The sequence below is a fragment of the Anabrus simplex genome, chromosome 13 (assembly GCF_040414725.1).
Source record: "Anabrus simplex isolate iqAnaSimp1 chromosome 13, ASM4041472v1, whole genome shotgun sequence".
Taxonomy (NCBI): domain Eukaryota; kingdom Metazoa; phylum Arthropoda; class Insecta; order Orthoptera; family Tettigoniidae; genus Anabrus; species Anabrus simplex.
The window spans coordinates 49,070,325-49,142,413 of record NC_090277.1 but is presented as its reverse complement, the minus strand read 5'-3'; the positions used below and the strand labels follow the sequence as shown (position 1 = coordinate 49,142,413).

The 72,089-nt window shown below is 37.9% G+C and overlaps 1 protein-coding gene and 1 non-coding gene across 2 annotated transcripts in view; both read right to left on the bottom strand.

Annotated features, from left to right (window-relative positions):
- Positions 1–40,617: 40,617 nt before the first annotated feature.
- On the bottom strand, positions 40,618–40,772 carry LOC137502955 (5.8S ribosomal RNA). The gene has a single exon (XR_011018948.1). It is a non-coding gene; the product is annotated as a 5.8S ribosomal RNA (ribosomal RNA).
- A 30,241-nt stretch (positions 40,773–71,013) lies between these two features.
- Positions 71,014–72,089, bottom strand: part of Dcr-1 (Endoribonuclease Dcr-1) — a 189,283-nt gene continuing 188,207 nt past the window's right edge. The window contains exon 26 of the mRNA XM_067157086.2: positions 71,014–71,317. Within this exon, the coding sequence (XP_067013187.2) occupies positions 71,149–71,317 (169 nt within the window). The 3' untranslated portion in view covers positions 71,014–71,148. The remainder of the gene's footprint in view (positions 71,318–72,089) is intronic.

Below are 72,089 nucleotides of genomic sequence, written 5' to 3'. Positions count from 1 at the left end.
GATCAGACTTGTCATCCGGTTCACTTGCCTTCCTCTATTTTATTTTTTTCACCCTTCTCACCCCCTATGCCGAACTACCCATCAGATTTCGTTCAAACCATTTCCTAGACCCTCCCAGGAGTAATAAGAACAAACTGTAAAATTTTCAGCCAGATCGCTCCAGTAGTTTTTGAGTCTATTCGTGACATACAAACAAACATTCATATTAACAACATAACATTTTTACATTCTGTAAGTTAAATAATTCGACGATAATGAGAATGATTTGTAAATAGATTTTCGGTTCATCACCATTAAATAACCATAACAAAATGATTTTATATTAAAAATCATCAGCGCCACAGAATTAAATTGTTTCGAGGCTCGAGTCTATTATCACTAATCACTATCCAACTGCTGCCCCCCGCGGTTTGATTTGTCAGTACTATAATCACCTGAGTTAGAATTTATTTATTTATTTATTTATTTATTTAATCAGTTTACGCTCTAGGATTGATCCCCCCCCCCCCGGATTCAGCGAGGGATCCCACCTCTGACGCGTCAAGGGCAGTGTCCTCGAGCGTGAGATGTTTGGTGGAGGATAAAATTGGGAAGGAGGACCAGTACCTCACCTAGGCTGTCTCACCTATTATGCTGAACAAGGGTCTTGCGGGGGATGGGAAAAATGGAAGGTACAGGGAAGAAAGATATAAGAAAGCGGCCGTGGCCTTAAGTAAGGTACCATCTCGGTATTTGCCTGGAGAAATTTCAAATTTCGTGACAGAGCCGGGAATCGAACCCGGGTCTCTAGGGGTGACAGCTAATCACACGAACTACTACAGCGTAGAGGCGGGCGCTAGGATTTACATATAATAAAAATGGTTAAATATGTGCTACATATGAGCTAAACAATTCTCGAAATATAGAGTAAAATATGATAAATATTCTTAAAATATAAACTACATACATGCCACATAACAATTTAACGGAAAATCACAACACGAATATTTAACCTTCTTACATTTAAAACTGCTGTTGGTACAATTTTTAATTACTTTTTTTGTTTTGTGTGTGTGGGGGGGGGGGAGGGGGGAGAGTTGGGCGGGGTTCATCTTAATCTTTTAATGAGAATTGTCTGTTAGCGAAGCAGTGGGTTACAAGTTTTAATATATGTTGATAGGCTTCCTTCGAAAACCACTTATACTATACGGTATATAGACTACAATTGTAATTTTACAGATGAGGACTCAAGATCGTGATTCAGGACTCAGGACTCAAGATCAGATGGCATTTTAAGCATTTAGTAGACAGAATGAACAAATATACATTGAAGAAACACTTATAGCTCATATACGACTGTTGATGGTTCGTGAAGTACTGAATAGAACAGGTTAACCAAATTGGTGGTACTGCTCTGCTCTATATTTCGAGGTCTTTACCAGATCTGCTGTGATCAGGTATGAGGAATTCTATTGTCACGGGGACTGACAAGGTCAAAGCCGAGACCAGCAATAAACGAAAGAATGTGTATACCACATTACTTCTTATCAACATTCCATAGAACTTCAAGAATCCAGCTTTGAAATACAGATGCTAGAACAATTAATTTTAAACGATTATCGGACAGAAATAAATTTGAAACCATAAAATATGCAATGTATTTAAAATAAAATTTTCAATTATGTAAAGAAAAGAAGCAGCAATCCAGAAAAGAGTGAGGCAAGGCTGCTGTTTGCCCCCACCCCCTCCTTTTCAATGTTAGTAAAGAAAGAGGAATTTGGAAAGGGAATCACAATCCAAGGAGAGGAAATCAAAACCCTGAGATCTGCCGATGATATTTTCCTAGTATGCCTCTCCAGTGACACCTAGGCTATCTATGACAGCTGTTGGCAGAGCTCTGGAGGATCAAACCAGTCTTCGGGCTGAATACCCAACATACAGCACTGTTATTTTATCTGAGCCTGCAGAAGATCAGGATAAATTGTTCAGTGGTATGGACAGAGTTTTGTGGAAGGAGTACAAGATGAAAATAAATAAGTCCAAAACAACGATAATGGAGTGTAATCGAACGAAGTCAGGTAAACTCATGTCCTCATCCCGAGGTGGCGCAGCTCTTTTCAGGCACACCCCCATTGGACGTGAGCTGCATGTACCATTCCAACCACCAGCCCTCCTGCCATTCTTAAATTTCTGGCAGTACCGGGAATCGAACCCGGGCCTCCGAGGACGGCAGCTAATAACACTAACCGTTACGCTACGATTGCATTAGGTAATGAAGTCTTAAAGGAAGTAGAGAATATTGTTACTTGGGTAGCAAAATAACTAACGAGAGCAGAAGTAAGGAGGGTATAAAATGCGGACTAGCACAAGCAAGAAAGGCCTTTGTTAAGAAAAGCAGTCTGCTCACTTCGAACATTGATATAGGAATTAGAAAGATGTTTTTGAAACTTTTGTTTGGAGCGTGGCATTATATGGAAGTGAAACGTGGAAGATAACTAGCTCAAAAAGAAGGAGAATAGAGGCTTTTGAAATGTGGTGTTACAGAAGAATGCTGAAGGTGAGATGAGTAGATCGAGTCACGAATGAAGAGATACCGAATCAAATTGGTGAGAGATCGATTCGGCTAAATTTGACGAGAAGAATAGGTCGAATGATAGGACACATCTTAAGACATCCAGGACTTGTTCAGTTGATTTTTAAGGTGGTAAGAACGGTAAGGGTAGATCAAGGTGTGACTATGACAAGCAGCTTAGAGCAGATGTAGGATGTAGTAGTTACGAAGAAACAAAAAGGTTAGTACAGAATAGGGTGACATGGAGGGCTGCTTCAAACCAGTCTATAGATTGATGACTCAAACGACATGTAAAAATGCGCGAATTTTTCTAAAATATGTAAAAAAATATATGTACTATACCTGGAAATATGGAAAAATATGGAAAATCAAACATGTCTTAGACCACTTCAGACATTTTAATTCATAAACATATAACGAAATTTTAACATTAACTAATGTAAAATCAAACACGCATTTACATATACATGTTAGCCCTGGTAATCACTATGTCAGCTCTCGGTCAAATGAGTGGAAAAAGAAAAGAGTGGGAGTTCATATTAATCTTCTTTTTTTTTCATTCTATTTAGTCCAATGCGTTAAGAGTTTGTCCGATTGCTAATCAAAACACAGTGTTTGAGAAATCATCCGCACTGAGCGAGTGGCTGTGCGGTTTGGGGTCACATAGCTATCAGCTTGCATTCGGAAGATAGTGGGTTCGAACTCCACTGTCGGCAGCCCTGAAGGTAGTTTTCCGTGGTTTCCCATTTTCACACCGGGCCGTACCTGAATTAAGGCGACGGTTACTTCCTTCTCACTTCTAGCTCTTCCCTATCCCGTTGCCGCCATAATACCTACCAGTAGGGTAGTCAGGATTGGTCGAGGGGTTAGTGACGGGAGGGGGTTGGTGATTATTGTTTTAAGAGGGAAGGACAATTAGGCAGCCATCCTCTGTATAACACTAATCATGGAGGAAAAAACGGAAGGGATCCGACACTTTGAAAAATGAAAGTATCGGCCAAAGGAAGACAAGTGGCACGAAGGGCGTGAAAATGAGAGACTCTAGGCCTCGAATGCTCTAATATCGTCGGGGTCGGAAAAGAACAAGAGTTGACCAAGGGAGGTCAGATAGGGTACAGGAAAGTGAGGAGCCGCGCAATGCAAGACTTGTCATTATAAGGCCACTGATACAAGTGAATTATGTTGATATTCAGATTGCAGTACAATACAAAATGCAGAAAAAGAACAACATGATCAAATTAACAGTTTTACAACAAATGGTATGTTCAGTTTACAATCTAAAATCCAACTTTCGAGGCTTCTTAGGAGGTTCAACAAAACCGGTTCTATAATTATGTGTCTAAACATTTATTTAGTTTATTGTTTATTGCCATTTCCCGTTTATTTTCTTTTTGTAACAATTGCATGAGGGGGGTTCAACCCACATTAAGCCCCCCTCCCCCGGCTACGCCCCTGGACCGATCTGTGTCAGTACGACATAAAGCAGATTGTAAAAAAAATTAAAAATAAATAAATAATAAAATCGGGTTATGTAGACCAAAAGTATCCACGAAATTTCACTGTAATATTTGTCCCAAATGGAACTTAATAATTGCTTTTACACCAATACAGTTAAAAATCCGCGGTAAATTAAGAAATACCGTCGTTACTAGAGAAATATGTATACATGCTAACGGGCCATAGACAGGACTCCTTTCTGTTGCATTCCGCTGCTTGCGCCGTCTTTTATTTCTTTCTTGAGGTCCAGGGCTTGCATCGACGAATGGGAGTGCTATGTATGCGAATTGTCATTATCTTTGTCCATATGACTAGCGCGGGCACTTCAAACAGCAAAATGGCATGATCCCTGGACCAGTAAATATATTACTTGTTTGTTGAAAAGAAAATAGCATGATCCCTGGACCAATAAATATATCATTTAATGAATGAGTTAGGGCTCAAAACGAATGAGTAACATGGATAAAACGACACGTAATTAATTCAAACAACTTCATTGAGCAAAGACATCACACACGAAAGTGTTAGACAAACAAAGTCGCATATGGAAGCGCTGGAACATGGCAGAAAAAATAGTTGTAAGGTAGGGTTACGTGAATGATGTTGATCCACGAAATATCACTGTAATATTTGTCACAAATGGAAGATAGTAATTGCTTTTACTCAAGTAAAGTCTCAAATCCCAGGTTGATTAAGAAATAATACGAAATATTTTATTTTAGAGAATACATACTTTACTGCCTTACAACAACTATTTCTGCTACGTCGCAGCGCTTCCGTAAGTGTTTTGTTTGTCCAACACTGTCGTCTGTGATGTCTTTGCTCACTGAAGTTCTTTGGTGTCATTTTATTGATTTTTCATTCGATGTAATTTGATGGGCTGTCACTTCATGTGCATTAACAGATTCATTAAACGATTTATTGGTCCAGGGATCATGCTATTTTCCTTTTAATATATATATATATGTATTGGTCCAGGGATCATGCTATTTTTCAACAGAATACCCGCACTCCCATTCGCTAGAAAGACAGCTCGTTGGTGCCAGCCCTGGACTTCAAGAAAAAAAAAAAAAAACCGACGGTGCGAGCAGCGGAATGCAAGACATATGGCCAAAGATAACAAAAATCGCAGACATAGCACTCCCATTCATCGGTGCCAGCCCTGGGCCTCAAGAAAGAAACAAAAGACGGCGCAAGCAGCGGAATGCAACACCATGGACTCATATTTACAGCCAGTAAATACGTATACATATTTCTTGCTAGTAACGGCGGTATTTCTTGATCAACCTGGGATTTGAGACTTTATTTGAGTAAATCAATGATTACTTTTTGTTTGTGACAAATATTACAGTGATATTTCGTGGATCAACATCGTTCACGTAACCGTAAGGCAGTTAAGTATGTATCCATGTTATTACCTGCAAGCAAAATATTTCGTTCTATTTCTTAATTTACCGCAGATTTTCATTTTATTTGAGTAAACTGAATTATATTCCATTTGGGACTAATATTACAGTGACATTTCGTGGTATACGCCAATCGCACCTAGTATTCTGTCAATGAAATCACATGCATAGGTCCCCAAAACTCGCCATTTAGTTGCCAATTGTCAAAAGATTTCCGGGGGACAGGGGGTTTGGACACTGGGAACCCACGTGAGCCATTCTATACCCCCACCCCAGTTTACACCGTTTCACCACAGCTAAATTTACCACCACACCACTGTGAAGACCATAGCAACGGGCGATATATAAAAAGTTGGCGCTCATTCTGCCGTACAAGGAGAAGAGTCCGCTCTGGTTTTGTCATCACGAAGGGTACATTTTTAACATGTGTACCATCGTATTCCTGAGAGTTAAAAACGTATTACCGGTAAAATGTATGTTAGAATGGATACAGAGGATGGGATATACTATGACTTTTTACCATAGAATACACGTCTATATCCGCACCCCCCTCCTGTGCAAAACCCACGTGGAGGGAAGTTTACACTGTTGTGTGTTTCTGTAGTGGTTGGTAGCGTGGTGTGTTGTATACGCCATGGTATATAGGTGTATGAAGAGGAGTGTATAGTACGCGAAGCTTTTCTTGAGCTCTGAGCTCCATAGTGCTGAATGGGAACTAGGGCTCAAGAAAAGGTTCGCGTACTATACTGGTCACTGAGTCTGAGATATTAACCAAATGCGGTTAAAATCCGAAAGTTGAACCCAAGAGTGGTGGTGGTGATTATTGTTTTATGAGCAAGTACAACTAGGTAACCATCCTCTACATAACACTACTCAGAGAAAAAAAAAAATGGAAGGGATCCGACGCTTCGAAAATGAAGGTATCGGCCAAAGAAAGACTAGTGCCATGAAGGGCTTGAAAATGAAAGACTCCCTAGCCCTCGAATTGTTGTAATAGCGTCGGGGTCAGAAAAGAGCAGGAGTTAATCAAGGGAGGTCGGATAGGATAGATGAAATTGAGGAACCTGGTACAAGTAAATGCAAGCAATGCCAGGACTCAAGTAAGGGCCCCGTGGTTGCCACGCTCCCAAGTTTAGAGCCCCTGGAGTTCATTTTAGACACCTCTAACGACATGCAGGGGATACCGTGTGTTTTATTCCACCACCCCCACCCAAAGGAGGGTTGACCGGTCGTATCATGAAATGCATAATATACAGCACGGTGATAGGATATTTATTAAGAAAATGCATTCATGAAGCAAGTTCTAATTCTTTTACTTGTGATTATTTTTGTTAGCTTCGTACATAAAACATTCCTTCAAAATATTGACTGTATTTATTAATCAAGTTCTATTTTTTTGTTTACTTGTGGCTATTATTGAAAACTCCGTACATAAGACCCGTTTAAAAATGTATTTGAGAAACAAGTTCTATTATTGTTCTGTTTTTTCTGTTTCTTGGTGAACATCGTTAATATATAAGAATATTTGCATTAATAATTATGATTATTCATCATTTCACATGCTTGTAAAAACCTCCGTAGCTCAGGCGGCAGCGCGTCGGCCTCTCACCGCTGGGTTCCGTGGTTCAAATCCCGGTCACTAAATGTGAGATTTGTGCTGGACCATGCGGAGGGGGGGGGGGGAAAGATTTTTCTCCGGGTACTCCGGTTTTCCCTGTTATATTACATTCCAACAACGCTCTCCAACATTTCATTTCATCTGTTAGTCATTAATCATTGCCTCAGAGGAGTGCGACAGGCTTCGGCAGCTGGCACAGTTCATATCCTCGCCGCCAGATGTGGACCCATTCCTGACCCGGTCAAATGACTGGAAACAGGCTGTGGATTTTTTTCCTTTTACATGCTTGTGTTCATGTTAATCTTTCCCCCTGCCCCCAATTATTCCTCGATTCTTCCTACTCTACCAAGCTTCAGAACTTTCCCGATACTGATGTGGTGAGGTGCTGGTCTAACCACAAGTTCTCAAGTCGTTACAAGCTGCAGTCTCGCTGACGAATGCACAACTTCGCACGTACCGCGCAACGAAACCGGAGCGCATGCCGATACCTCGAGCAAGGTCGTGTTCGTACTGGTACCGCAAGGTGACCAAGAAATGCATGAGCTGATACGTTCACGTGGTATCGATTCCTAGTTTCTTTTTTAATGCCTGTAGCATGTAAATGAATACATCATAACGAGTAACGTGTAAGAAGAGAACAAAGCACTCTATAAAACTGAATCAATTTCATCCTACATAACCGTATTTAGTAGGTTTCTATTGGGCCATGATTTATATCATTTCAATTTCCAATTATGGATGTAGGAGGTAAAGTAGGCCTATCGTAAGTGGCATTATTTCACTAACTTTATACAGCAGTGGTGTTTCGTCATCGAAGGGCTTTTGGGCACCGCACCCCCGCCTTTTCAAAAACATTGAACGTTATTTCACTCTGTAATTGATTACATAAAGAGATGCACAAGTGTAGCGAAGTCGAACTTATAGTGGTGTGCTATTTAGTTATACAATGCTGTCTTTATTATTTCGGCTGTAAACATTTTACTTTTCTAATTTCAAGGAAATGGCAGAAAGCACGATGTTTTCTCTTTCACCTTGAGGCGCTCGCACTGTGGCAGCAGAGCCCTCAGTAGGTCCTAGTAGACTAAGCAAGAGTGCGGGGTGCAGGAGGAGCCTGGAAGGACAATATCAAATCAAATACAGTAGAGACAATACGCGACACTTACGGATTTCGCCTTGCTAAAATGGGAGACAATTCGACGATGGCGCTCCTAGTGACTTGACCTGAACAAATCGCGCTAAATTCAAATATCAATGGAAATGTATATACGGAAATGGATAAATCAATTACGTCTAGAAAGAAAGTGGTATTGAGATATTAACTTCGAAGTTGTTAAAGCAATTCTGGATAAATGAATGAAGAATTATTTAAAAGGTTATTATTCAAAGACTGAAATTAGACACATAAGATGTGAAATGGGCTGCTGTGAAATGGCTTGATCTTTCACTTATGCATTACTTTTTTAGCTTTAGCATTCCTGCCTGAACTTTTACGGTTGGATTTGTCTTTTTTCTCATTTAAAAAACATTGTATGATCACATTAAGACACGTGTCAATAAAAACATCGGCACATTCCTTACACACATGATGCAATGGATTAACATTTAAAAGCTGGACAATTTTCCTCTTAACACGAAGCCTACTAACAGAAAGGAAATCTATAAAATTCCGGCGTTAATCTGAGAAGAGGGATTAAAGAAAGAAAAGTATGAAAATGTTGTCGATAGTGATGCTTTGAGGAATATTTACGTACAATTAGAGTAAAAATGTAACATACCCGTGGCTGTATAGTCGAGGATTTTTAAATTCGCTGGCCTGGAAATGATCTGAACAGATCTTATAATTCGTATATAAGTTTAACGTCCCTTATTTCTTGTACACCTTACCCAAATCGCTTCTGTGACATTTCAAAACCCACAGATCACACCTACAACAACACATCGGTATTGAAGGTTAACTGCTGCACTATACAATAAAATATGCGTATTACATTTTATGCCAGTTAAAATATGGGTCGAGTAGGTCAGAAGATTATGTACTATAAAAATCTCTTTGTCACTGGAAAAATATATATATGCAAACACAATATTACTTACATTTTCTTGTCACGAGGGTAGCGAAAGAAAGACCGCGCATTCTTCTCTACTTCATAGTTACTGAAGCCAAACACAGCACATACCTTTCCCCTCATGTTGAGAGGAGATATCAAGGAATGACACACGCTACTATTTTATTATGTCAACTCACTGAAAACGCATAAATAACACCAAAAACTTCACACAAAAATACACGTGCTCTTATGAGAGAATCGGTACTGTTCAGGTCTATCCGCTAGAGTGAGCTCCAATAGCTGTCTCTCGATATCTCGCTCAGTGTCGCGTATTAATCTCTACTGTATTTGATCAAATGCAGTTATGGCCTTCTCGGGGGACGGAAGAGTGCACGCGGACATGGTCCGCCATGTTTTCAGTGGTCACAAAAGCAAGGGGGCATGGCTGTCGAATGACGAAAAATATTGAAAATACTCATTATAGAATCACTGGTGCGAAATTAAAGACCGTTAGCCGAAAGCATAGAGCATTAATAGAGTGCGAATAGCGCCACTTCATCCATGTTACAACGCGAGGCCAACACCACGATCAGCTGAATGTAGAGTAATTCGAAAAGGATATAAAGATAATCGTCAATCAGTGACATACGAACATGCTACGAAATCGAAACACGAGCGTTACCCTGCTTGGCTGTTGTGGTTAAGCGCAAATTACAATAAAAACCGTGGACACATGAGTATTTATGAAGGAAGTCCTTAAAAGGATAGGTTAGAACCTCATTCTGATCATATGTTTAAACGTATTGTATCACCATGAATACCAAAATAATTCTTTAATTAATTCATTCATTCATTTTTTGCTACTTTTTTTAACGTCGTACGAATACATCGAATGTTTACGGGGACGGAAGGATGGGAAAGGGCGCAGATTGTGCAGGTAGCGGCCATGGCTTTAATTAAGGTACAGCCCCAGCAATAGCCTGGTGTGAAAATGAGAAACCACGGAAAACCATCTTTTGGGTTGCCGATGGTGGATGTGGATTTCGAACCCACTAACTCCCGAATGCAAGCTCACAACTGTGCGACCCTACCCGTACGGCCAATTCTTCTTCTTCTTTTTAATCTGTTTAGCCTCCAGGGTTGGCTTTTCCCTCGGACTCGGCGAGGGATCCCACCTCTACCGCCTCAAGGGCAGTGCACTGGAGCGTGAGACATTGGGTCGGCGGATACAACTGGGGAGGATGACCAGTACCTCGCCCAGGCGGCTTCACCTGCTATGCTGAACAGGGGCCTTGCGCGGGGGTGGGAAGATTGGAAGGGATAGACAAGGAAGAGGGAAGGAAGCGGCCGTGGCCTTAAGTTGGGTACCATTCCGGCATTTGCCAGGAGGAGAAGTGGGAAACCACGGAAAACCACTTCCAGGATGGCTGAGTTGGGAATCGAACCCACCTCTACTCAGTTGACCTCCCAAGGCTGAGTGGACCCCGTTCCAGCCCTCGTACCACTTTTCAAATTTCGTGGCAGAGCCGGGAATCGAACCCGGGCCTCTGGGGGTGGCAGCTAATCACACTAACCACAGAGGCAGACACGGCCAATTTGCTCGGTAAAAATATGTATTATACTGTTGGGGACTTTTTTTCCCCTTTTAGCGTATTTGCATAAATGTAACCTTGAAAATTGTCCATTATGACGTAAGTAAGGGCATATTCTGCCCGAAAGCAGGTCCGAATCTCCGCAGAGGTGTGCCTGAGCCGGAGTTTACGTACGGTAGGGTGGCCAGTTCCTTACCGCTCCTCCATTCCCTTACCCCCCACCAACAGCGCGTGGCAACTCATCCAAATCTTGACCACGTCCAATGTTGCTTAACTTCGGAGATCTCACGGGATCCGGCGTTTCAACTCGACTACGGCCGTTGGCATTATGAAGTGTAGCATAATTTTAAATATTAATGTCGCTGACGTGTACAATAAACATTCTTTTTTTGCCGGGCTGAGTAGCTTAGAGGATGGAGGCGCCGGCCTTCTTACCCCAACTTAGCAGGTTCGATCCTAGCTCAGTGCGGTGGTGTTTGAAGGTGCTCAAATACGTGAAGTTGGTGTCGGTAGATTTAATGGCACGTAAAAGAACTCTTGCGGGACAAAATTCTGGCACCTCGGCGCCTCCGAAAACCATAAAAGTAGTTAGTGGGACATAAAGCAAATAACATTAATTACATTTTATTTTTACAAGTTGCTTTACGTCGTACTGACAGAGATAGGTCTTATGGCGACGAAGAGATAGGAAAAGGTTGGGAGTGGGAAGGACGCGGCCGTGGCCTTAATTAAGGTACAGCCGCATCATTTGGCTGGTGTGAAAATGGAAAACCATATTCAGGGCTGCCGACAGTGGAATTCGAACTCACTATCTCCCGACTGCAAGTTCACAGCTGCGCGCCCTAACTGCACGGCCAACTCGCTCGGCATGTCCCGTATGCTGAAACGGGGTCGGGGATATGGACATTATACAGTACTATAGGCACTGTATTCTTGATATACTGTACCAGACTCCACGTAACCAGTGGCGTCTGGCGGTCATCGACCCAAGTACATCGCTAATAGCTAACTTTCCTCGGTGTATGTATTGGAGTAACGTCAATGTGTGTTGATTAGCACCGATGTCTCCAGAGTAAGCCTATTGGAGAAGGAATGACAGTGAAGTAACGGCTCTAAATTCGACAGACAAATATAGTACATTTACATGCAGGATTCATGTCGATCTGAGTTCACTTCCCGTATTGAAAACGCCATGTAAACGGGGGCTCAGTTCGGATTGAGTCTCAAAGTCGATACGGTAAAATCTGGGATCGTATCGTACTCAGTTCGAATTGAGTTCCATGAAAACGCGGATCGTTCTGAGATCGTATTGAAAACGACTGTGCGCACAATCCATATTTGTTCGGACGAAATCATCATCAAAGTTATGTCGAAATAACAAATATAATAAGCCAGTAAATATATTTCTTCTTCTTCTTAATCTGCTTACCCTCCAGGATTGGCTTTTCCCTCGGACTCAGCGAGGGATCCCTCCTCTACCGCCTCAAGGGCAGTGTCCTGGAGCGTGAGACATTGGATCGGGGGATACAACTGGGGAGGATGACCAGTACCTCGCACAGGCTGTTCACCTGCTATGCTGAACAGGGGCCTTGGTGGGGAATGGGAAGTTTGGAAGGGATAGACAAGAAAGAGGGAAGGAAGTGGCCGTGGCCTTATGTTAGGTATCATCCCGGCATTTGCCTGGAGGAGAAGTGGGAAACCACGGAAAACCACTTCCAGGATGGCTGAGGTGGGAATCGAACCCACCTCTACTCAGTTGACCTCCCGAGGCTGAGTGGACCCTGTTCCAGCCCTCGTACCACTTTTCAAATTTCGCAGCAGAGCCGGGAATCGAACCCGGGCCTCTGGGGGTGGCAGCCAATCACACTAACTACTACACCACAGAGGTGGACAGTAAATATATTCACCTGTATAAATGATCAACAACTGTAATTATATCATAAGACGGCGAGCCCTTGCGAGTAACAAAATCACGATAACCTTCTGTTGGGGGTAAAATTGGAATGTGCGTTCCATCTATTGCACCAATTACATTTGGAATACCACACATACTTTCAAAACTGAAAGTTATCTCCTGGGCTTCTACTGCATTTAGCGTTTTTAAATTCTAAGGGGTGATATCGATTTTACTACAATATTCTGCACCGTTCGTATACGTCCATGTTGCCTGGTGGATTCAATACGATACTCTAATCGCCTACTACATGTAAACGGGGATCGTATTCAATACGGTAAGTGTACTCAAATAGATATCAATTCCCACGTAAACGTACTAATACTGTCGTAGATTCAGACACAAAAATAAAAAGAAAGCAGAAATATGAAGATTAAGAGCAAATACAGTAGAGATAATACGCGACACTTACGGATTTCGCCTTGCTAAAATGGGAGACAATTCGACGGTGGCGCTCCTAGTGACTTGACCTGAACAAATCGCGCTAAATTCAAATATCAATGGAAATGTATATACGGAAATGGATAAATACATTACGTCTAGAAAGAAAGTGTTATTGAGATATTAACTTCGAAGTTGCTAAAGCAATTCTGGATAAATGAATGAAGAATTATTTAAAAGGTTATTATTCAAAGACTGAAATTAGACATATAAACAAGAAGTGAAATGGACTGGTGTGAAATGGCTTGATCTTTCATTTATGCATTACTTTTTTAACTTTAGCATTCCTGCCTGAACTCTTACGGTTGGATTTGTCTTTTTTCTCATTTAAAAACATTGTATCGTCACATTAAGACACTTGTCAATAAAAATATCGGCACATTCCTTACACATATGATGCAATGAATTAACATTTAATAGCTGGACAATTTTCCTCTTAACATGAAGCCTACTAACAGAAAGATATTCCTTACACATATGATGCAATGAATTAACATTTACTAATAATAATAATAATGTTTTTTTGTTTTACGTCCCACTAACTACTCTTTCACGGTTTTCGGAGACGCCGAGGTGCCGGAATTTAGTCCCGCTGGAGTTCTTTTACGTGCCAATAAATCTACCGACACGAGGCTGACATATTTGAGCACCTTCAAATACCACCGGACTGAGCCAGGATCGAACCTGCCAAGTTGGGATCAGAAGGCCAGCGCCTTAACCGTCTGAGCCACTCAGCCCAGCGAATTAACATTTAAAAGCTGGACAATTTTCCTCCTAACATGAAGCCTACTAACAGAAAGATAATCTATAAAATCCCGGCTTTAATCTGAGAAGAGGGATAAAGAAAGAAAAGTATGAAAATGTTGTCGATAGTGATGCTTTAAGGAATATTTACGTACAATTAGAGCAAAAATGTAACATACCCTTGGCTGTATTGTCGAGGATTTCTAAAGTCGCTGGCCTGGAAATGATCTGAACAGATCTTATAATTCTTATATAAGCGTAACGTCCCTTCTTTCTTGTACACCTTATCCAAATCGCTTCTGTGACATTTCAAAACCGACAGATCACACCTACAACAACACATCGGTATTGAAGGTTAACTGCTGCACTATAGAATGAAATATGCGTATTACATTTTATGCCAGTTAAAATATGGGTCGAGCAGGTCAGACTATTATGAAGTACTATAAATATCTCTGTCACTGGAAGAATATATATGCAAACACAATATTACTTACGTTCTTGTCACGAGGGAACCTGAAGAACGACCGTGCATTTTTCTCTACTTCGTAATTACTGCAGCCAAACACAGCACATACCTTTCCCCTCATGTTGAGAGGAGATATCAAGGAATGACACACACTACTATTTATTTATGTCAACTCACTGAAAACGCATAAATAACACCAAAAACTTCACACAAAAATACACGTGCTCTTATGATAGAATCAGTACTGTTCAGGTCTATCCGCTAGAGCGAGCTCCAGTAGCTGTCCCTCGATATCTTGCTCAGTGTCGCGTATTATCTCTACTGTATTTGTTAAGAGCAAATTTTGGCAGAAGCTGAAAGATATATGAATTACCAAAAGGTGTGTGAAGCAGTGTCAATTACACTGACTGGAAATTAAAACTGATATCAAGGAGACAAAGGCTGTCAGTAAGCAGGGATAACAAACACCAGAACCTGTAAATCGAAAACTCCAAGACTAGATCAAAGTTCATTAATTTCGATGCCTTGAAGTTGTGATCGGGAACTATAAATAGATGTAGGCCTGCGCACAAAATGATAATAACATTTTTTAAAAGCAAAATGGGCATTTTTAACGAAGGGAGATTTTGCATACAGGACCCTTGGACCTAAAAATAAGGAATATATTTCCAAAAGTGTTTGTCAGCAATGTACTCCTTTATGACAGTGAAAGTTGCAAAAGCACATGAAAAGGAAATAAGAATTCTAGAAATTACCTAGTTGATTCTCATTCCTAATACCGCCTCAAAGCAGGGATCAAAATAATAGTTTGAATATACTATGAGTGTGTCATGTACCAGTAGTTATCAGAACATGTACCATGGACCAGAGGAATGGCATGCAAAAAAATTGAAGTTATCTAACTCCCCATCTACTATACTTCCTGACAATATTCAGGCAGGCTGTTTTACTCGGGACTCTATTATAATAATTACGTAATTTCAGGACTACACTCGGGACCCAGCAGTAGTCCCATCTATCGGAGATTAATGGTAGTAGAGAAGATAAAGCACATCACACCAAACAGTAGGCAATGTTATGTTATTGTTGATCAATTTCATGGGCTTTCGATATTGTTTGTAGGCCTTCACATTTAGTCTTCTTCCTACTATGTGATATTAGGGCATTGTTGTTGTTATTGGTCACTCTGATAGTCATCTTCACAATTTTCCTTGTCGATATGGGCTGATGATCACACCGTTTTTCAACTTAAGACAATCAAAACAAAACCCATCATCAGTTAACACAATTGAATAATAAATCATCTCCATGTTAGTGATGATCGGCGTTGATATGGACTAAGCAACAAGTCTAAATTCATTTTCTGTTACCGGTACCTAGTCGGTACGGTAAAACTGCGTAAAGCCCCATTCACAATGAAAACGTAACGTAACGTAACGATCGGAAATTGCATTCCCTATCATTTTTGTTACCGGTATGTAGTTTTTATCGATAGCCCCACTAATCACACAGATATTTGAGAATTACATTTTAGTCCTTCCCCTAAACTACCATTTCACCCAACGTGAATAAAATTATTTATAGCCTGGATTGTACTGCCTTATTCCCGACGTTTCACACTGATTTTCATATAATTCTGTTCACCCATTTTCTCATGGTTCGGCGTTAATATGGACTAAGCAACAAAAACCTAAATGAATAAATATGGTACAATATATCTCTTATCGCAGCTGATGCGGCAAAACTGTATGACATAAATGATCTAAAATTTGATTCCGTAAAACATTTGTTATGTACCGGTATTATAGTTAAGACCAGTACAAACTGAAATACCGGTACCAGGGCCAACTAGATCTACGCTGCCTAATGGAGCTAGCTAGAGCGACGCATCAAGTTCAAGAGTGTATTAGATTGCAGACTGAAATACTGTACCAGTATGTCGTTGGTTGTGTAACAGCACATTATTCTTAAGACCAAACCAGACCAAAACATTTAATTTTTTTTTTACATTTTTGAGCTGTTATTCACTATGTTGAATGATTAAATGGCAATGAATGGTCGGGATATCAGCCAGAAATAGCTTTAAAATGTTGTTTAGCTGTCAGATGTTGCTTGTTACTCAGAGGTTATGATTCTAACCAGAATAAAAGGGCAAATATCAAATTTCAATATGATTATACTGGTTTTTATGACAAACGAAATGAAAATGAACTACCGTATCTACATTGAATTTAGTTCCAAACCCTAACTCCCCTTCCTATAAACAAATATTTTTCCCAATTTTCCTCTTGAATTCCAACTTTATCGTCATCCTGTGATCTTTCCTACTTTGAAAAACACCACTCAAACTTATTCGTCTACTAATGTCATTCCACGCCATCTCTCCACTGACAGCTTGTAATATCCCACTTAGTCGAGTGCTGGGGCTGTACCTTAATTAAGGCCACGGCCGCTTCCTTCCAACTCCTAGGCCTTTCCTATCCCATCGTTGCCATAAGACCTATCTGTGTCAGTGCAACGTAAAGCAACTAGCAAAAAAAATACTTAGTGGAGCAGCTCGTCTCCTTTCTCCCAAGTCTTCCCAGCCCAAACTTTGCAACATTTTCATAATGCTACCGTACTCTTTTGTCGGAAATCACCCAGAACAAATCGAGCTGCTTTTCTTTGGATTTTTTCCAGTTCTCGAATCAAGTAATCCTGGTGAGGGTCCCATACACTGGAACCATACTCTAGTCGGAGTCTTACCAGAGACTTAAATGCCCTCTCCTTTACATCCTTACTAAAACCCCTAAATACTCTCATAACCATGTGAGGAGACCTGTACCCTTTATTTACAACCCCGTTTATGTGATTACCCCAATGAAGATCTTCTCTTACATTAACACCTAAGTACTTACAGTGATCCCCGTAAGGAACTTTCACCCCATCAATGCAGTAATTAAAACTGAGAAGATGTTTCCTATTTGTCCTATTCCTATAAACTAATATTTGGCGCAGTCTGTCCTCTTGAATTACAAGTTTATCTTCATATTGTGATTATTCTTACCTTCAAAAGCATCACTGAAGCTTATTCATCTACTATCATCTCACACCATCTCCGAAGACAATTGGTTCTTCAGTCTGCTGAAAACTACCTGAAAAAGAAAACATATGGTAACAGAATTATACCTGAAAAATAAACAACTTAATTAAAATAGAATGACTGCCATTGTCCGGTCCCAAGTCCGGAATGAGAAAGGAGGAGGGTTTGCTGGTCTGGCACCCAGCTGTAAAATTGCCAACGCCGAGTGTTGGGCGGCGGGAAATAACCTGACTCCCTAAGGGGGCCAACGGCTTCGGGCGAATGGGCCCCTTTGGGTGGGGTGATGGTCCCCACAGTGGAGGAAATGCCACTGGAATCCATTATGCAGCGTCTGTTCTCCAGGTTAGGGGCGGCTGCACAAGGCGTCTGTACTCCAGAGGAGCGGCCTCATTATCACCTCACTGGATCACATCCAGAGTTGTAATTCGGGACCTAGTCCCACACAGGTGACACCTTGACAGTCAACCATGGAAGGTCTTTTAAGGAATACTCCACCGGCTGAACCAAGAGTTCAGAGAAGGCAGCATTCGGATACGGTGGGCTGCCACCTGAAAGATACCGTGAAGTCGGAGGCACGGAAATACCCCAGTACTACATACACGAATGAGACAAAATCAAGAATCAAACCAAACCAGATAACATACTTCTCTACACACAACATAAACTCACTCATGCAAACCAGTAAACTAAAAGTGATCACCGACATAATGGACCAACACAAAATTCTTATCATGGGATTACAGGAAATTAGAAACACTGACCAGGATGCCTTGGAATCTCAAGGGTACAGACTTTATAAAGGTATACCCGGGAAGAGAGTGATGAAGAATGTCCCACAATTTGGAACAGGATTTTTGGTCAGCCTTAAAATAATAAACTCAGTTCAAGAATTCAGATCACAGTCTCCACGACTCTTAACGCTCACCTTAAAGGCATCTAATAAAATCTATACTATAATAAATGCCCATGCTCCCACTAATGATAAAAACAACTCCTCAAAAGACCAGGAGGAAACAGGAGAATTTTGGGACCTATTGGACCAGACCATAGATAACATCCCCAAACACCATATAAAATTATTATTAGGCGACTTCAATGCTCAACTAGGCAGAGAAAGAAAATACCGTGACATCATCGGAAAATGGCCAGCACACAAGAAAATGAATAAAAATGGAGAGAGACTAGTTGACCTGTGTAGAAACCATAATTTAAGCTCGAAATCTACATGTTTTAAGAGGAAACCTCAAAAACTCAAAACATGGAAACACCCTGACTACACTAAAGGAGAATGGCAACTGGATCACGTCTGCATGGACAAATACCACCACAAAGAGATCTATAACGTCAAAGTCCTCCGAGGAATAGACACAGGTTCAGATCACTACGTAGTTAAAATTAAAATTAAACTCACTCCCCAGAGGAGACAACAAAAACAAGCCCTTAAAACTAAAAGATAAATAGATCCTACCCAGCTAATCAACAACAAAAATTACCAGAAAGCAACTGAAAAAATAAAAATCACAGACAAACTTGAAGACTTAGTACACAACCTTAAACAAATTGCAGAAGACCTAGCTCCAATTAAACCACGTAAAAAACACCAATGGTGGAACAGTGAATGTGATGAAACAGTGGAGAAAAGACATCAGGCATGGCTATTACATCAGTCCCAAAAGACAGAAATATCCTATCAAAAGCTAGTAAAACAGAGAAAAGAAACTACCCAAGTCTTAAGAAGAATAAAAAGACAACATCATAAGGACACCCTGCAGTTAATTGAAGAACAGTTCAGTAAAACTAAATCAAGGGACTACTACAAAACCTTCAGAAAGCAGCTCCAAAAATATGAACCCCCGACCCTACTGATGAAGGATGAAGATGGTAAGCTGGCCCATAACAATAAAGACAATGCAGAAATTCTGGCTAAACATTTCAACAAGCTTTTAAATTGTGAGGAACCTACAGAACTCCTTCATTTGGACACCAACACCCCGATAAAAACATCACCAGAAAACATCAATCCCCCCACAATAAAGGAAGTCTACCAAGCTCTGAATAAATTAAAAGACTACAAAGCGCCAGGAGAAGATCAGACCTTTGCGGAAATCTGGAAATATGCAGGAACCTCAGCAAAAGTTGCCCTCCATCAACAACCTGTCTCTATCTGGATTAAAGAAGAACTACCAGAACACTGGACAACAGCCCTCATTCATCCTCTGCACAAAAAAGGGGACAAAACCGACCCTAATAACTACAGGGGAATCTCGCTCCTAGACATAACATACAAAATATTTTCAATAATCATCCTTAATAGGATAAGTTTACAACTTGAGAAAGAACTAGGAGAATATCAAGGAGGTTTCAGACCCTGGAGGAGCTGTCCTGATCAGATCATGAGTCTTAAGTTGATAATGGATTATAACAGGAGAAGAAACAGAGATATGGTGATAACATTTGTAGATTTCAAGAAAGCTTATGATTGCATCCATAGAGAATCTCTGTTTAAAATTTTAAGACACCTTGGACTACACCCCAAATGAATAAACATGATAAAATTGACTCTCACCAATACCAAGTCAAAAGTGAAGTTTAGGGGTGAAACATCAGAGACATTTGAAATTAAAACTGGACTACGGCAGGGAGATGGGCTCTCACCACTATTATTTAACTGTGCTCTAGAAATGGTAATGAGGGAATGGTTTAGAAAATGTCCCCCCAAAATAAAGATTGGCCGAAAAATCAAAACAAATTGCCTGGGTTTTGCTGACGATTTAGCATTACTAGCAGTGGACATAAAAGAAGCAAAAACCCAGATATCAGAACTTCAAAACATTGCAAATAAAATTGGCCTCAAAATATCATTTGAAAAAACAGAAATTATGCCCCAAAAACCAACACAGCTAAAAGAAGTCACCATAAATGGTAATAAAATCAAAATAGTAACTCAGTTTAAATATCTTGGAGAAGTAATAACACATAATTTAAATGAAAAAATCTCAATCCAAGTAAGAACAAATAGATTAGCTAAAGCACAAAAATTAACATGGGATATCTACAAAAAGAAATGTCTTTCAATAAATACAAAAATAAAACACTACAACACAGTTATAAAACCGGAAGCTACATATGCAGCAGAAACACTCTTTTACCTGAATAAACAATCAAAGACTGACAGACTTCAGAAAATTGAAAGGAGGATTGGAAGAACCTGCATCAACAAAAAATACCAGAAAGATGGACAGTGGCGGTTTAATACCTAACAAAGTCGTGTACAAAGAGCTAGAACCCATTACAGATACTATGCGTAAGAGGAGACTGGGATTCTTTGGACATATCATGAGGATGCAGGACTCGAGACTTCTGAAACAACTAGTACAACACAATCTCGTCTCAAAAAATACCACAACAGGATGTAAATGGATCAGAGAAGTAAGAGAGGATCTGAAGGAAATAAGCCTTACAACAGAAGACACCACAAATAAGATAAAATTGAATACAAAACTCAAGAATACAAACCTCCGCTTTACCCTTACACAAAACAAACCAACAACACGCACATTTTCAACTGAGGAAAGGGCACGAAGATCGGAGCGTCTGAAGAAGTACTGGGAGGACCGCAAAGCCCGAACAATCCCTTCAAAGAGACCTGAACGACGGACTGACTAAAGTGATCCTATGTGGTCATAAAAGAAGAAGAAGAAGAAGAAAATAGAATGACATCTGGGGTGCCATTGTGCTATGGTGCTCCAGCACCACCCCTTCAAAATTTTTGATGGGGAGTCCAGCTTCCCCCCGCCCACAAACAGGGAGAAGAAAGATTAAAAAAAAGAAATAATAACAGAAAAAAGGTGGGAATTTTAATGTTTTCATCGTAGTTCTTAATTCTAGCAATACCAAGGTATTTTTGTCCCGTGCATTACTAATAGTGTCTGAGTAGCCCACTTAGAAGTGTTTACTTTATTTTCAATCACAAGTGAGGTACCGTATGCAGATATTTTATTTAGATCTGATTCATCCAAAACTTCATCAAGGTGAATTGATTCCATTGCTAAAGATCGCTTTAACTATCCCCGTTTTAATTCGGGTTCCGTATTGACTTTGAAAAGATGAAATTTTTTTTTTTTTTTTTGCTAGGGGCTTTACGTCGCACCGACACAGATAGGTCTTATGGCGACGATGGGACAGGAAAGGGCTAGGAATGTGAAGGAAGTGGCCGTGGCCTTAATTAAGGTACAGCCCCAGCATTTGCCTGGTGTGAAAATGGGAAACCACGGAAAACCATTTTCAGGGCTGCCGATAGTGGGATTCGAACCTACTATCTCCCGGATGCAAGCTCACAGCCGCACGCCTCTACGCGCACGGCCAACTCGCCCGGTAGATGAAATTCTAAAAGAATTCAATTATATTAAGTCCACCTATTCAATACAATTCTGCCATTTATTAAATAGTCTGTTTAAAAGTTACATAGTTGTTTATAATACCTTGGGCATGTTTCGACCAGGCTTAATAACAAAGAAGTAAGACATACGACAAAAACAGCGATACATAAAAATCCAAGATAAAACACAGTTAACAATTGCAATGGGAGGTTACCTTCAAATGTACATAGATTCAACATTAAAAATATATTGATAGTGTGGGTACAGCCGTATTTAGTATAATATTGGTTGGCTGGAGGAAATACTTAAAGACTAATGAAGGCAGTTAAATGTAAAATGCGCTGAAGTTTTTAAATGATCCGTTATATTGCATCATAGAGAGCACAAGCATAGCCAGGATGTCCTCTCTTTTTTTTTTTTTTTTGTCGTATGTCTTTCTTCTTTATTTTTCTGATGACTTCTAAGCCAGGTCAAAACATGTCCAAGGTATTTTAAACAACTATGTAACTTTCAAACAGACCATTTAATAAATGGCAGAAATGTATTGAATAGGTGGACCTAATAGGCTATAATTGAATTCTTTTAGAATTTCGTCTTAGATATCTCCAATTTTACATGTACATCAAAACGTTCTTTTTCAACCCTGAGAAGATTTAAAACTTGCCATGTAGTACCATGATGGAGGGAAAATTGAACGACAATACAGTCATGTATGTCCATAATCAAGAAATAAAAAATAAACTGAACCTCGAAACTGTGGCGAATATTTTCCTCAAATGATCGACTGTTCGTAAGAACACTCTTTTTATGAATGACAATTACAAATTCCACTAAGATTTTAAATTTTGTACTAAAGGCTTAATATTTTCAGTTTTTCTTTAATAATTATACTAATAATAAGCACCAAATTTGATGCAATTGGTGTTTATTAAAACTCAGTTTGGTAAAACTCTACGAGAAAACTAGACTATTATATTTTTTACCTTAAGAGTTTAGAGACAAAATTTTGTATTTCTTTAGCTTCATCCTTTTAATTCACATATATTTAAAATGTAAAATCTCTTACTTTTTCATTATTAAAACACACATTCACCTTTTATATGGATTTATGTTGAATTTTTTTGTTATCATCCATTATTAAGAAAGTACCTAATAAAACAATAGTTAATGTTTTTCAACAAGTATTGCTCATTAAAAATCAGCTAAAACTGCATTTTTATGAGGGTTAAATTTCAATATTTTCTGGTGTCTCCCCCCCCCCCCCTACTTTTTTGAACAGTGAGTGCCCCTGAATGACATGTTTCTTTCTTGAAAGAACATCATCAGATTCTATCAAATCCCACTCAAAAATATTTATAAATGTATAAACATTTATGCTTAAATCTTGAAATCTGGAACTTATCTTCTCTCCATTCTATCATAGAGTGCATAGCAGACTCAAATCACTCTAGGCTGTGACTGGAGGCTGGTATGACAAATGCCTTCCCGTGACATCTCAAACATGCTCTATGGGAGAAAAATCAGGGCAATGGGCAGACCAGTCTTGGATCAGTATATCCCTTAAGGCTTCTGTGGTCTTAACATAAAGAAATAAATTGCAAATTGCAATGGCTGAAAGCTTGGCTTTATTATTAAATATATATATATATATATATACAAGGTGAAGCGATATTCGTGCACTCGGGCGTTGCAGCGCGACTCCTCACATGCCAGCAATAAAAAAATGTCTCTCACAAAAGTTCGTCCTGCGAGTATATCTGGGAGTGCTGTAAAGTTGGTGCAGTGGATAGAGTTCCGGGTTAGCATGCAGGAGGTCAAGGGGGTCGATCCTGGTTTGAGGCGTATGTTTTTTATTTCGTAAATGTAGTCCAGGTGGTATGGTATCTGGCATCTTAATCGTCAACAGCGATTGCAGCGTGTCCTCTAGAAACCATTTGCACTTACATACTACGATCCTAGAAATGGACGAACATTCGTTTTCATTGGTCAGCTTTGAAAGATGCCCTTTCAACGTCGTGGGCGTGAATTTGTTCGCACCTCTTCATCTACAACTCTATCCACTGCACCAACTGTACAGCACGACTAGTATGTGCTGACAGAGGTAGTTACCCTACATATGGTTAGTGTTGAGAGATTGCCACTCTTCTCTTCAACGTTCTTTTTCTGCCGAATATACTCGCAGGACAAACTTTTGTGAGAGACATTTTTTTATTGCTGGCATGTGAGGAGTCGCGCTGCAACGTCCGAGTGCACGAATTTTGCTTCACCCTGTATAGTGGCTTTAATCCAGTTCATTTATTTCTTTATGTTAATACAATGAGCCACGAAAACCTACGTTCATTAACTTCTGTGGTTTTATTTGGAGTGATGTTCTTGCATTATTGTGCTGGAACATGCTATTTAGTATGGTGACCCTCAAGGGTATGACAAGACTCTTTCCAAATACTGGCTTGGAGTCATCGTTCCCAAAACAACAACTAAATCAGTCCTAGTGTCATACCGTATGCAATAGTTCCCCAAACTATAATCCCAAGGATCATCTCTCAAGGATCAGAGATAGATTTGCACTACCGCCAATTTTTCTCTGGAAATACTGTCGTCGATCTGACAGCCCAAGACAGAAGCGAGACTCATCACTAGGGCCCGGATTTTTATGAAATATCAACGTGTGAAATATGTACACAAGTATGTAATATTCACAAAATATGTCAAATTCATAAATATGTAGTAGTATTACCAGACCAAGGTGAGTGGAGTCCTTCACGGCACAGCGCCGCTAGTAACGAACATGACGTCATCGCAGTACAGTCAGCCAAGGAGAACAACTGGAGCACTAACCAAGGCTGACTACAATACTCAGATCTTAACTCTTTTGCTACGCAAGTCGACTTTTGTCCACTTACTTCCCTATAGCATTCGCTGCGGTAATTGACTTTTGTCGACTTGGTACTTTCCTGCTATAATTTCCGTGCGCTTCTTCAATAAAGGCCCATTTAATAATACAAACATCTATAGTCGTATATTCATTATGTACTAAGCATTGTTTGAAAACTTTGCCGCCAATACTGGACCTATGTTTATTTGTTATCTTTCAACCGCCTGCCCGCCAACATCCCTGTCAGCTGTCTGGCCGATAGCAGGCTTTACTGAGTAGCTATGAGCGCGCGGAACAACATTAGTAATGGAAGTGAAGAAATCTTCTATCTTTTAGTTGCCGATTCTGATTCAGACTGTTCAGTAAATTTGGACGATGAAACAAGTGATGATGTGCATAGTGATTGTTCGGAAAAAAGTGCCAACGAGGAAGATCTTCATTTTTTATCGGTCTAGCGGGATATTTGTGATGACATTGAAACTGCACTAATGAAAGAATATTGTACAATAAGTTTAAAAGAGGGCAATTAGTGCTCCTGACTTCAGAAATTTTGCCATAATGGGACTTCTACGAGAGTATCAGCGAAGTCGGCTGGCGAAACGAGGAAGAACTTCCGATTACATACCTAAAGTGCGCCTGACAAAGAGGCACTTTCTTGGGGAGCAGCAGGACAAGAGTCACAAACATAATTGTGTTGCATATTCCATATTACCAGAAAAATGTTCAAAGAAAAGAAAGGGACTGTGCAAGAGAAAACAGACAGTATTTTTTGTAAGAATTGCCCAGGACAGCCTGCAATGTGTCCAGTTCCATGTTCGGAGATGTATCACAGTAATGTGTGTTTCAAGGTCAAATGTCACTGCTAGTTTGCCAAAGTTGAGTTAAAAATGGTACAATGGTGTTGAATGTCACTGACCTTTAAAAATAAATAAAGTTTGAGTTCATTTGGAAAATACAAAAAACATTACATTTTTCTGAAAGTGTTCTGTTGAAAAATAGCGCTGCGAAAGAGTTAAGACAGGTTTTGATTTGCGGCAATATGGCCGACAATGCAGGCCATGCATAGGTTGTATGTGATCGCGGTTACGCTTTGAGTTGCCAGTCTGTATGATGCTACCATGTCCCTCTGGACAATTAAGCAACCCCTTCTCAAAATCAAAAAGATAGCTACAATTTGGTTGTGCACATTGTCTGGGAATGTTGTAATCTTCAGTCTGCCTGAAACATCACAGTAATCTTATTAAAGTTAATAGTTAGTGTTACTGCAAATATACTTGAATAACAATGAAATTGTAATCAGAATCACCTACTTGGCATGAGAATCACACACAACAAATTTCGTTTCATTACGTTAAAATCTTTATGGTGTAACACTTTCCATTTCAGCTGGTGTACATTACAAGTCATTATGAGAGTAGCAAAAAAGGAAAGAGAAAGACAAAATCATTAAAAGGACAAGAACAAATGTCAGAAGCAATTCTGACTTCACGTCTGATCTTAGAGGATCGAATTAAGAAAGACAAGCCCATGTACATGGCATTCGTAGATGTAGAAAAGGCAATCGATAAGATATTTGAGATTCTGAGGGTGACTGGGATCAGACACTGAGAAAGAAGAATTATCTACAATCTGTACAAAAATCAGTCTGCAGTGATAAGAAACGAAGGCTATGAAAAAGCAGCAGAAATTCAGAAATGAGTGAGGTAAGGCTGCTGTTTGTCCACTCTCCTTTTCATGTTTATATAGAGCAGGCAGCAAAGGATATCAAAGAGGAATTTGAAAAAGGAATCACAATCTACAGAGAGGAAATCAAGTCTCTAAGATTTGCTGATGATATTGTTATTTTATCAGAGTCTGCACAAGATCTGGAGAAATTGATGAATTGTATGAACATAGTCTTGGAGAAGGGGTACAAGATGAAAATAAATAATGGAGTGCAGTCAAACTACGTCAGGTGATGCAGGAAATATTAGATTAGGAAATGAAGTCTTAAAGGAAGTAGATGAATATTGTTATTTGGGCAGTAGAGTAACAAATGATGGCAGAAGTAAGGAGGACATAAAATATAGTCCAGCACATGCAAGGAATATTTTTGTTAAGAAAAGAAATTTGCTCACTTCGAACATCGATATAGGACTTACAAAGAAGTTTTTGAAGACTTTGGTCTGGAAAGTAGCATTGTATGGAAGTGAAACATGGACAAAACTAGCTCAGAAGGAAGGAGAAGAGAATCTTTTAAAGTGTGGTGTAGTAAAAGAATGTTGAAGCGGAGATGGGTAGATCAAATCATGAATGAATTGAATTGGTGACAGGGGAACGATTTGGCTAAATTTTACCAGAAGAAGAGATGGAATGAATGATAGGACACATCTTAAGACATCCAGGACTTGTTCAGTTGGTTTTTGAGGGCAGTGAGTTGGTAAGAACAGCAGGGGTAGACCAAAGAAGGAATATGACAAACAGATTAGAATAGATGTACGATGTAGTAGTTAAAAGGATAGAGCAGGATGGGGATCAAACCAGTCTATGGACTGCTGACCCAAACAAAAATACATTAATTATTGTATACCTCTTCACTTTATTCAGTAAATTCAATAGTATTACAGCAAAGTATTAACATTATGAATACAACATTAAGGATGACGGTCCAAGTGTTAGAAGGCATTACAAAATAATGTATTAAAATGCGATTAAATGGAGAGGGACCTTTTACCTACAGTGACAACTCTCCCCTTATTATATTTCATTACTTTCTACTTTGGAGTCCAGACATTTTCAGTGCAGTGGAAAACCAACCCCAACAGGAAAACTGGGAAAGTTGAGGCTAGTTTTCATCAAAACATCTGCACTCATAAAGAAGAACTTCCTTTACCGCTGCACTGACGGGCCGTGTGAACCGCCGTCCTCTGACATTTTGATCGGCCGTCAGGGAACCGGTTCAGACCCCGACCGCGCGTGCCAACAATGAACACATGGGGTCTGGGTGCAATTCATCACAGTGAGAGGACACCAGTTTTGTTATAAACATTTCTCAACATTAGTACTGACTCAGTGAAACACAAAATAACTTTGTACACACTGAAGCAGCACTATTAAGGCATGAAGTAGAATGCAGAGATGATGATGATGATGATGATAATAATAATAATAATAATAATAATAATAATGATGATGATGTCAAAGTGAGGGTACAAAAATTAAAGGTGAAATATTTTGTTATAGTTCTCTATGAGCATACCCCTTCAGAAAATAAGCCCTAATACGAAGAATACCTGCCATTTAGTGAATAACTTCTTCTTTAGTATATATAATAGTTATGTTAACAAAATATTGGACGTATTCATCAAATTTTGAGCATGAAAATTAAATTAAATTTTAGTACAGGCTCCTCAGATTAAGAGAAGAACAGCTATGGCTAAAAATGTAATGACAAATTTATCCCATTTATGGAAGAATCACTCTATCTTGTTACCACTGAAAATTATAGTTAGGATCCAGTCTGGTAATTTCAGTTTTTCAGTATGGAGCCGACATGTGGACTCTTCGTGCTACAAGCCTGAAGAAAATAAATTATTTTGAAATGTGGTGCTGGCGAAGGATGCTACGCACCAATGATTCCATTATAAACCAGCTCAATCTCAGAATAAGATTAGCATCACTATGTAAACAAAGAGTTTTACAATTCATTGGACACACTGTGCGACATGGGAATGACAGCATAGAATAACTGATCATTCTTGGAAATGTTCCCGGAAAGACAGATCGTCGGCGAGATCCCACTCGATGGTCAAACATTATATCAAAAGTATAACTGGATTGAATATCTTTCATGCATGAGCTGGAGACAACTGACCAATAGCCTCCTAAGAGATCATGATTCTTAGAACTGAGGGAACAATAAGAAAGAGACAGCAGTGTGCCATGTTGCCTCCACACTACTGTCATTACAGCAGCCTCACTCAGCCACTATTGGAAATACTAACTATTCCTCATGTTATACTATCATCATCAATACCTGGAACAGAATATTGCAACAGACTAATCTGAGGCTGCTCTATTGATTCTATTGATTGCACAGTAAAATCACTGTACACTTTAAGCAACATTTTGTTTGCAGTGAGAAGCTAAACACTGTTTTCCATTGATATTGGATGTTGCATGACAAAAACGAAATTGAAAATATCTTTCAAAATACCAGAGAAAAGGCTCCAGATGACTCTTAGCGAGACTCCGGTATGACAGGGCGTACTGAATATACTAGTGGGTTATTGAGAATATTTAAGCTTGTTTCAATGAAATGAAAAACCTATTTATTAAGACTTGTTCTCAAATAGTCAGCAAAGCTGCCTTGCAGGCTGCATCATTCTACCACAGTATTTCTGTGTATAATACGTTGTTCTATTCTGTATCATCATCTTGGTCTTGGCCACTTGTTTCCTTAATGATTACCTATGCAACTGTTGAAAGCCTTAACCCAACTGAATGCTATGTGCAGCTTGCCATGAGGCAGATCACTTCAATTTTCTTAAAAGTCTGGTTTTGGGATTTATTAGTATGTTTAAACAGGAGCCGTAACTTGTTATAGATCTTGTTAGAAAAACAACATAATTTATGAGAATGAAAGTTTGGAATGAAAATCATATAATGAACAATGAAGTGGCCCTGATAATTCCTTTCGGGACATACCAATATAAACTAGATAGAACAAAAATGTATGTAATGAATAAGGAATGATGTCTTTAGAATAAACATTTTGCAAAATATTCAATTGATATAATGCCCTCTGGCATTCCACTCATGACAATGTTGATGTTATAACATTCTCTCAATTGAGAGGTGCCTCACAATCAAATCACCCAATTACTTGCAAATACACACAAAGAGCACTCAACCAAGCTCATAAGAAAAATCTAAAATACAATATGGTTCTTTCATTTCTTTCTCCTTACATCAAATAACATAATCAACACATGCCAACTTTTAACTTTTTGTGGTCAATACATATTATTATTTCAAAATCTCTGATGCATTTTACCAACCTAAGCATAGTCATTTTAATACTGATTATGGTCCACTCAATGTCAGTGTATTCTTCTCACATGTAGCAGTACCAAACATTTCCTGGAAAGGCTGGATAAGATGTAAATGTGCTGAGAATAGGCGACCTTGAAGAGTGGTATGTAGTGCCATTGAAGTATCACACGATTCAGCTTAATAGAAGATGAAACTGAACGCAGGTGTTTTGAACATATCTGGCAAATAATGCAATTTGAGCAGAGATGCAATATCATATTAATGCGTAGGCTGTGAAAATCTGCTGCAGAGACATTAAGGGCATTGCAGGAGGTTTATAGAGGTGTTCTGCAAAAAAAAAAAAAGTGGATAAAAATGGTACAGAAGGTTCCAAAGGGGACAGGAAATGCTCAAAGATGAACCATGCAGTTATTTATTTATATTACTTTTAGAGTTGGGAGTGTATGGACAAATCGCCATCATACCCTCACTCCATACGAACACTGCGGAAATGTTTGGAACTGAATTCAGGCTTCTGGCACATAATCTAATGATTAGAAAATTATATACCACCATCTTTCCTACCTGGCCGGCCAACATTCTGACAGTGAATTCTTTTCCACCAATGGGACTTGAACCAGCTCAACATGATCTCAGACCATCGAGACTTAATGCTTTAATGATCATGGCTACCATAAGGGCAATAACCACACATGCAGTAACTCGACGAGATGGTCAGTTTATGAATATGCATGAAGAAGAATGGATTGTAAATACCGGTATTTCTGTAAATGAAGTATAATGAAGTCTAAGTTCCAAGAACATTTTTCGAGTCTAATTTCTAAAAACTTTTTAATACCATCTCATGTTATCATTGAAGAAAATCTGAGTATGTAGGTACATACTACAGCAATGATGCCTCTTATTGTCCAATTAAGATGGACCACATGTAATCACAAAGAGCAACTAAATGGGATTTTTTGTAATAATATGATTTGTTTATACCACATTTACGTGAATAATACCCGCATATTTTATTTTTTTAAATCTGGCACGAAATTGGGTTGCAGGTTTTATTTGAATAATTGTTGGCATTTTCTTTTCAAAATCAGTCTTCCTAAAGTTAGGGTGCGGGGGTTATTTGGTGGCGGGAATTATTCACGTAACTACCGCGTATTTACGCAAATAATACCCGCACATTTTATTTGAGTCAATGTTGGCATATTTTCAAACTCAGCCTTCCTAAAGTTAGGGTGCGGGGATTATTCGCGTAAATACGATATTCTGCAACGGATTTCCTGAATAAAACTTCAGGAAGAACATTTCTAACAGCCTCCAAGATGATCCCATATTGAAAAGTCTGATGCCAATTTATTTTTTTTTGCTAGGGGCTTTACGTCGCACCGACACAGATAGGTCTTATGGCGACGATGGAATAGGAAAGGCCTAGGAGTTGGAAGGAAGCGACCGTGGCCTTAATTAAGGTACAGCCCCAGCATTTGCCTGGTGTGAAAATGGGAAACCACGCCTCTACGCGTACGGCCAACTCGCTCGGTGATGCCAATCTTTATGCTACATTATCATCTCAAGTAGTTCTGCTAGAATTTGCCAGAGATGAGCTCAGGTCTTTCATTATTAAATATTTCTTTCATCTACCACAAAAAGTCAAAAACTGAACAATGTATTTGATAGAGGTGAATTGACATTACTATGGCTTTGAAGCCAAAACAAATTATAGATACACATTTTGAACACTATGTAGATATCACAGTAAAATACATTAATTTTTAATCCATGTTTAACTTGTAGATTTATTACTAAGAGGGACATATAATGATATCTTAACACAGAGATATTAATAATTACTGTGATTAACATTCATGATAAATACTAAATTACCAACACCATAAAATAAGCAGAGCTACCGAACAATATTCATGAAAGGTATGGCAAAATTTCCACTCTGGAATGCTAATTAAAATAACTTTCCTAGAAGAAATACAATAATATTTAGTTAACATTGACACAATGTGATTCAGAATCAACTCACTGGAAGTTTTAACATGATTTCAGTTTATATCTGAAGATGTATAGCAGGTATATATTGTAATCTATTTTGTGATGAACATCAATAAATGTGAAATATATGAAGACATGTTTTGAATTGTATTGTAGGTAGGAAATATTACATCAAGAAATGATGTTTTAAATGAATGAATATTGTTACTTGGGTAGTAAAATAACTAATAATGGTGGAAGTGAGCAGGACATAAAATACAGACAAGCACAAGCAAGGAAAAAAATATGCTCACTTCGAACACAGATATAGGAAACAGAAAGACATTTTTGAAGACTTTTGTCTGGAGTATGGAAGTGAAATATGGACCATAACAAGCACAGAAAGAAAGAGAATAGAATTTTTTGAAATATGGTGTTACAGAAGAAAGCTGAAGTTGAAGTGGATAGATCGAGTCGTGAATGTTGATATACCGAATCAAATTTTTGAGAGGAGAATGATTTGGTGAAATTTAACAAGAAGAAGAGATATAATGATGGAGCACATCTTAAGGCACCCATGTCTTGTTCAGTTAGCCTTTGAGGGAAGTGTAGGTGCTAAGAACGACAGGGGGAGACCAAGGCACGAGTATGAAAAACAGATGAGAGTAGATGTAGGTTGTCGTAGTTACATAGGAATGAAAAGGTTAGCATAGGATAGGGTGGCATGGATAGCTACATCAAACCAGTCTATGGACTGATGACCCTAACAACAATAGCTATTGACCCCTGATATATACTGTACACCCCCTTTATCTAGATGTCATTAATCCTGATATCCAGTTTACCCAGGCTGATTACAGTATGTAGATAACAGCTCTATTTCTATGTTAAATTTACTCTTAAAGATAATAGTTCTAAGATGAATGATCTTTTAAATTTAAGAGGATTTTATTAACAAAACAAAAATTCTTTCATTCTAGGATGATTATTCTCAAATAATCTTACAGACAAAGACATTATTGTAGCTTGTTCAACTAACTAATGATAATATGATGGTAATGCTGATGATGACACAGATAAAGCCAAAATATGCATATTTCAATCACAACAAAATTAGAACAGAAACATGACAGGACACCGACTGAATACGTGATGGTGAAGCATCTACAAGACCATGAGCATCACTCAAAACTGAAATACAACAAACTCATAAACTTCTTCATAAATTGAAATGATGTACAGTACACTATTTGACGTTGAATTTATACAGTATGTACTGCTTTGCATTTATTGTTAAATTTGGATACCGGTACATGTTTTTCCTTCGTACAATTAACAGTGTTGGAAAAATGTATGAAATATGCAATAAAATGTTCAGAATTGTCCATCATCCAGATAGGACTTGGTCCCATTTGAACTGTATGAAATTTTTAAAATGTCACATAATCACAGGAAATACAGAATTCAGAGCATTTGAGAGGAGGATCCTCCAAAGTATCAACAATTATACTAGCTATTTGCATTACGTCACACCGACACAAATAGGTCTTATGGTGACGATGGGACAGGACAGGACAGGCCTACGAATGGGAAGGAAGCGACCATGGCCTTAATCAAGGTACAGCCCCAGCATTTGCCTGGTGTGAAAATGGGAAAACACGGAAAACCATCTTCAGGGCTCCGACAGTGGGATTCAAACCCACTATCTCCCAGATGCGAGCTCACAGCTGCGTGCCCCTAACTGAATGGCCAACTTGCCCGATCAACAAGTATAGTCCTGTGAAACGCCTAGTTACCAGGGACCAATCCAAGACCCCCACCACCACTACCACTAACTGGACTCAGGCGAAGGTCATCACACCCGTAAAACACTCCTATGCTCGACTTGTAAGGGAAGAGTGCTTCAAGTTATCAAACACATGAAGACCTGTACTCCAGAAATACATGCACAACACAATCACAGCACAGTGTGACGCGCACAGGAAACTGTCGACAGGGGTCGGTGAATCAGTAACTTCCCTCCCAACCTCCACAGCACAGTGTGACGATCCCTGAGTGCAGTTAATGGAGGAGCTGTGGATAGTATGGTCGTGACTTCCACGTTCCTTCAAAGAATTTCTTTGCTCACTGTCGGAAGCAGACTTTCACATGACCTGATGAAGGCCAATGTAATTTGGCAGAAAGCTCGGCTTTATTAAATAAATATATATAAGTGGTTTTAATCCAGTTAACATATTTATTTTAATACAATGAGCCACGAAAACCTATGTTCATTAATTTGTCATAATACTGAATTTAAAGACCAGAAATGAAGTGAATAGGAAGGAAGCCGGCATCAAAGTTCAAACTGCCAGTGGTGTAAAGAAGAGCAGACAATAAAATTGGAGGTGGAGGAAAAGGAAATCACATGGGAAGATAACCAAGAGAAAAAAAAAAAAATTGTATGAAGATAGGAAGATATGGAGAGTGCTTGCATACCACACCCAGGAAACTGGAGTTGGAAAATGATGATGATGATAACTACATAATACAATAGAAGTCAGTACATAATTCCCCTTCAAGATCATAACTTTACATGGCTTTAATGTGAAGAAAGATTGCAAAAACTGTCATATAAGAATATGTTTAATGTGATGCTAGAGAAAACAAAATTCAGTGCATATTACATATACTGTCATACTCCCAGTGAGTCAAATCTTTTTACATTATCAAATAACAAATTATACATATAAATTGCTACATATAATTAGGTCAGCTACACTAGGGTCCTATTAATGGTTTATTATTGTTCATTCATTCTTATTATCATTATACTGCTATGCATACAGCTTGAGGTAAAGCTTTAAGACATACACGTCACGACTTGACAACTACATGTTATTGTACGACACTAATTGTAAGTGCTATTATATTTATCAGAGGAGGGACCTTGATTTGCTGTGTAGTTCTTCTACTGATTGATCTACACTTTGCTATGATATAATCAATGTGATTAAAAATACTCTGCAGAACTGAACTTGTTGAACACACTGTATCATGTAACTAATATTGCTCTTAAAAACAAACAGAACATCAAAATGTACACAAAGTATAATGATATGTGTTCACAGATATGTCACAAAAAGATTACACAATCTACTGCTGTATGGACCTTGATTATAAAATTTTACCTCAGCTGATTTCGAGCTACCTGTCGCAACCACTTGCTAATGTCTTGGTCTCATTTATAGTTGGGACAGTATGGAAGCTGCTGAAGTATAGATGGGTGGGTGAGTTATGGCATTCAGGCCTTCAGAAAGTATCAGAGGTGCTATAGTAAAACTTTCTGACTCAGTCGCAGAAACAATGACCACACATTATGGTCTGATGACTTGAAAACAAGCATTTAAGTAACAAAACCTTACATTTGAGCAACATTCCTAGTTTCATTCTAATTCCCTGCTCTGTCAATCATACCGTTCCAGCATCAGTTATAAGCAGTGGCAAAAAGTGATATTTTTTGTACAGTAGGCTAAGATTTAATGAATCTCAACTGTAACAAACAGCCTTTACTACTAAAAAGGCCATGTTGCTTAACCCATTAGAGGTCGAAACTTCCTTCCCTTCAAGAGGTAATATGTTACTCACACTTTCATAAGAGAGCAGAAGTGTTATTTCGAATTAATAAAAAGAAACGTTCACAGCTCTGTAAGTGCGTATATACTGTAAGTACATTCGTGAGTCCTTAGTGGACATAGGACAGCTGTAGCTGGCCTTTGCTCTCTCTCATACTCAGTTGCCCTCTAGACTTCATGAGCATGTGACTCATTGAAGATAAGACTGTTCTTATGTTTTAATTTGTGATTCTGTCCTTGTTTTACAGTGGCATACAGAACTTTTAGACTGAGAGGTTTCCAACTTTGCCATAACTTCGTATTGTTTTAGATTCATCATGTCTCACTTGTTTTTATATATTCCTTCTCATTGGTTTTAATGACACTCTTTTAACATTTTTTGTCACTGAAGATGGCTCAAAATGAGCCGAAACATATTTGATTAAAAATCACCTCATCAAAAGATGGACACGTGTACTGAACAGGAGGACATAATAAAAACTTTTCTTTTGTAAAGTGAAAACCAGAATGATACTAACATCTTGTAACCTTGAGATGTGTCGTGTTTTACAATCAGTATCTAAAGAATACACCACTAGCAGTAAAAAACCTGGGTTGCTGTGAGCAGGTATTGTATTTCTCTATGATAACAGTCTACCTAGGAGTTTGCATTTCCAGTAAGTGTAAATTATGAAGATAAAATTAAAAGAAGAATAGGTATGGCTAAGATATTTACCATCATGTAGGTTGGATAAGGAGATCAGCACAAGGGTACAAGTCGGAAATATATTCTACCAGAATGTAAGGAAGTTGGTGTGGAACAGAGAAGTTCCTATGAAATGTAAAGAGACAATGTACAAGATGTGCTATACCCCTATATTAACGTATGCTTCAGAGACTTGGACATTGACAGCAAGAGATGAGAGTAAAATTCAGGCCAATGAGATGAAGTTCCTGAGGAGTATGGTAGGGAAGACAAGGAGAGACAGAGTAAGAAATGTTGAGGTCAGAAAACGGTGAGGGGTAGAAAACTGAGTGACAGGACGGAGAAAAATATACTGAGATTGTTTGGACATGTTATGAGGATGGAAGAGGGAAGGATATCAAAACAAGTGTTGGAGGCTAAGAAAGCAGGAAAGAGGGCTAAAGGGAGGCTCAGAGAAAGATGGATGGACTCTGTCAAGAACAGTTTAAGAAAAAGAAGACTGGACTGGAATACAATTACTGAAGAGGAGTGGTGGAAAGAGAGGCAACGGTGGAGAAGTACCATCAACACTCTGACCTGGCAGGAGCTGGAGAAAATGAAACTGATGATGAATGGCTAAGAATGCACAGTCTGGTCTAACAAAAACATGTAAATGTTGCATGCTGTAGGAGAATCGAAGCTTTCAAGATGACATGCTATCAAAGAATGCTATGAAGTGGTAGTAGGTGTCTTTGTTAAAGGCAATATTAGGACAGCATTGTCCTCTCTTACATTTAACCACTCAATATGAAATGTACTACAAATACAAGGTTGGGAGTTCTGGCACTCAGTGCCTTGTGTGGACTTGGTGCCTGCGCTAAGCTCGCCATCAGTATGGATACATGGGGGAAGCCTGAGGTGACCAGGTAGGCTAAGGAAAAGTGAACCGAAGTAAGAAGGATGATGTTGAGGAGTAAGCTCGTAAGGAAGAAGTAAAAGGGAAGTTGAGCATTTATGAGTGTTTACTGTAAGATATTTTGTGTTTTTTCATCATTTAGATGAAAACAGAACAGGTCTGTCATAATTCAAATTGAATACAACCTGTATTTTGGAAAGTCTCATTGTTTTGGCACCCAATAATAATGAGTATCCTCTTTGCCTTAGAAGCATTCGAAAGAAAAAACTGGAAATGAAAGAGCTCGAAGTATTACTCACGGCAAATCTCAGGTTGATAAGACAAAATTCTTTAATAACGGTAAGTTAAGAGGCATTTCATTGAATATTCTTTATCCACTTGTGTAACAAGCATCAACATTCCACCAATCTTCTTTTTCTTCCTAGTAAATATCCTGCGTGTGTGCAGGGTCCGTTCGTAGGCTAGCCTTCACTCGATCCAAGGCAATGTCAAGGCAGACGCTCATTGGATGCATGCATTCAGTGTGCTGGTCAAACCACAGCTTTTTTTAGGCCAAATGTGTGGTTTTCGACCATCAGGTGACTTTGCAACATTCCACCAACACCTTCAGTAAATTAAATAACACCAATCTGCACTCTACATTGAACCATGACTGTTTGTCAGCTTTAAAAGCACTTCAACTGAGAATTAATTTCCAAAATCAAACAATGAATGTATTCACAGAATGCAAAGCTATATGTGAAAAATTTGTGTGAAAATATAGAGTAGTCTTTCTTTTTTTAGTGTGGGGAAAGTATCTATTTCAAAGAAAAACTAATGATGTTTTAGTGTGTATTAAATGTGAAGATTTGAAAGTGACACCTTATATGTGTTTAAAACATAGGCAATGAAAAAAAATGCACTGAATTAGAATAACATTAACTTTGATCATGGATCAAAGTTTATTATTTTCATGTTCCGTATTGATGACAATATAATTATTGTAGATAAACGAGGTAATCCACCTAATCAATATAATATAAAATTAGTATTTCAATTTATTTTAATCGTGGCTGATGAAGGCCTAATATTAATAGGCCAAAACTAGTGTCATAATTAAAATAAATTGAAGTACTAATTTTATATCATATTGATTAGGTAGATTACCTCATTTATCTACAATAATTTGATCATGGATGTTGCTTCAAGTATGGCACATAACTTAATATATTATACAGGACGATTTAAGAGACCCAAACCTTTGTAAAACCAGATAGGGTCATCAATATCATAAGCAGCCCTGTGTAAGAAATTTGTTAGGGCTGGGTGTGAGCATAACTTATGATCAAGGTCCATTGTAACAGCACACTTCTATTTCAACATTCAACACAGATGGCTGTTTAATGCTTAATGAGTTGGTATACAATGAATATAAACAAACAGTGCATTATGTCTGGAGTAACATATTTTCTGATAAACATTGTTTTTGAAAGCTTGGAATCATAATGTCCCAGTATAAACTTGCATAATTTTGCAACACAGCCATTTTTTTCTCCACTTTCACTGGTTTTCATGCAAAAACAATGGAGGGGCTTGAGGAAAAAGAAAAAAATAAAGAAACAAGAGCTAACCCTCACTCTAACATAGTTAGACAAAGTGGTACATTATAAACTTACAAATATGGACACGAGCTCTTTACACCTAACTTCATCACTGAAACTTGATTGTCAAATCTAAATATTTATTTTTATATCTATGTGAGCGAAAGAAAAAACATAAACGAGGTTCACCTTTTCTTTTCAAGCCCTTCAATTGATATTTACAGCAAAAAATCAACCATCCTTGACATAACTGAAGAATGAAATAATAAAACAATCACTTGAACAAAAAAAAATTCTTAATATTTAATAACATTAACTTGTTAGCAAACATAATTATTATGTATGCATAGCATGAGAAGAGTTGGGTTCATTTTCTTAATATACATAACATATGTTGTGTATTATAATTATTAATATTATTATTGACTTAAAATTGACACAGTCCCTTCTGTTATAATTGGTCCATACATATTCCACCAATCTAATTATATACATGTAAGAATATCATGAGGAGGAGGGGGGGATGAGAGCGAACTACAATGGTGAGATTAAATAGTTAATGGTGAGTTCATATTTAGAGATTGAGTTAATGTCATATATATTTTTCAAAACTTCAATATTTCTTTACCCACAGTATCATATGACTAAAAAAATGGACGAAAACTTTCAAAACCTTGTTGAAAATTGGTGTTTTGAACCAACTTTCTCACCTGATAAAATTTTATGAAATGAATGAAAAATTTGTACAATACTGTTAATGTTTTTTAAAATTTATTGCGAGCACTAAACCCTTTCTAATGAACTGGAAAGTGCCTTAGGGAGAATTGCTGAGGATCGAGAGGCATAACACTGTAAACAAGATGCTGGCGAGTGCCCTTCGAACTAAAGGACAAGAGGCTCACGAGGAGATCCATTGTCGTGCTAATCATGAGAGTACTGATCAAGTCGGCATAATCACGGTTAACTGACCAAAAGCTGAAGTGGAATTTATTGACTCTATCATCAATTTCGAAATCTCAAGTACTCAATCAGTGGAGGTTGGCAAGGAGAAAAGGGAGATTTATGAACCTACTACAAACCCATAATGTTTGGATAAGTGCAACCCACATTGCATTTAAGTGGTACAATTCCAAAAGGCTTTGTTGATTAGAGAGGAACTTACAGATTGCAAAACAGGTCGTAGAGCAAGTTGGTGTCAGCTGTCATGTTCTTCAGATGTTTTGAGACTTTGTTTCCAGGAAGACAGATATTGCTAGGCTGCTGCTAGACAGACAGACGCCATGTGCCTGGTGGACACATTCCTTAGCTTGGCAATCGTGTCAGCTATGGACTGCACCAATCAAGCCTACAATTTTATGAAATAGATACCTGACAACTTGTTGTGGCACAAGGTTTTGACAAACACAAATGTGTCAACCAGCTGAATTGCCTGAGATATTTTGTAACCTGTAGACTCCTCTTGTCAAGTTTTAAAACATGATTCTTGTGTTATTATCAGTGGGGTGCCTGGAACTGTGTAACTAATCATTCAGACCAAGAATGCCAACATCACATATAGCTCTGAAACCTCTAATCCAACCAGCAGAGATGTTAGCAAGCTTCAAACAGTGGAAATGAAATATCTAAGAACAAGGGTACAAGAAAGAACAAGATTCATAATCAAGAAATTCATCAGCATGCCCAAGTTAAACGAAAGTGGTTGGCAACTTAAAACAGTTGGATCTACAAAAAACTGTGCAAAAGTGTCTGGAAATTGTGGCTGAAGGCAAAAGACCCAGGGGTAGATCACAGAAGAGATGACTTGATTAGATCACAACTTTTATTATAATATGGGTCCACCTTATTCAATACATAAAAATTGTTGCTTAGATGTAATTACAACATATATTTCAATCAGAACTAGTTTCGATGCCCCTCTGCGTCATCATCAGCTGATATAAGTTCGTCGAAAACTTGACAATCATATAAGTTTATCTACGTCAAATTGATCACAACCAGCAGACACAAAGACGCTGCGCGGACCAACCCTCCCGTCTCACACACTCTCAGTGGTGGTGTCGACCGGTCCAGCTCCACCGGGGTGAAGCTCTTTTCAGGAGACGCGGCGGCGGCCGTGGCCGCACGAACCGCGACGCTCCCACCCTCCGAACGCAATGTCGCGTTCAGTTTTAGCAACCGACCCTCAGCCAGGCGTGGTCCGGGAACGGAATCCATGGACCGCAATGTGCGTTCGAAATGTCGATGTTCATGTATCCTGCAGTTCACATGTCGACGCGCAATTTGCTGCGTTCTTCATCGACCCACGAGCCGAGTGATCCACCGTTCAGGGTTGTTTTTTTCATTTTTCGATCGTTCTCTCCACGGTGAGTGGAGGAGAAGCAATCATTTTCATGGGTTTCTCGTCACAGAGCTAAGAAGTGTTTCGAGCATGGGCGTGGCGTTCATTTAAAACCTTCCCGCCGGGCCGAGGCCGCGACGGGTACCCTCCACTGAGCGAGGAGGTAGGTACCCAATGCCGAACGTCTGCGTGGTGGGAGACGCGGACCGCGACACTCCCCCTGTCGGCGACGGCCGGGGCCGCCGCTTACACAGTACGAACAGGACTCGCCTGAGCTCGCAACAGCGGGCTCGGCAGGAGTCTCGCTCCTCGAAGGAGCCTCGCCGGAGGAGAGGACCGCGCGGGGCCGTCCGACTCCTCCTTCTCGAAATGTTTTTTTGTTAAAAACAATTTCGGTAATGATCCTTCCGCAGGTTCACCTACGGAAACCTTGTTACGACTTTTACTTCCTCTAAATAATCAAGTTTGGTCATCTTTCCAGACACATCGGAAACTGCGCGAAGCAGATCCCGCGCACCGGTCCGAAGACCTCACTAAATCATTCAATCGGTAGTAGCGACGGGCGGTGTGTACAAAGGGCAGGGACGTAATCAACGCGAGCTTATGACTCGCGCTTACTGGGAATTCCTCGTTCATGGGGAACAATTGCAAGCCCCAATCCCTAGCACGAAGGAGGTTCAACGGGTTGCCCGGTCCTTTCGGACTAGGAGGACACGCTGATTCCTTCAGTGTAGCGCGCGTGCGGCCCAGAACATCTAAGGGCATCACAGACCTGTTATTGCTCAATCTCGTGCGGCTAGAAGCCGCCTGTCCCTCTAAGAAGATGTGTTGTCGCCGGTAGCACGAACGGATACCGGATGCGACTATTTAGCAGGCTAGAGTCTCGTTCGTTATCGGAATTAACCAGACAAATCGCTCCACCAACATGAAACTGTGTTAAAATTATACTGTCTCTAAGTCCATATTTTCTACAAGTCTAAGACTTGTGAGTCTTATGCCATAAACTGATAAAAACATATGCAAACCAGTTTGCTCACTTATGAAATAACATGGATTTAAAAGAACAACAACTTAAAAATAAAATAGTCTTGAAGTATTATGTGCTTAAATTATCGCACTTCTTAAAACTTGACGTAGAATCGTAGTAGAAATAATTCAATAAAAACTTCAGTGTCGCTTTAATGGAACAAACCTAGTGAGGTGGAAGCGAGCAATAAGTCCTTTGAGATGTTATCAAGGACAACGTTCCCAGGTATGCATTGAACTGGGAACATTGTCCTTGATAACATCTCAAAGGACTTATTGCTCATTTCCACCTCACTAGGTTTGCTCCATTAAAGCAACAGTGAAGTTTTTATTGAATTATTTCTACTATGATTCTACGTTGAGTTTTAAGAAGTGCGATAAATTAAGCACATAGTACTTCAAGACTATTTTATTTTTAAGTTTTTGTTCTTTTAAATCCACGTTATTTCATAAGTGGGCAAACCGGTTTGCATATGTTTTTTATCAGTTTATGGCATAAGTCTTAGACTTGTAGAAAATATGGACTTAGAGACAGTATAATTTTAACACAGTTTCATGTTGTTAATATGGTTTTAAATTGTGATCAATATGACGTAGATAAACTTGATTGTCAAGTTTTCCACAAACTCATATCAGCTGATGATGACGCAGAGAGGTGTCAAAACTACTGTAGTTTTGATTGAAATACATGTTGTAATTACATCTAAGCAACAATTTTTATGTATTGAATAAGGTGGACCCAAATTATAATAAAAGTTGTAATCTTGGTTCAATACAGACAAACAATGAAGTTTATTAATTTAATTGATTAGATCAAGCAAGAGGTGGAGGAATGAAAGTTGGAGTGGCAGCAGATCGCTCAGAAGAAACTTACCTAGACAGACACAGTTGGGGGCACTTGTATACTGCTCTGAGAAAATGAAGATGGTTCACGAGGAGGATGGCGATGATTCAGTTAGGTGTCTACAGAGACTTGAAATAGGTACTGTACTGGCATTTACTTGGAATGTAATTGGAAAAATTGCATTCAGGATGGCTGCTGTCAAATGTTGAGGTTTAAAAGTGGAGAAGTTTGAACTGCTTGGCTGTAAAGGTGGGTATTTATACTGCTATGGGACAGATGTATATTTCTTAGGATCATCAAAGGATAACAATTAAACTATGATGATGATTGTTGCTTGAATGGAACAAATAAGGTCATCAGCAACTCAAAAATTAAATTATATTTACAAGCATAATTACTTCCTTTTCACATTGCATAACAGTTCTAGAATAAATATGCTCCCAAAACTACAGAAAAATTAATGCATAAAGTAATGCTTATTTTCAAAAGAATTTTTAGAATTTCTTGCAGAATTAGGATAGTGTTGAGGAATTCCACAGTTAGAATACTTTACTTACAATGAGCAATCCAAGTATGGCACCTATAATGTTAGTAAGGGCTAATAGATGCATGTTCTCACCTCACTGGCAAAAGGAATTTATGATAATTATCTACTGGGTTACTGTTATATAGACAATTTAAATTATATTTGTTAATAACATTGTTAATGAATAAAAATTCTGAAACTAAGGTATATCTTCAAGATAAACTCACTTTTTATATGATTCTGTTAATCAATTTTTCAAATACTTACATGTATATGGACACTAGATGGCATCTAACATTCTTGCAATGAAATTTTACTGTGAAGAGAACAACACATAGCTAAATCTCTGAAAATCTAACAGCATGACTCTTAATGACAAGGTTATTCCACTTTAAGATGAAATTGTACTACTGTGGTTATGACAAGCTGTGTTCAAAGATTCACTGCTTATTATGAGCATGTACGTAGAGTAGATTACAGTGAATCCCAGTTCTTGTAGCTACAAAATAAATGACATGGCTTGAGGAGAAATTATACAACTCCTCTATTTAACATAGAATTTTAATTCAACAACATTAAAGCATGTCTTGTTAGTTAATGAAGATGGATGAGGAGATGTTTAGAAGAAATTAAAATAAAAAAATGCCCTTCTTTTAGGGAATAAACAGCCCATAACAAATCAGTAGTTCAAGGAAATAATTAAATCCTTACACACTTGGAGTGGCCTACTCAGTCCCCTGATTTTAATCCACAGAATTATCACCCTCATCTCTTCTTCCTCCTCAGCATTTTCCCATTGATTCAGAGCTTTCTTTCTTCCTTTCTTTCTTTCTCTTTTCTCAACGGGGTAGCTTAAAGAGTTTCTCCCCCTTATTTCCTATACTTCAAAAAAGTCATAATCTTCTTGAAGACATGCTCACTTCAACATTGGTTCTATCCAGGATTTACATAATATATTTTACTAACATAGCTCAAAGTAATCTTACTATTTATGTCACATTTATCTGAATACGTCTTATTATTTCCTCCTCAACACCATGTCATTTACATTTATCTACATTTAATGCAGACAAATCAATTCATATTCCTGAATACTTTCTTTTACCTTGCACATTTTGACAGTTAATTAAAATTAATATATTTACATTATTTGTAATATTATGACGGAACATGGATTGACAAGATTTAAAACCACTTATTTTTAAAATTAGATCATAACAAAATTGATTCAATTTCTTAAACTGTGACTTCAAGAGCTTTTCATTTACAAGAAAGACACTGCTTCAATTCCCTAATGGAAAGAATAAGATCAGTTAATTTCTTAGCATTAGTGCGAGGAGACAACTTCAAGCAATTACATATCACAGCTAAAATTATAGAAACCTTATTAATTACTTTTTTAAAGTCGCTAACTTACTTATACAATGTCATAAACAATACGATTCACATCTTCAAATAACGGATAACATTATACAATAGGTTCAGGCAGGTAATTCGTTAATGTAATGGTTTATAATAGTATTGTCACACATGTAATATAGCTGCCAGAGAGAGGATGCTGAAGTTCTGGGCTGTGAGGAAGGCTTCCAGAAACATGTAATTGTTATCTAACGTGGTCTCTAATGGCCGTAAACGAATATATATATATATATATTATGCCCCACAGAGCAAATTGACAAATTAATTTACAATGTTTATTTGCCTACCTATTCAAAGTAAATTTGATTTTATAATGTGCTGACTAGCAGAAATTCACAATATAAGATGGAAGTCATTTCATAAGTCATGGCAACCGGGTATCTTCCAAGCATGTGGGAACACGCCAAGTCCAGTATATATGATTGAAAACTGTGCCATTTTCTACTGAATGCCACCAACTGATGGGGTTCGTCTGTACTGGTGGTTAGTTAGCAAAGCAAGGAAAAGTCTGTGAGCTATAGTTGCCACGTCCATTCCATACCCAGCCTTGGTGTTCGAGTGGAACACTTGCATTTTTGCCTTAATGCACTTGAAAGCTATTAATGGCACATGTCTGGGCTTCTAGTGGCAGGTTGTTGCCAAACTGGATTTTGACTGTTCACTTTTGCAGAAAGACAACTGTTTAAAGACACATTTAAAAAATTGGGCTTCCACATTAAATTTAGACAGTTACATAAAATCCTAAAAAGGCTAAAGAGAACTAAAACCCGACCTTCATTTGGCCACCTCGCTCTTTAGCCTTTGGAGTTGCCAGGACTAATGAATCAACCCTCATCTTTCTTTTTTGCTTTAGTTGGACAACAATGAATGTTACAATTTTTAAACAAATGTTGCACTGACTGTTAATTTTATTCTTCTCCACTAGTATGACTGTTACTTAATTTCTTGTCATATCCATTTCTTTATGATCACAGACTTGAGAAATAGACATACTTTTATTTCTTTTTAAAAACCACTGCATTTTAAAACATGCTGCACTTAGAGAGAGGATAAAGTTGACTTGGCAAGACTGTGCAAAAATTCTAAACACAGATCAATAAGAAAATTCCTGCCTGAAAATATAATTATGAATCCATTAAAAAAAGACTTTAGATATTATCTAATTACACATACAAACTATACAATTATTAGGTTAAACAAGAATACATCTGAGAAAATAATAGTTGTAACACAAAAAAAGTTTAAAACAGTACAAGATTTCTCTTATCTATTCATATATTCATTGGACAACAGTGTACGCACACTGGGCAAGGCAGTTGATGCACGCATATTTGGAGATGGAGAGATGTAAGGCAATGATGAATATAAATTGTTAGTAAATGATTGCAATCATAGAGAATTATTTGTATCAAATTGAAGAAAAACATTCTACAGTGAAATCCCAATCTGTATAAATAAAACAGTTATGACTGTATGTCCATTTGATATTTTTCAGTGCTTCAGATTCTTTTTATAAGTTTCAGACCTTTTGTAATTAAATGACAATAAAAAGTTTAGCATATGTATGTAATGTATGTGAGCTGCTTCTCTATGTTCTTGTGAATTCCGTCAGCATGTAATTTCCAAAGCACCCTTAAACTGTTCTACGAGCAATTTCCTTTACACTTGACTTTCAAGATTTACACCCATGCGTATATTAGGCTCTGCTTTATATGAAACTTATTCGGACTTGTTATGCAAACCACTTTTGCAGTGGGGCTCATATTAGACTGTAATTATGCGAATTTCCCCAAGCCATTTCAAAGTTGATAATTACTATCTTGTGCTTTGTTTTGGACCTAAATATTGAACGTTGAGCAAAGACTTTGAGCAACTCAAAGAAGAATAATTGTAATGTCATTTCCCTTTGATTGATACAGAAAATGGAGTTGTTGTATCGATTTTCTCCTATATTCCTACCTTCAATGTCACTGTAATTTGGATCGCATTATATAGGTCTTCTAAAAAAATTTAGGATTGTTTCTGATGCTGGTCATGTTGTTAGTAGGTTTTTATCCCTGTTAATGTTTGGAGTTGCTACACCAGTTTGTTACCTTTTTTTAAAAATTGCTGTAAGCACTGGAGTAATCTTTTTATTCTTCAGTATTGAAAAAAAAAAAAAAAAAAAAAAAAAAGGACCTAACTGAGCATTGGAATATATGCATAGTAACAAACTTTTCGGTATGGTTTATTATTCATAAGTAATAAATTTTGTATTATTCCGTATTGAAGAGCAATATAATGTAAAACAAGATCTAAAAGGTTAGTTAAGGGAAGACGTAAATTATAATAGATAAAATTTATAAAATAAGAGTATGTTCTTGACATTCACTGTAAGACAAGTATAGAGTTGAACGATAATTTTTTCATTCATTTCACTTCTTAAAAGATTAGGTTAAACACTTACAATATTAACACGTGGAGAATCTTAGTCTGCCTCTGTGGTGTAGTGGTTAGTGTGATTAACTGTCACCCCCGGAGGCCCGAGTTCTATTTATGGCTCTGCCACGAAATTTGAAAAGTGGTACGAGGGCTGGAACGGGGTCCACTCAGCCTCGGGAGGTCAAATGAATAGAGGTGGGTTCGATTCCCACCTCAGCCATCCTGGAAGTGGTTTTCCATGGTTTCCCACTTCTTCTCCAGGCAAATGCCGGGATGGAACCTAACTTAAGGCCACAACCGCTTCCTTCCCTCTTCCTTGTCTATCCCTTCCAATCTTCCCCTCCCCCCACAAGGCACCTGTTCAGCATAGCAGGTGAGGCCGCCTGGGTGAGGTACTGGTCACTCTCCCCAGTTGTATCCCCGACTCAATGTCTCACGCTCCAGGACACTGCCCTTGTGACGGTAGAGGTGGGATCCCTCACTGAGTCCGAGGGAAAAACCAACCCCTGGAGGGTAAACAGATTAAGAAAGAAGAAAGAAAGAAGAAGAATCATTATGTTTTCTTCTAATTTGAAGAATGCACTTCTTAAACATTTAAAATATTAACACTCAGATTAAGAAAGAAGAAAGAAAGAAGAAGAATCATTATGTTTTCTTCTAATTTGAAGAATGCACTTCTTAAACATTTAAAATATTAACACTTGAAGAATCTTCTTGAATTCAGTTCAACTGAAAGAAGTGTGAACAGAACCATGCTGATGGGAAAGGATTGTTATATACATTATATTGGTTTATTATTCTTATTCAGTGTTAATTTTCAATCCTTCAGTAACTATGTGGCAATTCTCCTTTTACCTTGTTCGCAGAGGGATACAAATTACACTCATTTTATTTCCTGTCCTTGATCCACAATCACCTCCTCGGTGCCCTCTTCCTTCCAAATACATTTAGCTCTCTGCTCTTATCTCTTCATTGTCAAAACCTCATCATTGTGTGAGCCTGTACGGCTAAATATAGAAGAGATTAGCCGGTAGCCCAAAAATAAAAGTGGTTTGACAAAGGAGAATTGTTACAATGCTAAAAAGATATTCCATCTATTCAATACAATAATATTGTTGCACAAATTAATGTAGCAACATGTTTAATATGTTAAGGGACCGGTTTCGACATATGTCCATGTCATCATCGGCTGATACAAAAATGGCAAGAAGTCAACACAATTGTAACACTTATGACATTTTTCTTGAAGAATTAAAAATAGAAGTTCATGTAGCACTTTTAAGTAAAGATAATTTTTTGTAGATATCTTAGGTTCTTGAGCACTCTTGCTGTAGATCTTGATGCAGTATAATTCACAATTGTTGTTATTCAAGGAATAAAATTTGTTGCTAGGTAACAAATGATATGATTTTGTTTTAGTACTTCAAAAGGTGGATAGTGGTATATATAAAAATTCTTAGAATATGAGACTATCAGTACTGATATGGATTTTATGAGATCTAAGAAAAAGAAAATAAATTAAAAATAAGAAATAGAAAAGTGAAAATGGTAAGGTAAGTAATATTATGAGGCTCACTTTAATTTAGCCTTGTTATGAAGTACAAGAGGAAGAAAGAACCGAGAATTGAACATAGGTAGGGGATAGGAGGGGGTAAAGGAGTAAGGGGAGTAGTTTAAGGTGGGTCAGGGGGGTGTTGTGGTAAGGGCAAGTAGCGCGACAATATTATTGTATTGAATAGGTGGAACATCTTTCTCTTTTTAGCATTGTAATTATTAGTTCAATACGGATCAGTGATGAAGTTTTTAACTTTAAAGGACAATTGTACTGACAAACAGTTAACAGGGACAGAATCTGGAAAATATTGTTTACTATAGCATTCATAACAGATATGTCCGACTCGTTGGCTGAATGGTCAGCGTACTGGCCTTCGGTTCGGAGGGTCCCGGGTTCGATTCCCGGCCAGGTCAGGGATTTTAACCTTCATTGGTTAATTCCAATGGCCCGGGGACTGGGTGTTTGTCCTGTCCCCAACATCCCTGCAACTCACACACCACACACAAACACTATCCTCCACCACAATTACACACAGTGTCCTACTCATGGCAGATGCCGCCTAGAAATAGCCACAAGAAATTAAATAACAGATATTATCATCATTATTGTTATTATAATAATAGTAATAATAAGGGAGATATGTTTATTACCTTTGATTTCAAAGTTTTCTTTCAAAACCAATTTGCTTTAAAACTAATCATAAAGTGAGCAAGCGGAATGCCACATATCGAAAAGTGCTTAATGGAAGAGAGAAATTATTTTTGGTGTCTTACGATGAATATGATCAAAATAGCAGGTCTGTGGTTAAAAGAAACACTAAATACATAAGTGAATAAATAACTGTATAGTCAGTTGTAATACAGAAATTGAGATTTCACTGTATTATTTAACAAGCATGGTCCATAATTGTTATAAGTATTATGAGAGATTGCAAAGATAATATCTATACAAAGATTACACTGGAATTAAATGTCTGTCCAAACAAGCTTAAAAAAAAAAACATTCACATACATACTTTTCCATGATCATTTTCACAAAAATGTGGTGTTAGTCTTCCTAGCCTATTTACAAAAATTATTTGAAAATACATTGCACTGAGGCTAACTTATCAGAATCAGAATTTTGAGACACCCTATGTACATAGGTCCTGATATGTCCGTATATAAAGGTCGACACTTTACAAAGAAAATATAATATGTCCTCCTAGTACACATAGTACACGTCTCCATCACTGCTTGCTTGACTATATTTCGCTGTTATCTCTTGAAGGTATAAATAAATCTACATTAAGAAGAGTATGAAAATGTCTATAGATGTGCTTATTCCAAGAGGGAGCACACACCTTCAACGTCTATAGACGTTTTCACCAGTCAATGTGTTAATAATGGAGATGAAAATGTATATCCACAACCTGTTTCCAGTCATTTGACTGGGTCAGGAATGGAATGAATGAACCCCCGATCTAGCAGCGAGGATAGGAATTGTGTTGGCTGCTGAAGCCTGTCGCACTCCTTTGGGGCAATGATTTATGACTGACAGATGAAATGAAATGATATTGGAAATTGTTGCTGGAATGAAGATGACAGGGAAAACTGAAGTACCCAGAGAAAAACTTGTCCCACCTCTGCTTTATCCAGCACAAATCTACATGGGGTAACCAGGATTTGAACCACGGAACCCAGCAGTGAGGGGCCGGTGTGCTGGCATCTGAGCCAGGAGGAATAATGTAGATTCTAAAACACTTTTTTTTTTTCTTTCTTTTTGGGAACTGTACAGATCTTATTGACCAGCATTACAGTATTAAATTAGGCAAATTCAGTGGTATGCTTGGTTTTAACCTATAAGCAAGCATTTCTCTGGGAATAAATCTTCAAAATTAAAATTTTCCAAATATGATGCATATATTGGATGTTACGCAGATGTGTTGCTTCCATCAACCTCACTATACAAGCAGTTTACATACTCTCTTTCATCAGCAGGACTTGTTGAATGCTAAAACGTTCCCACGTTGTCATGAATCACAAGAACCAATATACGCAAATAATCCCCTAATATTTTTTTCAAAATTTGGCGGCAAAACGTTGTGTGCTGCACATATTATATGTGCTGAGGTTGGTACAGTGCTCCTGACAAATACAGATCTGGAAGTTATAATTTTTCACCCACACTGTTCGCATCTTTGTTCCTGCTATAAGCAAAATGCTCGTCACATACATATTGCATCATTTTCAGGGCACCAGTTTAAGTACAAGCATGTGTGTAGGGTGGCTGGTGTGAGAGTTCTCGTTACAGGTTGTTCATGGCTACAGAAAATTACTGAAGAGACAGAGCAAATTGGTAATCATGCTGTGAGAAGAAAGTATGAATAGGACAAGAGTTGTATACATGATTGGATGAAAAATAAACCTTGTCTTGAACAGACAAAAAATAACCAACCACCATGCGTTTAATGGACAGAAAGCAAAGTTTCCAGAAATCTGAAAAAGGATATGCAAATACGTGCCAGAAAAGAGACAGTCACAAGTGAAATGTGTCCGCTGAAAGCTATAACAAAAGCAAGGGAGTTAAACATTATAATCTGCAAGGCTAGCTGCGGATGGGTCACGCATGTTTCTGAACAAAATAACTTTATTTCTAATTTTTTTAGAAGTAGCATTGCACATCATCTCCCAGCCAATTATGAAGAAAAGATAATTAATTTTCAGAGATTTCTTATCGGTTTGCACCAGATATATATATATATATATATTTTTTACTCTTGTACATTGGTAATGCAGACCAGGAATATATTCTGAAATGCTGCTTGACTGTATTAACAAAGAGAACACTGTGAGAAGTTGCATAATAATCATTTGTAATTTATTGCACTGTAGTATTTTATAGTTTTCAATAAAAATATTTAACAAAGCTATCGAAATACAAAAATAAAACAAAAATCCCTTTCTAAAATAAGAGTGCAAGGAATTCGATGGCAATTTATACACATACATTCATTTTCCTGGCATATTTCGAACAAACTAATATTGCACAATTTTTCTCTAACTCCCTCTCCTGTTTTCTACAGTCAGAACAAATGTGACCTTGTTGTCGTTGGTTGCAACTCGTATCCGAGTAAACATATTCATCATCAGTTTACATTTTCACACTCACAATGCTTTGTGAGTATGCTTCACATGATTTAGTAGCCCAATCTTGGCATGAAACATACATCCACACAAATCGCCTGGAACGGCTGGGGGAGGGTGGCGTTGAGCTTGACGGAGTTTCCATGCTTGTCGTTTATCCTCTTCACGTTGTTGTCATTTGTCTTCAAACACCATAACTGATGTAGAAACAGTGTGGCATCAAAGTGTACAATTCTCATCAAGCGTATCCCAGGACTGAATGTTGGATCCAGCTCCTTTTCATAGTATGCTTTAGCTGATCCTTGAAAAGCCTCAATGGGGCTCTTCTTCTTCAGAAATGTGACTTAATTGTGGAATATATCATACGATGTTTACGTCCAATGAAGTGACACATCAAACTGCAGTCGTCTCCAATTGAGTGGAAAACACTACCTGGTTATCAGTACATCATGACTCATACCTACCCTCCACAACGTCCTACTGCTGAGTAACATCCAACAAACGCACCACATTTGGTTTGGTTTGATTTGATTTGCTTCTAAAGGAATGACTGTATGTTAATGAATTTACCCAACACTGGTGTGCTGGTGGATAAAACCAGTATAGTTCCATTTTTCATGCAGAAAATCACCAACACTGTTGTCACCCTGGATGGAAACATAAATTAAAGTGTATTTATTAACAGAAATATTATATCTGGATTAAAGCCACTTTATATTAATGAGTCTTAAGACAAAAGCTGAGCTTTCTGCCAAATTACATTGGCATTCATCAGGGCATGTGAAGATCTGCTTTGACAGTAATCATAGAAATTCTTCAAAGAACGTGAAAGTCACGACCATACTATCCATGGCCTCCCCAACAGCTGGACTCAGGTATCATCACGCTGTGCTGTGGTGATTGGGAGTGAAGTTACTGACTCACCACCCTCTGTCAACAATTCCTGGAGTGCATTGCGCTGAGCCATGGTGCTGTTATGCATGTATTTGATAACTTGAAGCTGTCTTTCCTGTTGAAGTTATATGGGCACAGCTCTATCTCTATGTATTCCTTCACAAGTCGAGCATAGAAGTCTTTTTACAGGCGCGATGACCTTCGCCTGGTCAAAGAGGATTTGGTGGTCTGTGCTGTAAAGGTGTTCTGGTACGGTAGACTGACTACAGCATTTTCTGTGGAGGATGAAAGAGTAACATTCTTGACTGACCTACAGTTATGTGTTCTTTCCCCCTGGTGCTAACAAGCATTTTTGTCATGCCAATATATGAGCGACCACGACCACAATGAACTTCATTTTCCACAGAAAACGCTATAAGCCAGTCTGCCATAGCAGAACACTTCTACAGTACAGATTATCAAGTCCTCTTTGACCAGGCAAGGGTCACTGTACCTGTAAAAGACTACTATGCTCTACTTGTGAGGGAAGCCACAGAGATAGAGCTGTGCCCAAACTTTAACAAGGAAGCCGGCTTCAGGTTGTCAAATACATGGAGACTTATACTCCGAAAATACATACGTAAATTCACCATGGCACAGCGTGATACACTCCAGAAACTGTCGGCAGGGGGATGGTGAGTCAATAACTCCCTCCCGACCACCACAGCAAAGCGCGAGATTCCTGAGTCCAGTTAGTAGGAGGCCACGTTCCTTGAAGAATTTTATGCGTACTGGCAGTAACCTATACCGCGCCTACTTCGTACCGATTCTCACATGCGGGTTAGAGACTTGTACTCTACTAAACAAGGATTACAGCAGAATTCAGGCAACATAAATGAGATTTATTACAACTATGAATCAAACTATTCGGAAGGACAAAATCAGGAATGAAGTAAACAGGGAGGTAGCTGGCATTCAGGTCCCTATTACCAATGTAATGAAGAAGCTTAGACTTCAGTGGTATGGGCACATTATGAGAATGAAGACCTGCCAGAAAATGTTTCGACCTTACTGTCCAAGGAAAGAGACCAAGGGGAAGGCCAAGAAAACGATGGAGAGGCACAGTGAAATCAGATGTGGAGGAGAGAGGTCTCAAATAGGAAGATGTCCTAGACCGGGCGAGTTGGCCGTGCGCGTAGAGGCGCGCGGCTGTGAGCTTGCATCCGGGAGATAGTAGGTTCGAATCCCACTATCGGCAGCCCTGAAGATGGTTTTCCGTGGTTTCCCATTTTCACACCAGGAAAATGCTGGGGCTGTACCTTAATTAAGGCCACGGCCGCTTCCTTCCAACTCCTAGGCCTTTCCCATCCCATCGTCGCCATAAGACCTATCTGTGTCGGTGCGACGTAAAGCCCCTAGCCAATACCAAGATGTCCTAGAACAGGAGATGTATACAGACAGGAAGAGATGGCAAGCATTTGTACACCACACCCGGGAAACTGCAGTAGGAAAATTATGATAATGATGGCTGACAGCAACAGACCTTCATATGTTTTGCCCTGATAAAGGTCAATTAAACTTGGCTGAAAGCTTGGTATTTTTGGTAGACTCATTGATATAAAGTGGCTTTAATACAGATATATTTATTTAAAATGAGAACTAGCACTGCAAGAAGTGTGTTTCCGAAAATTAAAATGTCTTGCGTGTGAACGTGAACTATTCAAAACTTGGTGTCTCAGAAGAGTTTTGTATTACTGGTATTGAAGGATGGACACTAAAGCCTTCGTCTGCAGCCTATGAAATGTGGATGTATCGCAAACTGTTCAAGATCCCAAAGATACAGCACATCACCAACAAGGAGGTACTCTGTCTCCTTGGGAGCTGTTAAAACATTTACGCTTGTATCCGATTTACTGCCTATAGCGCCTGTCCATGCTCTGGACCATATCCGAGTAGCCCGGATAAGTGCAACCTTGAACTGTAGCCCTTCCTACGCAGCTGTGGTTTATTTTTGTCACAAATATGTGCAACAGAGATGAGGATAATACCCTTATGAATGCTTCTACCTGCTTCTGCTCACCAGTAACCACATGGCCAGGGAGATTTTCCCTTCCAATGCATATTTTTATTCCGTTTCTGAATGAAGGCTAGTACTGGCAGAGCTAGCTGCGTAGTTGGTTTGTGATTGCACAAGTATGTGTATAGTCACGTTCTGAAGTGTAACCAAGGCACCTAGGGACCAATTAAGTATTGATGAAATTGCCGACATCCTATTCAATGAAGACTCAGGTGATGAACTAGGTGAAAGTGACAGTGATAACAGTGAAGAAGATTCTCCTGGACACGTGACAGAAAGCACAGTACTTGAAGGTGTAACATTAGCTACCACACCTTCCAGAGATACTACAGAACTTCTTTAAGGTATGTGCAAAATTTTGTTTCCATATCTTGTTTAGTTTAGAACTTATTGTGAAAAAAATTCATTGTTGTTTGCTGTGCCACTAACAGCTGGAATAGCTGGGCCAGCCATTTAAACAGCCCGCTCAGATGATGGGCGTGAATGTGTTAAGTCTCTGCTGAAATGATGAATACAGCTTGGTACACCAGATCATAGAAGACAATGTAGTCATAGGTAGAGAAGATATCTTGAGTGCAGAACCTCTGGTGGTGCTATGACTCCATGATATAACTTGGATACAGGAAGCAAAGAATAAAATAAATTACTCTATGAAGGTCATCACAAGATGGCACCGGAATAAGTGATATACTTGGTATACAATATGTTAAAGCTTCTGAATACCACATACAAGAGATTATTTGGTTGAATAGGAACTAAAAACTATAACTATTGTTACAAAAGTGTAAACCAGATATTGTCTTTGCAATCAACAGTTTTAATAAACACAGACTTATAGCTAAATACTGAAAAATTCATTCTCTCCTTGGAGGGTTAATATACATTTCTTTTATACTTAATTGGCAGAGAAATGGTACTACACATTCTTTAAAATAATTATCTGCTGCTTAGCAAAGAGTAGAAAGCTATAAGCTTCAAAACAACATAATATGTCTGATAAATAAAGTTCATTCTTCATGTCTAAGTACAATAAAATTATGAATGAACATGTAGACAGGAATATATTGTAAACATTTAATCGAATTTGGCATCTAAATGATACAACTGACGATATGAAGAACAGGCACGCTGAGTATGACACCAAGAAACTCAGAAATAAATTATGAGAATCTGAATTTGAGAAATGGTGCCAGCCAAGAAGCAAAGGTAAGGGAGTGTGTCTGTATAAGGAGTTCCCTCCTGCAAACCGCTGGGTTAGAAACCACAATGGCCTTTCTAGCACGGAGTGGAGAGACGTGCTGTAAACGGCATGTAACGTTGCACCTGTAAGAGCAGTACCGGGACGTTCCCTTGATGGTAACCGCTACAGAAGATGCAGTGAGACTGAAAACCTAAACTTTACCTCACATCTTGGGTTCCTGCGCATTCGGTGAAGCTCTTCCAAACACCAGACATCACAACATCAAGTCGTCCATAGCACAGTGCATGAGGAAATCCGTGGCATCGGAGTAACTGGTGCTCGAGAAGGATAGACATGATCACCATTAAAGGAAAGAAAGGATATACATTAGACCCCACAGAGAGATTTGAAATGCACTCCGACCAACCAGACGAAGTAGACAGAGAAAAAAAATCTATCTACCTGCCTGCAATACTGTATTATATGAATAAATATGAGCTGGACGTGCGTGCAAGTGACATTAGTTTAAATGGATTCGTGTAGGATCATAGCATGTTATATCAGTGAACCAGGACATGCCAATGTGATATATCGAAGATTGATGACTATAAGTTGCATATAACGACTTTTCCAATTGTGATTGAGGCTGATGATGACCCAGTGGAAAGGTCGAAACTAGTTCCTAATATACAAGGATTAAATAAACCCAGTAATTATAACATATAATTTATGGTACTGAATAGGTGGACCCTCCAAACTTTGTTAATATTCTATGTCCCTCTCAAACCAACGGAAACATCCTTGCTCCTTATTTCCCATGTTTGCCTTTTCGATCAGGCTCAGCTTTCATCATAGCTGATGTTAGAACTGTTGGGGGATTCAAACAGCCTAAAGGCTGAGGACTCACTATTCCATACCTGCCAACTTCACAAAAACAAAAATCAGGAGATTTGATAAGAAAGTCAAGAAAAATCAGGAGAAATCACAAGATACAACTGGTCAAAACTGCTTATTCTACATGTTTTGCGCAATACAGGAGTACTATGGCATATATAATAACACTTATCTCAAAACCCGACTGTTGCTATAAGAGACAAGGCTAAAAATTAAATCTCTATTTCCTCACACGCAGTGCGTGAGTAAGATTATCGGTCTCTGATAAGCCTAAATGGAAATTCTAAGTTCCCATGGAGGGAATTAGATTCTTTTCCACCAATAGAGCATATCAAAAATCAGATCAAAAATTAGATGGAAGGCTTTTCCGGCGTTTGCTCTATTAACCAGCGTTTCGTCTTAGGTCTGACACTAGACTCTTCAGACGAAACGCTGGTTAATAGAGCAAACGCCGGAAAAGCCTTCCATCTAATTTTTGATCTGATTTTTGATATGCTCTATTGGTGGAAAAGAATCTAATTCCCTCCATGGGAACTTAGAATTTCCATTTGGAATTGCTAGGCGGGCATTAATTCCATTGTGGAGTTTTATCTCCCGTATGCAGTTATCAGACTGTGCTTCATAAATAAGCTTCTGATAAGTTCACCTGCATACACCCCAGCGTCAGTGGGTAGGGTCTGACACATCCCACTCTGAAGAGTCTAGTGTCAGACCTAAGACGAAACGCTGGTTAATAGAGCAAACGCCGGAAAAGCCTTCCATCTAATTTTTGATCTGATCTCTGATAAGCCTTCCGAAAATAGTATGAACTCATGCTCCATATGTGTGAATCAGTCATGCACTTAGACGCCATTACTTAGCAAATGCATAAATTAACATATTGAATCACGCTCCCGCGCGATTAGATTCACAATTAAGTATTTATTTTCCACCTAGTCGATACACTGATTGCTTAAGGCAATTTTTAATGGTCAAAAGTGGTACATGTTTCGTATATTATCAACATCTTCAGCCACATAACACTGTTTAGATGAAAAATATATAAAATTGACAAAGTAATGCTTTAGAGGAAGTGTCCTTAAAATTAACATAAGATTGACAAGATTAAAACAAACAAATAACTCAAGAGAAAATATATAAATTATTTCTACAATAGAAAGCAGTCGTCAAGGAAACACTTGTACAATATTCCATAGAGAAATTGTCCTAATAAATATTCTTTTCTTAATAATTCATGAAAAAAGATCAGTTTATAAATTATAAATTATACAATTTATAAGTAATTATCGAAATGAAGAAATCCTGATACCACAGTGCGGCTCTTATTATTAATGTAGATGAAAATATAACTAATTCCTAGTTGTCAAATCTTATTAAGCCTGCTTTCCTTTGGAACAGTAACTCCTGTCATTCTTTCACAGTTTTGCGCCGGGTGTAATATTGATAATGCGTTCTTCCTTGCTCTTGCACCTGAGGAGGTGGAGGAGCGGGGGATATAGGCGTGTCAAGAACTTCCTTGCTGTCACCTATAGCTTCAACTGAGGAGGAATAAGTTGTAGGGCTATCTGTAGGTGGAGAAATTCCAATTCTTTTTTCTTGATCCTTCTCAAGCATTTTCAAATATACTAGAATTTGATAATATAATGGATTCTTATATTCTACAGCCTCATTAAGGTTATCATTTTTCTTTACAAGTTGGTCTAGATGAATGTACAGGTCTTCATATGTGTTCATTAAGCTGCCCTTTTTTAACTTTTTTATGATGGTCAGGTCTTGTTCTATGTTGGTAAATTTATGACCTGTGGCAGTCATGTGTGATCCCATTGCTGAGAATCTTCTATGTTTTTCAGCATTCACATGTTCCAAATATCTAACTTTAAAATTGCGGCCAGATTGTCCTATGTATGTATTCTTACATTCAAAGCATGTGAGTTTATATATACCGGAATCAAAAAATTTATCTTTTTCCGAGAGATTTATTGTATCATGGTTGAAAATACTATGTTTCATGTTGTTAATGGTGGAAAATGCAATTTTGAAATTTTTTCTCTTAAATAAATTTGTTATTACATGAATGTTTGGATTATTATATGTGAACTTGATATATTTTTCAGTTTTACTAGGTTCGACTGCTAATTTAGATTGTTGCTTCTCTGAAAATTTATTAATTATTTTATCAATCATGTTATTGTTGAAACCATTCAAGAGGGCTTGTTGTCGGATAAACAACAGTTCTTTATTCCTTTCAGATTTGGATAAAGGAATACTAAACGCTCTGTTAACGTAACTATAATATGCTGATCTTTTCTGTGCCTCAGGGTGTAACGAGTTGTTCTTGATAGTGGTCAGTGTGAAAGTGGATTTTCTGTGTATTTTGAAAGAAAATCCTTTTTCTTCTCTTATTGTGACTATGTCCAGAAAATTCAGTGATTTTTCAACTTCTTCTTCTAAAGTGAATTTATATTGGAATCCAAATTATTCAATATATTTAAAACTTTATTGCTATCGGTGAGTCTGTTATCTATTATAGCATAAACATCGTCCACATAACGTGTCCAAAAATCCAAACCCTCTATTTGATTAATAATTTTCGTGTGTTCCAAATAGTCTAAGTATATATTTGCCAATATTCCTGATGCTGGGGCTCCCATTGAGAGTCCTTTTTGTCGGTAAATTTTATTATTAAACGTAAAATAATTTTGATTTAACACGAATTTTAAAACATTAATAAAATCTTCAATTTCTGGTATGCTTACTAATTTGTTCTTCGTTAAATTCTTCTTAATGATTCTGATAGTGTCTTCTAATGGAATGTTTGTATACATGTTGGTTATGTCAAACGAACATGTCGTGTGAGATGATCCAAGTTTAAAATCTTTAACTAGATTGCAAAAATCCACTGAGTTTTTGATAGGTGTTTTACAATGAAATACGTATTTACTTGATAAGAAATTATGTATAAATCTAGAAGTTTTATAAATGGGGCTATTTTTGAAATTTATGATAGGTCTAATAGGTTCTCCCTGTTTATGTAATTTCGGTAGTGCTCTCGCAGTCGGGAGTCTAGGGTTCATATTTATTAATGTTTGCACATCATGTTCATTAAACAAGAGCAAGGAAGAACGCATTATCAATATTACACCCGGCGCAAAACTGTGAAAGAATGACAGGAGTTACTGTTCCAAAGGAAAGCAGGCTTAATAAGATTTGACAACTAGGAATTAGTTATATTTTCATCTACATTAATAATAAGAGCCGCACTGTGGTATCAGGATTTCTTCATTTCGATAATTACTTATAAATTGTATAATTTTTAATTTATAAACTGATCTTTTTTCATGAATTATTAAGAAAAGAATATTTATTAGGACAATTTCTCTATGGAATATTGTACAAGTGTTTCCTTGACGACTGCTTTCTATTGTAGAAATAATTTATATATTTTCTCTTGAGTTATTTGTTTGTTTTAATCTTGTCAATCTTATGTTAATTTTAAGGACACTTCCTCTAAAGCATTACTTTGTCAATTTTATATATTTTTCATCTAAACAGTGTTATGTGGCTGAAGATGTTGATAATATACGAAACATGTACCACTTTTGACCATTAAAAATTGCCTTAAGCAATCAGTGTATCGACTAGGTGGAAAATAAATACTTAATTGTGAATCTATTGAAGTGCGATACGGACCATGAAGCTGATTTTATGTAATCCTAATGCCAACCAGGCAAGCAAAGAAGCTAACACCTACCTCAACTTAAAGATGAAAATAGCTAAAGTGACAAAAGATATAGTGTTTTTGAAGGAATGCCTTAAAAATAATTTGACTCCCAGTTTTCTAAAAAGTGCCCAAAGAAAAACTATATATTCTAATCATCATAAGTTTACTCAAATGAAGGTCAATAAAATATGGTTAAAAAGAGAAATTCAATTTATGTATAAAAGAAAGAAACTTCTTAATGAGAAAATGTACTTCGTGCACCTCTCAGCACCACTGAACTTGCTTCCTCTGGAATGGGATTCTTTCCAGAAACATATCAATGAAAAAATGGAGAACACACTTAAAATGAAACAAGAAATTTTGGATAATAAATTATTTAAGTTGAAAAATTTAGCATCTAATAGAGAAGAAAGAAGGTTAGTTCCTAATGTTACGTTTGATGATAGTGTTTATCCACCTCCAATTAAAAACTTGTCTGAGATAGAATTTAATGAAGAAGAAACCTCTATTTTAAGTCAAGGCCCTAATTTCAATTGGCCAAGTTCAAATAAAAGTTATGATTTAATCACCACATTAGCTGAAACAGAAACAGCAATACAGAATCTACCTGTAGACTTACAGAATGACATAAGGTATGAAGCTAAGAAGAAAATTCCTATGTTAGTAAAAGGTTTACAATCACTTCGAGGCACCAACAAGGCGGTTAATAACTTGAAACAAAAAATCAAACTAAATAACTTAATTATCACAAAAGCAGATAAAGGAGGAACAGTTGTAGCCCTAGATAGAAATGTTTATATTGAAAAAACAGAAACATTTTTTAATAACAATTCGTTTAGTACAGTTGATAAAGACCCGACATCACGTATTCAGAGGGATCTTAAAAAACTATTAAAAAGCACGTCTTTCTTGTTTAATGAACATGATGTGCAAACATTAATAAATATGAACCCTAGACTCCCGACTGCGAGAGCACTACCGAAATTACATAAACAGGGAGAACCTATTAGACCTATCATAAATTTCAAAAATAGCCCCATTTATAAAACTTCTAGATTTATACATAATTTCTTATCAAGTAAATACGTATTTCATTGTAAAACACCTATCAAAAACTCAGTGGATTTTTGCAATCTAGTTAAAGATTTTAAACTTGGATCATCTCACACGACATGTTCGTTTGACATAACCAACATGTATACAAACATTCCATTAGAAGACACTATCAGAATCATTAAGAAGAATTTAACGAAGAACAAATTAGTAAGCATACCAGAAATTGAAGATTTTATTAATGTTTTAAAATTCGTGTTAAATCAAAATTATTTTACGTTTAATAATAAAATTTACCGACAAAAAGGACTCTCAATGGGAGCCCCAGCATCAGGAATATTGGCAAATATATACTTAGACTATTTGGAACACACGAAAATTATTAATCAAATAGAGGGTTTGGATTTTTGGACACGTTATGTGGACGATGTTTATGCTATAATAGATAACAGACTCACCGATAGCAATAAAGTTTTAAATATATTGAATAATTTGGATTCCAATATAAAATTCACTTTAGAAGAAGAAGTTGAAAAATCACTGAATTTTCTGGACATAGTCACAATAAGAGAAGAAAAAGGATTTTCTTTCAAAATACACAGAAAATCCACTTTCACACTGACCACTATCAAGAACAACTCGTTACACCCTGAGGCACAGAAAAGATCAGCATATTATAGTTACGTTAACAGAGCGTTTAGTATTCCTTTATCCAAATCTGAAAGGAATAAAGAACTGTTGTTTATCCGACAACAAGCCCTCTTGAATGGTTTCAACAATAACATGATTGATAAAATAATTAATAAATTTTCGGAGAAGCAACAATCTAAATTAGCAGTCGAACCTAGTAAAACTGAAAAATATATCAAGTTCACATATAATAATCCAAACATTCATGTAATAACAAATTTATTTAAGAGAAAAAATTTCAAAATTGCATTTTCCACCATTAACAACATGAAACATAGTATTTTCAACCATGATACAATAAATCTCTCGGAAAAAGATAAATTTTTTGATTCCGGTATATATAAACTCACATGCTTTGAATGTAAGAATACATACATAGGACAATCTGGCCGCAATTTTAAAGTTAGATATTTGGAACATGTGAATGCTGAAAAACATAGAAGATTCTCAGCAATGGGATCACACATGACTGCCACAGGTCATAAATTTACCAACATAGAACAAGACCTGACCATCATAAAAAAGTTAAAAAAGGGTAGCTTAATGAACACATATGAAGACCTGTACATTCATCTAGACCAACTTGTAAAGAAAAATGATAACCTTAATGAGGCTGTAGAATATAAGAATCCATTATATTATCAAATTCTAGTATATTTGAAAATGCTTGAGAAGGATCAAGAAAAAAGAATTGGAATTTCTCCACCTACAGATAGCCCTACAACTTATTCCTCCTCAGTTGAAGCTATAGGTGACAGCAAGGAAGTTCTTGACACGCCTATATCCCCCGCTCCTCCACCTCCTCAGGTGCAAGAGCAAGGAAGAACGCATTATCAATATTACACCCGGCGCAAAACTGTGAAAGAATGACAGGAGTTACTGTTCCAAAGGAAAGCAGGCTTAATAAGATTTGACAACTAGGAATTAGTTATATTTTCATCTACATTAATAATAAGAGCCGCACTGTGGTATCAGGATTTCTTCATTTCGATAATTACTTATAAATTGTATAATTTATAATTTATAAACTGATCTTTTTTCATGAATTATTAAGAAAAGAATATTTATTAGGACAATTTCTCTATGGAATATTGTACAAGTGTTTCCTTGACGACTGCTTTCTATTGTAGAAATAATTTATATATTTTCTCTTGAGTTATTTGTTTGTTTTAATCTTGTCAATCTTATGTTAATTTTAAGGACACTTCCTCTAAAGCATTACTTTGTCAATTTTATATATTTTTCATCTAAACAGTGTTATGTGGCTGAAGATGTTGATAATATACGAAACATGTACCACTTTTGACCATTAAAAATTGCCTTAAGCAATCAGTGTATCGACTAGGTGGAAAATAAATACTTAATTGTGAATCTATTGAAGTGCGATACGGACCATGAAGCTGATTTTATGTAATCCCGCGCGATTATGCGAAATGCAATGCTATTTTTATTAAGTAATAAATTAAAATTCGCCAAAATTGTCTCCAAATGGCTCCTAAACTCCCTAGAAAAGTCACCAGTTGCTATTATTTAAATTCTGTCACTAAATTACTAAAATATTCCAAATGTAGCGACTAGTCTCTACAATCGACTAGACTGATGTATGTCTCGAATATTATTACAATGAGAATAGTTACTTGTAGACTGATGTAACCGAACGCGAACATAGCACGCGAGAACAAGATTGACAATTGATCTACGCGTCGCGATGTACAGGTTTCAATAACTATCGCACATTCGCGCGCAGTTCTCGTATTAATAAACGTCAATATTTCATTTGAAAGCATCCGATGAGCGAAATACTTCCGGCCACTGGCGTACGAAGCTGAAATGGCACGATTTAAAAACAAATCTTTGAAGTTCACCAAAAAATAAGCTAAAATCGGGAGAAATAACAGAATAAGCGAGTCGGGAAAAACTGTCGAAAATCGGGAGTCTCCCGCCCAAATCGGGAAAGTTGGCAGGTATGCTATTCATACATATTCCTGTCTACATTTCACAAATGCATAAAACTGAAGTAAAAAGATAATAAATTCATTAGACACTCAAAAGTTCATTTTTAAACAAAAGACACCAACATTTTTGGTAATCGTCGATATAGCTAAAATGAAAAATCAACTATGAATGATGAAAACTGGACACAATTTGATTAAGATTCATGTTGATTTTTTTACTATTCGGCACAATTTACAAAATATATAACAATAAATAAACTCTCACTTCATGATCACATAAACTCAAATACTGAAGAGTCTACTACACAGCGAATTAACTTGATACACGTCACAAACAATTTCATTAATAAAATTAATTACAGTATACATGTTGGTTTGTCAATTTAAATTGACAAGGGAATTGTGAATTGCTGAAAGTAAGTAAGTGAAGTTCACTTGATTCTTGTTTTCTGGATGTTTGATTTGCATTCTGGAGTACAAACAGTTTGGGAGTGGAAAATTTAGCTTCTACTTTGACATTAATTTTATGGCGTGTGTCTCCGAAAAGGGCTGGTGCAGGTCTTCCGAGTTGACGCCGTACAGGCGACCTGCATGTCTGTGAGGATGGATGATGGTTTATAATGCTGAAAACGGCATGCACACACCCAGCCCCTGAGCCAATGGAATTAACCAATGAAGGTTAAGCAAAACATTGTCCCCGTATTGAGCTGAAAGTCTTCTATGAATTTCCACTCCTGGTACACCCTCAGACCACAAAACACGGATTATGGAATGCTGTTCTTCCTTGGTGCCAACGGAGAGTGGCGCGGCCATATTTATGTCGCAACAACGCAAATTGTACTGATCTGATAATGCTGAATCCTACCACAGCCATAGAAAACAGTGCCATCTAGTGGCTGATGAGCACACAATGCCATAGAGCCAACCTAAAGACAATTAATTGTAGATACTTATTGACTTGAACTCGTATATCCATTGGTGATAGAAGGAAAACTGCAAGAAGGATGAGCGCCGATCAGATGAGTAGACCAAGGAAGACACTAGCTGGGAAGTCTCCCAATGGGGCTACGTATGAGGGTACAAGGAGAGAGTATTTTCTTTGCAATGTACCGAGCGAGCTGGCTATGTGGTAAGAGTGGTGTAGCAGTAAACATGTGCAACGTGATCATATTTTTATATCCTGTATAAATAATAGGAGGGGCTGCCTGGCTGAGGCAGGAAAGATGTGCTTGGTTCACCCGGAAAGATGTTGGTTCGATTCCCTGTCAGGAAATCAAAAAATTTAAGAAACAAGATTTCCATTTCCGGAGGTGCAAATGGCCCTGAGATTCACTCAACCTACTCCAAAAAAGAGTACCAGGTTAATTCCTGGGGGCGTAGAGCTAACCACTCTACCCTACCAAGTGTCGAGATTATGGATATTGGGAGCCTTTATCTTCCATCCACCCTGCGAGCTGGCCGTGCGGTTAGGCGTACGGCTGTGAGTTTGCATCTGGGAGATAGTGGGTTCGAATCCCACTGTTGGCAGCCCTGAAGATGGTTTTCTGTGGTTTCCCATTTTCACACCAGGCAAATGCTGGGGCTGTACCTTAATTAAGGCCATGGCCGCTTCCTTCCAACTCCTAGGCCTTTCCTATCCCACCGTCGCCATAAGACCTATCTGTGTCGGTGCGACGTAAAGCCACTAGAAAAAAAAAATAAATAAATAAATAAATAAATAAATAAATAAATAAATAAATAAATAAATAAATAAATAAATAAATAAATAAAAAATCTTCCACCCCTCCCAGGGTCTCCATAGCCTGTACGAGATGACTGCTTGCTTTGCTCTATAAATAATGGGGACTGCTACAAGAGGTGATACAGGCATGCTGTGCTTATGTCAAGAGATATGGGTTCGATTCCCCATCAAGGTGAAAATTTAGAAATACAACTTGCACTTCTGAAGTGGTGTATGTTCCTGAGGTTCACTCAGCCTACACAAAATATGAGTACCAGGCTAATATCTGGCAGTAAGAGCTAGTCACTCTATCTCACTAAGCCCTTACCTTCCACTGCTACAGAAGCATTCATGGCTTGAATGGCGACGGCTTTGGTTTTAATTGTATACGCATTATGAGAACACCCTTGTTTTATCACTGCTTGTTGCCTACTAAAAGCAAGAACCAGATACAGTAGAAGTCCAATATAGCGAGAACCCCAGTGTAACAGCAGTTTTTCTTCTGTCCCTTGAAAATTCCTATATTAAACTGTGTGTTATCCTTCAGCTGCAGCGAGAGCCCCACAACTGATGCATCCGTTATTTCAAGTGATTAAGTGCACATTATTTTTTTCTGTTATCGATATTTATGTACTTAAGTGATTAAATTGAATGCGATCAATCATCTTTGGTATCGTTTTCTTGCTACAATCACTAGTGAGCTCCTTGTTGACATTCGAAGGTGATGTCGGAGTCAACTACTAATATCCGCTGACTTGTGTACTGTAAACAAAATTCAAAATGAAAGAGGAGATCATGTTTTTGCAATAAATGTATAAATAATATGGCCGATAGCAGTTATTAACGCATTAGAAACAAAAACCAAAGTAAACAATAGCTTAATTTTAATGCTTTGCAAAGAATTTAAGAAAGAATGTGACATACCTCAAGACATGATAGAGTGAATATCTGATTTCAGAGGTTAGTTTATATTTTCTCGAGTCTGGTTAAATTTCAGAAAGGCTATTTCCATGCAAGTTTATAGCGAAACAGTTATCATAACTCTACTGGCGCTTGAAATATGTTTTCATGACATACAGTATATACAGTTAAGCCTCTGGAGTGATACTACAATTTTTAAGAATGATATTGAACATATGTGTTCACGTAGTAATGGAATGAGAAAAAAACGAGCAAGCTGTAGTATGGAAATCATCTGTGAAAATGCAGGTTTTGAAAAAACTGATAGCTGTTTCATACCGATTTGTATGTGTGTTTTTTTTTTAACTTTCATGAAAAATTCAACATAACGACAATCTGCTATAGCGAGTACATATTTTTCTGTTGTGAATTCTCTCCACAAAATAAAATGTTTACGACAGGAAATATCTTAAAGGCGAGAAAAAGTGCAGGATCTAACCTGGGACAAGGCAGTCTCTTTGAGAACAAAACAGACAATGTTCAAATCATACCTTGTGCCAATCATGACATACAGCTTGGAGAGTTGAGTATTAAAATAATAAGACATTAGTAAATTACAAGCATGTGAAATGAAGTTTCTTAGATCACCACGCAGAGGATGAGAAGGGACTGAATCAAGAATTATATACATATATATATATTTAAATTTTACGTCACACCAACACAGATAGATGGGATAGGAAAGGGCTAAGAGTTGGGAGGAAGCTACCGTTACCTTAATTAAGGTATAGCCCCGGTGTTTGCCTGGTGTGAAAATGAGAAACAACGGAAAACCCTCTTCAGGGCTGCCAACGGTGGGGTTCAAACCCACTATCTCCCAAAAGCAAGCTGACAGCTACAACTTGCACGGTAAGAATGATTTCATAAGAAGATACAATACATGCAGGTGAACGTGACAAGGGAAAAAAGACTGAGAAGTGCATGCCTGAAAAGTCTTGGCCATGTAAAATAAACACAGGAGACATGGGATTCCCAAGCAGAATTTTAAGGGAGGACAGTGCTTGTAAAAAGACTGTTAGGACGTTCTGAAAGCAGGTGGATGGACCAAATTAAAGAAGATCCAGCAAAAACGGGGAGAGACATTGGAATGTATAATGAGAACACAAACAGATGGAGAAATATCACATACATAAGTCCTGCCTGGCCTGCAGATGATGACGATGATGATGAAGGCAGGAAAATTAAAATTTTCTCTCCAAATTTTGTTGTCAGACTGAAGGCGAAGAGTTATGCGGGGAGGGGGGGAATAGGGAATAAATATGCTAATTACTATTACGTGATTAATATGCCTCAGTCTTCTAGTGCTGGGAGTGTTGAAGAAAATGTTCAGCTCGCTGGTGCAGGTCTTTCTCTTTGACGTCCGTGGGCGTGCTGCACGTATGCGTGTGAGATAATGATAACAAGATGTACAATATTATAGGGAAGGATCCACCTTTCAATACTCCGTAGTAAGTTGAACTAAAAAGTAGTTACAACCAGTTTATTGGGACCGGTTTCAACACATTTCAAGTGTCATCATCAGCCAATTAGCGAAGATCTTAAAACAACTAATACATTGAACACAGGCAAAAAATTAACATTGTATCATATCGTAGCAATTCAGTTAATGTTCAAAACACAATAATCACAGTCAAGAGAGTAAACAGAACATCACTATCTTGCGCCGAAAACAAATATAGTTGAAGTTTTCGGTGCAAGATAATGATGTTCTGTTTAATCTCTTGACTGTGATTATTGTGTTTTGAACATTAACTGAATTGCTACGATATGATACAATGTTAACTTTTTGCCTGTGTTCAATGTATTAGTTGTTTTAAGATCTTTGCTAATTGGCTGATGATGACACTTGAAATGTGTTGAAACCGGTCCCAATAAACAGGTTGTAACTACTTTTTAGTTCAACTTACTACGGAGTATTGAAAGGTGGATCCTTCCCTATAATATTGTACATCTTCTTATTTCTCTATTCAATACAGAACAATCATGAAGTTTTTAACTTTAAATGAGATAATGATAACGTGGTAGGGAGAAGGTGAATTTTAAAGATACATCAAAGAGTCACAATTTTGGTCTGAAAAGGGATTCATTAACATGCCAATAAATCTACCAACATGCCTCTTGAATTTTGAGAAAATCTGGGCCTGTTTTGGACTATCACAAAGGTTTAAAAATGGAAACTCCAAGAATACTAAAAGGTGATTTTTGAGAATAAATCCCAAGCAGTAACCATCCATTTTCAGGGTACCAATATTGAAGTAGGGTCTGGAAGCAGCAACACTTACTGGATCAAGAAGGAGTCGTCTTCAGGCAAAAGAAATTAAAATTCCTCTGTTCTTGTCTACAAAAATGCCACAAAATGCAAGGAATAGGAAGTATATGAATGGGATGCAAGAACAAAGGAATTGGAATTGACTGTTTAGTCTTTGTGTATGACATTGTGGTTCTGTCAGTCAATAGAGGAGACACGGAACCAAATTGTCCAACTCCAGGAAGAAGCAAGTAAGGCAGGCCCTCCTTCGGGAATACAAAATACATGACCAACATCAAAACAGTACCCAGATGGAAGAAAGTTGAGACAGAAAGGATTCAGAAAGTGGATAAATTCAAATATCTGGGAGAGTGGATAGACAATAAACTGTCAGAAAGAGAGGCACTGGTATCGAGAATCAACAAGATGAACTTGCCGTATAAACTATGAACACTTACAATGAGAAGAATATCTGGATCAATGTAAATCTCAGACACTACCGAAGAGTGACCCACCCGGAGGCTTTATATGCAGCTGACTGTTTGAACCTGATAAAAACAGGATTGGTCAAGAAGTTGGAACAAGTGGAGGGAAAGATTCTGAGGAAGATACTGGGACCTCAAAGAACAGAGGATGGATCATACAGAAAGAAAGGAAACTAAGAATTATATCTCAAGATGGAAAAGATTTCAGATACCATCCAGAAGAGGAGAGCCATGTTCTTCGGACATATCTACAGAATGAATCTGGGAGGATCAGGAAAACTAAGCTAAGGTGAAGAAAGACCTGAAAGAAATACACAGGATACAAGGAATGGAAATCAGCAATAGGGATGCTTACAAGTCAAAGATCAAGACCACGAAGAGGTTTCAAGAAAAAGATTCCGTACCCAAGCGTTCTGAAGAGAAGAAAGGAAGAGATTTCAGAGTGGAACGATGAAGGAGTGCTGGGCAAGGATTAAAGCCCAGAAACAGATGAAGCTGAATTTGAATTAACATGGTCCATAGTCGGCCACATCGAAAGAAGTAGAAGGAAAAGAAGGAATGTGGATATCTGACAGCAGCTTGGATTGGAAAGAAGCCTGCTGGTGACCCTAGAACTGAAGAGCTTGTAATGTTATGGCCAAATGAAAAGAATTGGACCCCCACAGGACTACTTGAGCATACTCTGACCGCAGTGTTCCTGGGAAGAGACCAAGAGGAAGACCTCGACATGTCTGGGAGAAGCAGATTTTCAAGGACCTTCAAATTAGAGATGTAAACTGGCATTGCGTATATGAACAACATCTGTGGATGGAGAGGACAAACTGGAAGAGACTCATACACAACCGCACCCTGCTTGCTGGAACAAAGAAATTAAGATGACAATGATAACGACTACATGTATTAAAGAATAACTGTAAATGCAGGAATCTTTCCCTCAAATTCTGATATTCAATTGAAGGAGAAAAGGAGTTGACGACATAAACAAATGCACTGCACAGTTGCCTAAAAACCCCATTCGACAAAGCATTAAAATTCACATTTTGTCGAAGTCACAAGTATGATTCTAAATTATATAATACATTAAAAAGAAGAGAAAAACTGATTATAGATTATAATTCATAACTAAACACTGAATATCACATTTAAGGCATAGTAAATAAAAGAAAAATCCACTCCCGTAGCCATTCCTTATAAACAAGAAACTTTAAAAACTCAAGAGGTGCACTATTTCGAATTAATCTATGATATCAAGCTCCTGAAAAATTCACTTACATACTTCCATCAACCGACAACTGAAATATGGTGTATAGACATAAATATAATACAAAACTCAAACATCATATTCACGTAACAGAAAATTCAACAAACTGATTGTCAACACATCAAGTGTTTAAAAAAACAAAAAACATAACCACTGGTTTAAAAAAACATCAAATTTTACTGATTTTAATCATGATCTGGAGCAAATAAGAGCACAATATTTATTTTTTTAAAATATGCCTAAGAGAGATTAAAAACCTGGAATGATTTCATGATTGCTGTTAATAGTGATGGATCTTGTATTGCACTAACCCTACATGATTGTTTGATGATTGCTTTACATCTTCCTGGCCAGCAGACCTTTCTTCTTTAATTGTTTGAGAGCACACTTGGCAGCCGTGCACTTGGCTATGCGATAGTTACGGCCGATACCTTTGAAAGTACCCTTGCCGAATACTTCCACGGTAACTCGCACCCTTCTACCGTCAGCAAGCTTTTCTGGTTTCCTGTGGGAGACAGAAACAGTCTACATGTTATATTCAGACCTACTTACTTTCATAGATACATGGCTCAAAACAATTGGTGGGACAAGATTTGGAACACACATATGGTATGTGCCAAAATATATGGTACTGAGTTTTGCACAGCTCTCATGTGCATGTCTGTTTTCTCTTACAGTGATACACATTCAAACATCAAGATAGGCCAAAATATTAAACAATTGCCTAGCATTCGCAGACTATCTTGCATTACTAGCAAGTAGTGTGGAAGAAGCTAACTTTCAAATTGAGGAACTCAAGAAATCTGCTGTAAAAATTGGACTGCAAATCTCGTCTGAAAAACTGAAATGATGCCGACCTTCAGAATTGAAACACCAGCCATTCACCTCAACAATGGCAAACAAATTAAGATTGTGAATAAGTTCAAATATCTTGGGGGTTTATAACCTGGAACACAAAAGAGAAAACATCGATCGACAGCAGAACATCTAAACTGAAAACATTGAGACCTGTGGAGAATCTCTTTCAAAGAAACATTTGCTAGGTTGTGTAAAATACTATCTTGGATATGACCTGTGAAACATGCCTCTTTCAGAGAAATGTTTACTGTATGGTGTAAAATATTACTGTAGAATATTTTATTTGTATTCCCTGGAAATGTTACTACTACAGTAGATTGTAAATTATTATTATTATTAAGTGATATTCCGTGAGGTTCTGGAAATACTGTGACGCGGAATTTTGGAAAGGCGTGTGTCGGCTCCTGTCGATTCTAGAA